Source organism: Dipodomys spectabilis, unplaced genomic scaffold (genome assembly GCF_019054845.1).
Source record: "Dipodomys spectabilis isolate Male_0828 unplaced genomic scaffold, ASM1905484v1 ptg000030l, whole genome shotgun sequence".
NCBI lineage: Eukaryota > Metazoa > Chordata > Mammalia > Rodentia > Heteromyidae > Dipodomys > Dipodomys spectabilis.
The window spans coordinates 5,690,753-5,762,841 of NW_024870707.1; the positions used below are offsets into that span (position 1 = coordinate 5,690,753).

Sequence of the window (72,089 nt, forward strand, 5' to 3'; positions counted from 1 at the left end):
AGGATCAGTCTCCCAGCTCCTAGGTGGTGCCAGGATTCATGGCATTATTTTGACTAAAGAAACGGACTCTGGAAGATAGAGGATTCCTCATGAGGGCACATCAGACTGGAATTCAGGCTTCGTCATATCCCAATATGGGATAGGACTTTTTAGAAATGGAGACAGAAGAGAAAGCATATTGATTCCTGTTATTCCCTTTCTCAGCAGTAGCTTCTCCTAGGAGACTTCAGAGCGGCCATTGGATCCCACAGAGCCCAGGCAGGAAGCAGTAGTAAGAGTCTTGTGTTAGAGCCAAGATCTTTGTAGACATGTGGGGCCATGACCTGTAGGACATTATTGGAAGAGGAAGAGAAAAGAACCATGAAATTAAGTCTCCCATTCTTCTTGTCTTCAGGTGGCTAAATGATGATCATCTGCCAGATTTTTTTGAGGTTAATTTAATAAGAGAAAAGAAGAAAACAGACATGAGACTGAAATGTCAGAGATCAAGAGACTTACCTGGGCTGACATCAGTAGTCAAGGATGAGAATGAAGATGGTTCAAAAGGTGGGAATGAACACTGAAGTGTCCCATCATGTTATGCAGAAAGAGGAAGAAGGATGGAAAGAGGCTCTTCAGGGAAATGTGAGACCTGGGTTTCAGGTGAGGAAGCGTCATGTTCACCTTGGCCACACCCAGCCCATTCTGAGAGGTGAAATTTTCTTACTTGTCAAGTGAACAGTGGTTTTTTGTTTAACACTGATCTTGCTGTCAAGTTCTTTCTCTTTCTCCCTTTCTTCCTTTCTTTCTTTTTTTCCCTCTTCTCTTTGTCCCTTCCTTCCTTCCTTTCTTCCTTCCTTCCTTCCTTCCTTTCTTTCTTTTTCTTTCCTATTGATTGAATTCAGGGAGCACTCTTCCTTAGCTTTTTCCCCTCAAGACTGGTACTCTATAACTTGGGCCACATTTGTACTTCCAGCTTTTTGGTGACTGAGCTAAGAGTCTTACAGTCTTTCTTGCTTGAGATGACTTCATCTCCTGAGTAGCTAGGATTACAAGTGTGAGTCATTAGGGCCTAGCCTGCTGTATACATTTGGCTTTTGTGTTTCACTTTCTGTCACCCCATAGGGATGTAAGTTCATGAGAGCAACTATGTCTTCAGTACTTTAACAGTTCCTGCCAGATAACAAGTACCCAGGAAATATTTCTGAAATGAGTAATACATGTGTGAAGGCACTCTTGGTCATTCAGATTTGTGGAGGGGATGATATTTGTTTCTTCTTCCATAGTTCAGTTGATTTTATTTTTGATATAATTTTTATTGTCTGTATTACCTAACATATTTATAAACTTTTTTCCTTTTCCTACACTACAATTCACAGGTTTCAATATGTATTTATCAAAGCCAGCTATTGCTAAATAGTTTGCAATTTCAGGATATTTCCATTTTATCTCAAAATTAAAAATGTTGAAAGGATGACATTGATGAAAATATATTGTATTCATAAACTGCTTTGTTAAATGGCAACTCCTGGGGCTGGGAAGGTGGCTCAGTGGTAGAGCGCTTGCTTTGCATGCATGAGGCCCTGGGTTCGATTCCTCAGCACCACATAAGCAAAAAGAAAAAAGCTGGAAGTGGCGCTGTGGCTCAAGTGGTAGAGCGCTAGCCTTGAGCTGAAGAGTGAGGGACAGTGCCCAGGCCCAGAGTTCAGGTCCCCCCCTGACCGGACCCCCCCCTCCAAAAAAAAAAGGCAACTCCTTTGTACAATTATTTAAAGATAAAACCAGAAGATTAACTGAGCAGTCTACCTCAATATATTAAAATGACCGATTGATAATCTTGTTAGGCGTTTGTTAACTTTTATATGCCTGATATTGGGGTCAGGTAATGTATCTGATATGATTAACTCTCATTTGAATGACAAGTTGGTTAAATTCTAGATTCAAAATCTTCCCTGTGATATATTTTTTTCTCTTTTGTCTGTCATGGGGCTTGAATTCTGGGCTTGATGCTGTCCCTGAACTCCAGCTAAAGGCTAATGCAGCAGCAGCACCACTTCTGGTTTTCTGGTGATTTTTTGGAGATAAGAGTCTCACAGATGTTTCTGCCCAGGCTGACTTTGAACTCGATCTTCAGATCTTAGCTTCCTGAATAGCTAGGATTACAGGCATGAGCCACCAGCGCCCGGCTTCCCTGTGATCTTATAGACTGTTTTTTCTTTCTTTGGCTTCCAGTAGATGCATATTTGATGACAGTCTCCTTTTTGTGTTTGCTATTGATCACTTTTTTCATTCAGAATTATGCAATATAGTAATTCCATTTTCATATCTGGAACGGTATCTTTTTAAAAAATATCAGTGCCAGAATTTTGGAGAACCCTTTGCATCTGAAGGCTTAAGATTTATTTTTAAAGCTCAAGGGAACGTCCTTCTGTTGTGTCATTAATTTTTATTATCCTCTGTCTTTTGTGCTTCTTAACTGTTGGTATGATTCCTAATTCCCTCTTGTGGCATTTCTGTGTCACCTTCTGGACAGTAACAGGTTTATAACTTATAACCTCAATATAGGTGTGCAACAAAAATAACTTCTTAAAATTTCATTTTCACTGAACTCAATCCCCACTCCCTCCAGGCAAAACAACCATTTCTTTTTGATCCAAGGTAATTTAGTCAGTTCCAGTTTTTAACACACCCCGTTCAGGATTTAAACTTGGTCAGTTTGCAATTCTGTTTCCTTCCTCCCTCCCTCCCTCCCTCCCTCTCTTCCTCCCTTCCCTCCTTCCTTCCTTCCTTCCTTCCTTCCTTCCTTCCTTCCTTCCTTCCTTCCTTCCTTCCTTCCTTCCTTCCTTCCTTCCTTTCTTCCTCCCTCCCTCCCTCCCTTCCTTCCTCCCTCCCTTCCTCCCTCCCTTCCTTCCTCCCTTCTTTTCTTTCCCTCCCTCCATCCCTCTCTTTCTCCCTCCCTCTCTTTCTTCTTTCTTTTTCTTTCTTCCACTTTTCTCTGTGTGTCTGTGTGTCTTTCTTTTGGGATTGATCCAAATTTCCCAGGGCTTTATGTAGCACTCTAATGTTGGGTGTAAGACATTTAGTTCTTGTTGCTATGTGCTTAGGCTGCTGATCTTTGGGCCATGACTTCTTTCTTGACAGATAAGTGCTCTGTGTTCTTGTTGTACGAATGTTTAAATTTCCTTTGGCTTCTAGACCCTCTCAGCAATTTCTATACAGGGATGTTTGTGTTGGTGAAATTGTTTTGTTCTCATTATCTAGACCCCTCTCTCAACCACTGTTCAAATGTTCTGTAGCCAACTTAGGTATAGAGAGTCTCTGGAAGGCTTGCAATATTTTGGCCTAGGGAGTGATGCATGATTATCTCCTCTTCTAGATACTTCTGAATGAATAGAGATTTATGTAACTTTCTGATACCCTCTTTGAGTCATCCAGGGTTGAGGAGTGTTGGAGCAATGGAGTCCTCTTGAAGCTTTAGAAAACATCTATAAAATTAGAGATACCCTCTGATTTTCCTCCTCATTTGTAACTTAAGAGATTCTACTGTTAGAATATTTTTTTCTATTTTAAGTAAGGAAATAACTCTACCATAATGTGAATTTTCTTTTTGGGTCCGGTCGTGGGCCTGAACTCTGGACCTGGGCACTGTCCCTTAGCTCTTAACCTCAAGGCTAGTGCTGTACCACTTGAGCCACAGCACCACTTCTGGCTTTTTTTTCTGCTTATGTGGAGCTGAGGAACTGAACCCAGGGCCTCATGCATGCAAGGCAAGGACTCTACCACTGAGCCACCTTTCCAGCCCCATAATGTGAATTTTATGCTCGTAGTCTAAAGCTTCCTCTCCTTGTCTTGCAGGATTGATTATTGTGGTGAAAGATCCATTTTTGAAATTTTCAAAGAAACTCTTTTTATCTTTCAATAAAAGCTTTATCTACAAGATAATTGTTTTTCACTTTTATTAAAATAAAAATCAATTTGTTTTTTATTTTTGGCAATATTGGGGTTTGAACTCAGGGACTTGGAGGTGGGTGCTCAATAATTTGTGCTTTAGTTACTTTGTCAGGGAGTATCTTGCATTTTTGTTGGGTGAGCCTGGAGTGCAATCTTCCTACTGAAGTGTCTTGCATAAGTGGCCTAACAAATGTACTTTTTTGTTGAGAAAAAGTCTTTTTCACAGCTTTCCTGTGAGTTGGCCATGGACCATGATGCTCTTGATTATTGCCTCTTGAGTAATTAGGATGATTGCTGTTGTGAGACATAGTCCCATGATCTCTTTAATACATTAAAATTTTATTTAGAAATTTGATGCATTCATTTAAGCCATGATATATCAGATCTACTCCTAAAGAGGAAGTGAATGATAAATAATCGCATCTTAAATCAAGGAGGTAAAACAAGGCATTGGGTGGTGATGAATAGTGGGAAGCCACTGTTTAAAAATGTCAAAAGTTAGGGCTTATCTTTGAAAATGAGAATTAGATTTTCAGATGTGGCATTGTCAACCTCTGTTCACTGTCATCATCATGACTCCCAAGATGTCTGACACCAAGGTGGTCAAAGCACGCATTAGACAATTGAACAATGCAAGCATCTCAATACATTATATCTCATTCTCCTTTTGCCTGCTCATCAATTCATTTTATGTTCTGTGACCTTCATCGCTACTGGCCTTGCAGTTGCTGATTCTTATCTTTGCTCTTTGTATGACTCTGGCCCAACTGGCTATGATTCTGTTCATCAGCAAGTCTTTTTCCACATCTGCAATCAGGCTGTGTAAGGTAAGACTTCTCCATCCTTCTCCTCCATAATTGTAGTTGGGTTTGATCTTTGGGATTCCAGCTTTAATCTGTGTGTGTAATGATCTAGGCAAGTCCCTGCTAAGAGACAAGGCTGTGACCATGTTCTACACAGTAGTGAGCCCCAGACTGAACTTTCCAATTTTATTACTCAAGGAACAAGAAGCGAAGGAGGCCCCGAGGAAAGCTTTTAATAAAGCGGAGTTGTTCTAATTATCTTCACAGCTCTGGAAAATGCTCAACAACCACCTCCATCTGGGCTCTCATTATCATTTCCAAGTGTTCATGCATACTAGGCTTGGGATAAGGCCCCCAGAGGTAGGAATCTTTTCAGTAATGAATTTCCCATGAGGCCTAGCACCAGGGAAGGCAGTACAAGACAGAGGCATACTATCACCAGAGGAATTCCATACAGTAGTGGAGAAAGTGATAAAGATTTGCAATTTCAGGGATTTGCAAAAGCAAGGAATGCTGACACCAAGAGTAATATTAATATAGAGCTAGAGAAAAGACAAAAAATGGGATAGGAAGATGATGAAGACAGCTGCGCAATGGAGTTATGCCAACAAGAAATGCTTTGTCATCAGTGACAAAGCATATTTCCTTACATGACTGGGGATATCAAGTTAATTTGCATGATTATAAGTTTATTCTTAAATAAGAAATTGTATATGAAATGCTTAACATAGTGCCAGAAACATAACAGGCACTCAGGGATGCTGTGTATTTCTGTGATTCTTACCATTATGTTTAATGGGATCTACGGTCATTAAAGTCCTGTTAGAAGGTTTTGCCACTATTTCCAAGAAACGAATTGGTATGAACTGACTGTAAATGAATGTACAAAGATCCAGACCTGGAAGTAGTAGGAAGAAAGTCTGAATTTGGGAAGCTATGTGGAAAACACATGCCTGTTTGGTGAAGACCAGGATAACCTACTAAAGAATGGTTCTTCTGCTTTATTTCCACCAGAACTTTTTGAGATTGGTGTTGTCATCCCTAATATATAAAGATGTTGAAGTGCAAAAAGATTTTGCTTGTTTCCTAAGATTACATAGTTAGAATGGTTGACCCCAGATTCAAACCCAAGCAGTTTGGGCCAGAACCTGTAATCACTCCAAACTAATAACCCTTTCTGGTGAACTCTCAGCAGCTATAGAATGCCAGTTGAAAGACCCAAGTCAAATAGAAGCTGTTTGCCCCCTTTTGTGAATGCAAAAATATCATGGTCATGCCATTTTTATGAGGCACAATGAATACTGATCTGCTTGATCCTTCTTGCCACTTGCCCTTCTTCCCAAGGGAGTGCATTCACTTCATTTAAAAGTATTTTAAGATTGTTATTATAAGGATGATGTCTAGAGGGGTTATAGTTACATAAGTCAGGTTAAGAGTGCATTTCTTTTTGGACAATGTCATCCCTCCCTTCATTTTCTCCCAGTTTGTACTTCCTTTCTAATGAAGAATTCCTACCCAGAGAAGGGGTATTTAGCAATTCTTCACCATGATTTCAGAATTGGTATGGGTCAATGATTACCACACACCTGCTTTTTTCCTTCGCTCCCTCCCTCCCTCCTTCCCTCTCTTCCTTCTTTCCCTCTTTTTCCTTTCTTCCCTCTTTCTCCCTCCCTCCCTCTCTTTCTCTCTCTCTTTTCCTTCCTTCCTTCCTTTCTCTTTCTTTCTCTCTTTCTCTTCCTTCCTTCCTTCCTTCCTTCCTTCCTTCCTTCCTTCCTTCCTTCCTTCCTTCCTTCCTTCCTTCCTTTCTTTCTTTCTTTCTTTCTTTCTTTCTTTCTTTCTTTCTTTCTTTCTTTCTTTCTTTCTTTCTTTCTTTCTTTCTTTCTTTCTTTCCTGTTTGGTTGCTTTCTCCCTCCCACCCTTCTCTCTTTTCTTGCTTCCCTCCCCCTCCTTTCCATCTATTTCTCTCTAAAATTTGTATTAGCATGTAATTAATACATTGTGACATTTCAATATACGCTTACAAGGTACCTTTGTCAAATTTGCCTGCTCCATTTCTCTCCCTCAGCCACTCTCTCCCTTCGTAAAACAGTTTTAACAGATTTTATTGTTCTATTTTTCCTTCCATAAATATAAAGTATTTCAACCATATTCCCCTTCATTCCCCCTCTTCACTGGTCTCCCCTACTGGAACCTGATCCTCAATATAGCCTTTGCCAATAAAGTTTGGGGGTTTGTGAGAAGATATATAATTTGTCCTTTTACTTATTATGATTTTTTTAGTTTATTTATTTTTTTATTGTGAAAAAAACTGTACAGAGGGGTTACAATCACATGGGCAAGATAATGAGTACATTTCTTATCAAGCATTGTAGCCTCCTCCTTTGTTTCCCCTTCCCATCCCTTCCAAGCTTATTATGATTATTTTTAATTAGCATCAATTGTCTGCTCAAGGGAGTTTCATTGTGACATGTCCATAAATGTATAGAATGTACCTTAATAGGCTCATTCCTGCTTTCAATCTCTGTAATCCTTTCCTTCACAAACAAAACTCAGCAAGTTTTGTTGTTCTATTTTTACATACTTGAAAAAAGTATCTGGGCTATGTTTACCCTCCTCCACTCTGTCCATTTCTCTCTCCCCTGCCACGGGCACCCACACCCTAGACAGGACATGGTACACCCTCTTACCCTTCATTTTTTTTTTTTTTGTGCAAAGTCCATGTTGTCGGGCTCTTGTGGCTCACATCTGCAATCCTAGCTACTTGGGAGATGTGAGGATTGCCTATCAAAGCAAGTCTAGGCAAAAAAAATCTGGAAGTGGAGCTTTGGCTCAATGTAGCCTTGAGCAAAAAGGCTCAGGAACAGTGCCTAAGTCTTGAGTTCAAGTCCCAGGACCAGCACATACACCAACAGTGCATGCTAATTGTTCCAAAGGACTTCATCATGATATTTAATACATGCATATACAGTACTTGAATCAGATTTAACTTCCTTATCCACTTCTGCCATTGTCAGTAAAAGAACATGACTGAATAGTTTACTAATACAAAGATGATGAGGGAACACACAAAATGGATTAGACAGGATGGGGGAGCTTCGAGGAAGTAGTAAATAAATATTAGATCATGCAGAGATGCGGATAAATGCTCATCCATTGTCTATAATTGAATTTATGGGTGTTGGTTACATTGTAGTTGCCAAAAGAAAGCACTCCATGGTCAAATGATTTTGAGAACTGCTTCATGATATGCACTTTATTTTGGAGATTTAAAAGCGCATTGCCATGCTGAAGTCATTAGGAAGATAATTGTTTAAATTTATTTAGTAGAGTTTCCTAGTCATCTTGAGCACTGAATCACTTTATGGTAATATTTTAAAAAAAATGCTGGCTGAGCACCTATGGCTCAGATCTGTAATTGTAGCTATGTGAGGGCCGGGCCTAGAGAGCATCACAGTTCAAAGCTAGTCTGGGCAGAAGAGTCCACAGGACTACCAAAAAGCTAAGCTGGAGGCATGGTTCTAACAGTTGTGTAAATGGAACAAGTAAGCCAAGTGAGTTAGAGGCCCTGAGTTTAAACCAAAAAATGATGTTACAGATTTTTCTTTGTTGGCAAAAGTCAGGGTTTATTATTATTATCATCAAAGGGTTGTATAAAAGGGTTTTAATTCAACATGTCAGTTTGGAAGTATAATGCATCTTTTTTTGTTGTATTCTTTTTGCTTTATTTTTGTTATCTTTATAAGTAGCTGTACAAAGTAGTTTCCAATTAACAAAGAAGTTTATGAATACCATGCATCTTGATCAATCTTCTTGTCTATCTCTCCCAACCAATCCGTTGCCACATTTCTCTTAATTTTGTAGGATATGCATTAGATTCTTGCTTACATTCTCCTCTCCCCTTCTCTTCATTCTACCTTGTCCTCCTTAGCCCCATCCCAACACTTTCAAGTATTTGCTTCTTGGTGCTTATTTTATTGAACTTTGACTTTGTCTTTCTAAGGAATCATGCTATTTGATATATTCCTTAAATCTCCCATATTTCAGTTAATACATTTATATAAACTTGAATACCACACAATGTATTTATCTATAAGTTTATAAGTTAATTACCTTTTATATATGAGGAAAAGCATATAACCTTTGTCTTTCTGGGCCTGACTTCACCTACCATAGTTTATTCCAGGTCTTTCCATTTCCTGACAGATGGTATAATACTATTCTTTGTAATGGATGAGTAAAAGTCCATTATGTATACACCACATTTTCTTGATCTATTTATCCATTGAGGGACATCTGGACTGCTTCCATACCTTGGCTATGGTGAATAATCCTGCAATGGACGTGGTTGTGCTGGTGGCTTCACTGTATCCTGGTAGATTTTTCTTTATTAAAGAGCAAATCTTTTTTTGTTATTGTTGAAGAAAATACCTTTGAAGAACAAAGACAAATAATGATTTAGGGTATTTTGATAGTAAATTTTAAAACCTTTAAAACAAAACAAAACTAGACAAAGAGTCTTTGTCTAGTGAATTGGAAAAATAAAAGTTTGGATGACATTAGACTGAGAGGCAAGAAACATGAAGAAAGGATTGTTTCAGTAGAGAAAGACATGGTAGCTGCCTGGCTGAGGGTGGTAAGGAACAACCAGTGGCAAATTCCTTGTGATAGAAATGTCTGTGGGAAATTCTAGCAAATGATATCAATAATTCATTTCTAGTCAACTCTTCTATGTATTAATGTAAATCTTCAAAATAAAAGCAATATGTTTATTAAAGGTCTATATTAACCTTGTTTTAGAATGAATGCCCTCCATTTCCTTGAGGAGGGTTTTAGACTTTATGGTACCCAAAGATAGGAAAATGTTAGCTTGAATGTTATTTTGGAAAAACATCTCTGTGCATGTCTGCGTCTTCTGGCGCCTCTGATAGTTTTGTTAAGGCCTCAGGCCTTTCTCTGTGCTTCTGCTTTCTGGGTAGAAGGTGGAGTCTCACTTTTTCTCTCAGTCCCAAGGAGCTTTTGTGGAGATAGACAAAGAGAGTGTTTTGAAGTGGTTAAAAATGCTCTGCTTCTGCCAGGATTAGATCTTATTAAGTTATATTTTCTTTCTTTTTTTCAACATAGAGAATAGAGAGAAAGGAAGTAGGAAAGCTCTAGATGATTGAAAGATACCTGTTAAACCTGTCTGCTGGAGGCTCTTTGGTCTTGCCCGCCAATTTCAAAAATATGTATGATCACAAATGACAACACATAGAGTCTTTGTCTAGTGATATATAAAAATATATTTATGAAATGTGTGTATTATATATATATATATATATATATATATATATGGTATATCCCAGAACTAGGGTAATGTACAGCTTTATTTTGGGCTGAGGAAAAGGAAAATCTGGAATCCTGTGATTTTTATTTAAGGTTTTGGTGTTTACTTTATGATATATTTCAATCCACTTGATTTGTGAAAATACTATATAAACATATTTATCTCATTTAGCAAGCTTATGTTGTCATTTTATGTGTGTGGGCCAGTGACTTACACAATCCGCTCTGAGCTTGACTTGCTTAGTTTTCAGATTTCCAAAAATTTGAGATTCAAAATATAAAAATATTGGCACATTCACAGAAGCCCCTCTCAATGGAAAATTCCACATTGACCTCACACAGGTCACAATCAAAACCTAAGCACACTAAATCTCTTGCATTAAATTTACTTTCAGACTATGTGTTTAAGGTCTGTATGAAACTGATGTGAATTTCATGTTTAGACTTGAGTACCATCCCCAAGGTATCTAGTTATGTATAGTTAAGTATTCCCAAATATGAAAGCACTTGAAATCTTTGTTTTTATTATCTTTAAGTAGTTGTACAAAGGAGGTGCCACTTAACAAAGTAGTTTGTGAATACAATGTATCTTGAGTTTTGGGTATTTACAATTGATTCTTTTTTGGGGGGGGGGTCCGGTCGTGGGGTCTAGACTCTGGGCCTGGGCACTGTCCCTCAGCTCTTCAGCTCAAGGCTAGCACTCTACCACTTGAGCCACAGCACCACTCCTGGCTTTTTTCTTTTTGCTTATGTGGTGCTGAGGAATCGAACCCAGGGCCTCAGGCATGCAAGACAAGCACTCTACCACTGAGCCACCTTCCCAGCCCTACAATTGATTCTTTTTTTTGGGGGGTCTGGGTCTGGTCATGGAGCCTGAACTCTTGGCCTGGGCGCTGTCACTCAGCTCTTCAGCTCAAGGCTAGCATTCTCCCACTTGAGCCACAGTGCCACTTCCGGCTTTTCTTTTCTTTTTGCTTATGTGGTGCTGAGGAATCAAACCCAGGGCCTCAGGCATGCAAGGCAAGCACTCGACCACTGAGCCACCTTCCCAGCCTTACAAATGATTCTTGACTGTAGTCCTCCCTTCCCCCATCATTTGTCTAAACTTCTTCCCTGGCCCCACTTTTTCTCTTGCATGTACCCATTTCCTGGTGCCAATGTTGCTGGGCTTTGAAGCATTGAAAACCTCAAACTCAAGCATTTTGGAAAAGGGATATTCAACTGTTCCCTCCTGTGCTGTCACCAAAGTGCCACTGCTCTCATCTCCATAGGTGTTTGCTCACATTGATTTCTTTTTCTGAAGAATTTTGCCCCTCACTCCCACATCCTCTCCTCTTTCCCAACTGTCAAAATCCATCTGCTGTGGGAAAACCTCCTTGATCTACCCTTCCTCTAGGAATCCCTGTGGCACATTCCTCATATTTTGCTTTAGTTTGGTATTTGTCACCTTGTAGGATGGACAGTTAGCTCTTCTGTTAGGTTGCAGAGTTTTTATAGACAGGCACCGTCTACAAGACAGTTTTTGTTTCATATCGTATCTTTTGCTCTTTATGAATCAATGAACTACATGGTCCGATTTTCTCTTGGTTCTCATCATTGTCAAAGTGAGTAACTACCTCTGCTCTTTTTCATCTTCCTGACTTCCTTATTGAATTGGGATTTGTTGGGATTCAATTTAACAAAATGCCTGTGAATTTGGCACTTAAAAAACATCCTCTAGTGTCTAAGATGCAGAGAGCTACAAAGGACACGCCAACAAGAAGAGCTTGCCAGCTTCATCTCTGGCAAAATCCCAGGCTGCCATTTTCCTTCTAGTTTCACTTGTATTTAAGGAAATAAAAAGACAGAGTTAATGGGACATCTAACTCCTGCGGACAGTAAGCAAAAGGCACAATGAATGCATTTTGTTCAGCCTCAGGAAGGGTGGTTCATTGGTCCTCATAGTCAGTTTGAGTGAAAGACTCTGCTGTATTAGAATATAGTCACACTCTTTGAGGGTGGCATCTTGCATAATTTATGACATTATTTTGAGAATAATGGAGAAACCAAAGCCAGAGACATCTGAATCCTCAAAGGACTGTGCAAAATTGGGATTTATTCTTTATAACTATACTCAGTGGGTGCGTGTCAGAGAGTTGGGAAATGGGATAAGGAGCTGAGAGTCTACTTTCTTCCTGTGTGAGAGAGACCACGTGCCTTGTTAGAAATCCACATGAGTAGTAATCACCTCTCCTTAGAGGCCACTTTAACCATTGCCTGGGGACCTCAGAGGTGTTGTAGCATATATTAAATTTTCTCTTAAAGGGATTTTTTGTTGGAGCCAGAAACTGCTGTCCTAGTATGGAACTGAACAAAAGCCGGGGTAAAGAATGCATCATCCCAACCAGATTTAGCAGATCATGGGAACGAAGAGGAAGAGAAGAGAGTCCTTGACCATAATAAAATTGGCTGGACGGATCTTGAAGGTCATTATATAGGAACAGACATGCACTGAAGACATTATCATGTTTATGGTGATTCATGCTGTATGCACGCACGTGTGCACGTGTGTGTGTGTGTGTGTGTGCATGTGCACATGTGCTCGAATGTGCTTGAAATTTGGGAAGAGATACTGCGTCAATTGAATGAGTGACACAAATGAACAGGTTTAAGGGGGAAACAGAAAGTACCCAGACTTCATGCTGCCTAGTACATCTCCTTCACATTTATTTTTAAATTTATTTTTAAAAAATAATTTTATTTTTATTATTAGGGTGTTATATAGAGGGGCTACAGTTTCGTAAGTCATGTAGTGAGTACATTTTTTTTTGGACAATGTCACCCCTTCCTTTATTTTCTCCCAGTTACTCCTACCATTCCTGTCCAAAAGTTACATAGGTCATTTTTTAAAATATAGTATATACTGAATAGCTTTGTTCACCTTTCTCCCTCCTTTCTGTATCCTACCTCCCTTGACCCTTGCAGGAAGGAAGAAAAAACCTAAAACCAAAGCAAATATCATCACCACGACTACAAACAACAATAATGAAAAAACCCTATGTTTCCATTTCCTGGAGTTCATTTCAATGAATAGTATTTTATTTTATTTATTTTTTTGGTTGATTGTGGAGCTTGAACTCAGGGTCTGGGCATTGCTCCTGAGTTTTTGTGTTCATGGCTAGCTTTCTACCACTTGAGCCACAGTTCTACTCACAATAAGTGGTATTTTAAATGTTTCGAATCGTTGCATGTTTGGGTTTCTCCCCTAAATGTATCCTCCTTTAGTCTGACTGTGTGTGAATGCCTAGAGCATTGTTCAGATGATCATGTCCAGTTATATTTTAGATCTAGCTTCTGCATATTAGAGAAACATGTGCCATTTGTCTCCCTGAGCTTCTCTTACCTCACTTAGTATAATTTGTTCTAGGTCCATCCATTTCCCTGCAAGTGACATAATCTTATTCTTTCTAGTAGATGAGTAAAATTCCATGTGTGTAGGTACTGCATTGTTTTGATCCATTCATCTGTTGTAGGACATTTGAGCTGTTTCCTTGACTTGACTCTTGTGAATAGTGCAGCAATGAACATAGATGTGCAAGTGTCTTTGCTGTACTTGGGAGGCTTCTTTAAGCAGAGGAAGAGAAATGACCTTTTAGAGACTAAGAGAAATAGTGGACTAAGAGGGAAGTAAGACCCACTAGGTAATGCTGAAGTGGGACACAGGGGGTGACCCAGCTTCTTTGATTCATACACAATGCAGGTCATGAGATTCACTTGACTTTATCATTATCCCCAGTAGGTTGGTACAACATTAGTCTTGCTGCCAAAATATTTTGCTTTGAAGATGATCAGACTTCTGTATCCTGTGACTTTGCCAAAGGACATTCTTTTGGCTTACATTTCTCCATTAGCCTTCAGATGCTAATAGATAGCAGTGTTGGCTTTCATTTTGTTGACATACTGGTGAGCACTCCCTGAGAAGGGGCTATTGGAAGAGCCATGGGATGTGCATGAAAACTGGTCACAAGGTAAGCAGAGCTTCTTGGTCTGGCTTTGTTCTTAATGATAGTCCCACCATTTACCTGATGGGCCATCTTGGTCTTGAAGCTGTGTCATGACTCAGTTTCTTCATTTGTAGAAGATGGAAGAGAAAAGCTTCTTCCTCATAAATTGAGGATTAGATGAGTAAAAAAGAAATAAAAAGGTTGATCACATCAGCTTGTGGTTAAGTAAGCGCATTGACAGATAGGTCGAGGATAGACATACAAGGCTTAGAGCCCTCATGGTTTATTTACTTTTTTTTTGGGGGGGGAGAGGTCAATTTTAGTGAGCTTTTATACTTTAGATGTTTTCTACTTTCAAAAACAGAAATAGTCACTTTAGTATGTTCATAGTACTGTTCTCTGTACAAGGTGCTTTATACCTCACTTGATAACTTGATAAGTCTATCCTATAAAACATATGAAGTCCTTACTATGTGCTGAGCCCCAAGGACAAGAAAGATTTCTCATCAAAAGTATGATCTGAGCTGAGTGTCTGAAGTCAATGTAAGAGCTGGGAAGGAACTTGGGGACTGGCAGGATAAGGGCTTTGAACAGAAAGGGTGTTCTGCCAAAAGTACAGCGCTATGAGAGAACCAGAGAAGCTGCCAATAACCCACGATGGCTGGAGAAATTGTCAGAGAGAGAGAGAGCTTTGACTGTAGATGTGAAGGTTGGGAGGGAAGGGGCTGGAGGAAGGAAGCACAGAGACATAATAGAGGCATTAACACCCTATCCGAATCTAAGTAACATACTCTTCACCATGGGGGCACCACACTGGTTTTGTTTTTACTTTTGTTTTTACATAAGGAGTAAGATGTGAGCAACCTCAAATATTAGAAATACCAGTTTTATTGGTCTTTCAAGTAAAGTAATAAGAATTTCCCCGAAGGCGGGGAAAATAGTTCCTTGGGTGTTTCTTTAAGCCTTAGAAGAGAGACAAAGAGGACTAGGGCTGTTGGTCTTGGGAGAAAAAAAAAAAAAAAAAAGGGAGAGCACAAAGATGGCGAACCATCTGGAAATGGGAAATTAGGTATCAGTTCCCAATGGAGCCACAAGGAGGCTCTGGCTCCCAGTGATGAGCTGAGGTGAAGGCTTCCTACAGAGGTGTCAGAATGCGCATTCTTATTCTTAGACCTATCTTGAGATGATTCTGTGTGTCTCAGAGAACTTCCTTGAAGGGAGGGAAGATCCACAGCCATCTGCGCGGTCCTGTGCGCTCCCATGTATTTTGTCTACATGGTAAAGGCCCAGTGCTTGTAAGCAAAGCCTCAGCTTCCCGGGGATGATGTTTCCCATGTCGTTCCTTCTCAGGTGGAGCATGCTGGCTTCATGGCCCAGGCAAACCTCACCTTCGTGACCGAATTCCTCCTGATCGCCTTCACTGAGCATCCCGAACGGGCACTCCCTCTCTTCCTCCTGTTCTTGTTTATCTATCTCACCACTCTGTTGGGGAACTTGGGGATGATCGCTGTGATCCGTGCGGATCGCCGTCTGCACACCCCGATGTACTTTCTCCTGAGTCACCTCTCGTTCATGGACATCTGCTACTCGTCTGTCACCGTGCCTCAGACCATGGCTGTGCTGCTGCAGCACGGGGCCGCCTTATCCTACGCCCGCTGCGCTGCTCAGTTCTTCCTCTTCACCTTCTTTGGCTCCATCGACTGCTACCTCTTGGCCCTGATGGCTTATGACCGCTATGTGGCTGTGTGCCAACCCCTGCTCTACGTCAGCATCATGACCCAGGGGACTCGATTGGGGTTCGTGGCCGGGGCTTACCTTGCGGGGCTCTCCAGTGCCTCTGTGCGCACGATCTCAGCGTTCACGCTCTCCTTCTGCGGAAGCAACGAGATCGACTTCATTTTCTGTGACCTCCCGCCTCTGCTAAAGCTGACCTGCGGGGACAGCTACACCCAGGAAGTGGTGATCATCGTCTTCGCCATCTTTGTCATCCCCGCCTGAATGGTGGTGATCTTGGTGTCTTACCTGTTCATCGTTGTAGCCATTATGAAGATTCCTTCCGTGGGAGGCCGGGCCAAGACCTTCTCTACCTGCGCCTCGCACCTCACCGCGGTGTCCCTCTTCTTTGGTACCCTCATCTTCATGTACCTCAGAGATAACTCGGGCCAGTCCTCAGAAAAGGATCGGGTGGTGTCGGTATTCTATACGACCGTGATCCCCATGTTGAACCCCCTCATCTATAGTCTGAGGAACAAGGAAGTGAAAGACGCTCTCAGGAAAATGCTTAATAGAGCCAGACTCTCCTAACCACTTCCCATCAGGAAACATCCGGAGAATCACCCACTCTTTGTTAGTCCCCAAAGTGTGGGTCCTCACGGCTTAATAGTTATTCAATATGAGGTTGAATGTTCCAATAAACACAGCATGGGATGCGATCCTGAAGAAGGAAATGAAGGAAAAAACCCAGAAGAGATTGGAGTCAGAGCTGCCACTCCCAGAACACAAAAGGTTCTGGCACTTAATCTTGTGCAGTACAGATGTGGCTTGCCTGACCAGTCTGTGGTTATAGAACAAGTTTTTATTTTCGCAAGATACTCCATGAAAATTTTCACCATATAAAAATATTGCAGATAATGTAAAATAAACACCTTGTACTAAGTTCTTAGGTTGGGTAATTGGTCATATTTTCACTTACTATTTACTTCATGACACATATAATCTGCCTGTGAATTTATCCCTCTATCAATTTATTCCATCCATCAACCCAGTTTATATTTTGATTATTCTTAATGCTTGTTATAGATGTTAGCATTAACTTCTATGTACTTCAGAATTAGGCCATCAGTTAGGATTTAATATTTAGATTTAAAAAAAAATTTTTACCTTATTTTTGAGATAGTTGTAGGGCTTGAACTCAGGCCTGGGCACTGTCTATTAGCTTTTACACTCAACGTTAGCACTCTACCACTTGAGCCACAGCTCCATTTATAGCTTTTTGCTGGTTAATTGGAGATAAGAGTCTCAGGGCTTTCTTGTTCAGGCTGACTTTGGCTCACTATCCTTAGATATCAGCCTTTTGAGTTGCTAGGATTACAGGGGTGAGCTACTAGTATTCAGCACAAATTACCCTTATTATTGCAATCTGATGGCCCAGTGGATGACACTGACTCTTTTGAAACATTCTTCAGATTCTGGTATTGATTTCTGTAGATGCATTACATAAATTGCTTAACATCATCTGCAATCACATGCCTGTCCATTGCTTTCCCCTCTAGAAATACAGCCTCTGTCTCAGCGGCTCCTGTTTCCTTTGTCACATTGCATGCTCGAGAATCCACATGGTTGAAGACTTTCCAGTCTCACTGCCCATAATGCCCATCCATTTTCACTGTGTTCTTTGAAGCTTTTGTGCCTGAGGCAGAGTATTGCTACATTTTGTGGTGGGGTGGCAGGAAGGTAATCCTGACTGTCCTGAGTCCCTAAACACTGCAATATCTTATCCTCCTGCAGTATATTGACTCTTGCATCATTGTTTCTCAAACCACAGGTCCCTTACTTCCAAGACATTGGAAAAGAACAGTTCCAGCCTACTCATCTTTCTTTTCTTGGATTCTTATTCTGAAAGGCAAGCTCCTTTTCTCCTAGCCTCTGGAATAGCAAATAGACAAAGAACCATTGAGAGGAAATATTAACGTTGGGATGGGTCCTTCCAAAGCAGATCTAGAGGGACTAGGTGATCCTCAGCCTTAGAGGTGGGTGTTCCTTGAGACCAGTACAGATCAACTCACAGTCTTATCCCAGTTCAACCTGCTACGGTGGCTGCATGTGAGTAGGGTGGAGAGCTGAGTCTACCTCATCACCAGAAGCTGTGCTTGACACTTGGAGAAGGAGCAAGGGACTTCATAAGTATGCTAAGAATTTCCCGTCACAATCTGCTTACCATACAACTTAGGTGTCCTGTCCAACCCAAGTCTTTTTCAAAAGGAGAATACAGACATTACAGAAGACAGAATACAAGGAGAATGCAGACATTATGGAATTTGGAGATATTCATGTGGAAAGTTTTCAGTGTGACTGGGACTTGGAGTTTGGAGTATGCATTCTGGGGCTGGGCTTCTGGATTCTAACTTTAACTTGGTCTCTTACTGTAGCAGCATTGGGATTCCAGTTAAACTCCATGCCTACACTTTCTAATGGCTTTTAAGAGAGGAATAATGATAGTACTTGAGTCATGAATAGGACTGTTGCATGGATTAAATGAGCTAATACAACTAATCAATCAGTCCATGCATTCATCCATCAGATACATTCTTAGCCTTTATCTTAGAACAGTGAACTGACACATAAATAGTAAGCAGCTAAACAATCTTTGCTGTTAGTCTGTTTATTTCCCTACCAACGTTTGTCTCCGGAAAAAATGTCTTAATGAAAAGTATCTAAAACTCTTTTATAGGCTCTAACAGAAAACATAAAAACATGATCAATACCCCTCTGAAACTGAACACAGGCTGGCTAACGTATCCTCATTGCCATGTTTGCAGACCAATAACCATTCTTTTTAAATTTACAAATAGTCTTATTTTATTTCTTTCTCTTATGGTAAAGATATTCAGTGTCATTCCAAACAAAACTACACACACTAAGAATATAGGAGATTACTTGTAAGATTTATTATATTAGTTAGCTGCAGTTAATGGAGACTACATATAACAAATAGGACCTAAAAACCAGCCTATCAATATTTTTTCTATAACATTAATTGAAATTGATTTCAAGTCAGTAAAATAACGAAAATGGAGATAAAGTATCCTAAAATCATGTATAAGAGCCATGGAATGAGACAGAGAGAAATCTTTTAAAATGTAGTATAAATATTTGCCATGTAAAAGAAATCACTCCCAACATTAAACTTGCATCCACCCAAGAACGTTGTTATAAAACATGTAGGAGAAACACTGTTTCAGTGATACTTAAAACTCACCATATTATGCAAACAATAATTTTAGAAAAAATATAAAAATGAAGATATAAGCATATAAAGTATGAAATTAAAAAACACATATACCCTGACATAAATAGACATAATAAAAAAGATAGTAGAACACATAATGTAGGAGAATAGATCCCAAAATATTCTCTGACATGAACTTTTCTCATTACAAATGTAGTAAGACCCAAATTAAGAAGTAACTAAGTGGTAACTTTTCCATATCATTTAAATATAGAAAAGGATAAAATATATAATAGCAAAATGGAATAATTTTGAAACTTGCAAATTAGTCCTGACTAATAACCATTATATTTTAAGCATTTAAAATTAAATTGACACATGATAACTGTACATATTTGTGGGGTATGATTTGATCTACATGTTCATTTGGAGAAAGTGAATCAACCTCATTAGATAGCATAAATTTATTTCATCCAATTAAATACCTCTTGAAACCAGAAAATGGCTTCAAAAACTGATTTCACCTGATGACTTGAGTGGTAGATGGAATGAATATTATTTTGTGTACTAGATCTTCAAGGACCCCGTTATGGGACCCACTTCATGACTCAAAGGAAAGTCTTTCTTAAAGGCCAAGGTGGTGTCCTCTCTAGTACCTAAGAGATCCATCTAGAACTCCCAGCCAATTCCCTTACCAGTAGAAACAACTGCTTTTGGGGGAAGCAATCTCACAGAGAGGAGCCAGATCCTGAGATGAGTCATCAGGAGATGCTGTATATGAGAATAATGACTTTTTAAGCACTTGAATAATTTCTGAGCCTGTGTAGAGTCATACTGCCTCAGGAGCATCCGTCTCTAAGAACTCTGATTCTGTAGGATTCTAATGTATATGAGAGTTTATGATTCCTTTTGGGAAATGGAGGGTTAGCTAAAATTGTTGAGGTTTCTTAACCATAGGACTTTATACATCTTATGAGGTGTGGTTACTTAACAGAATTTCCATGTGAGAAGTACGCACGAAGAGGTCCCCAAACTATGAGAGCAGTAACCCTGTTTTCCTACCTCAGTCACCTGGGGAAGAGCAAGAACACCCTGTCAGCAGTTTTTAAACCTTGATGCACATTGTAATCATCTCAGGAGTGAAATTATCCTTGTGTCTGGCTCCAACTCTCAGACATTCCGATTTAATTGTTAAGAGGTACAGTCTGGATCTTGGGATTTTAACAGCAACTTGGGGAGTTCTTCTGTGAGTGAAGTTTAAGCACCACAGCCCCGGAGTTCACTCGTGTCTGTGTATTTTCTGGAGTAAGTTTGGTGAAGTTTCGGTCATTGGTTTGTCACCCATGAACTTTCATGGCATACTCTGTATCTACCTCTTTAAATGATTTATATGACAGGAAACCTAAACTCACCTTGACTGTGTCAATTCAATGAGGAAGGAAGATAATCACATTTTTTTGAAATATACATATATGTGTGTTTATTATTTCTCTTTTGTTTATAGCACCACAAATAGAGGGTGAAGCAGGGATACAGCTCCTAAGAGTGCTTCTTTAGTGTATCTAAATATCAATGTTGAAGATTTACTGTGTGGGGATTTTCTGGGATGACTATGAATGAATTGTTGTTTGCTATGAATGGAGCTGCATCAGAATCCTATGGAGGGGCTGGGTAGGCTAACATCACATATTTTCCAGTCATGGGTAATTCTCAATCACACTGAGGCTTGAGAACCACTGGGGTCACCTTGAAGAATTTTGTTGAAGGTTGAAGTCTGTTCATATCTCACTCACATCTATCTCTCCCAGCTTTCACTTAAGGACTCTTGATACCATGCTTGGCTTCTGCGAAATAGTGAGCTTTCAAAGTCACCAATTCCAGTATGCTTTCGTGACGGAAGGAAAAATTTGTGCTTATAAAACTTCCCCTTCTAGCTGGGGAGGGTGGCATTGTGTAAAACCCGTGATGAAATTCCTGAGTGAGATCTAAGGAACCTTCAAAGAAAGACATTCCTTTTGGTACAAAGCAGGAAGAGCACAAGTCTAGGAACCATTTCCATCACAGCCTCCCAAAGGACAGGGATTTGGGAGTTTGAAATTAAAGAGAAACCTTCGAAGTTATTAGACACCTGGTTAGGAAGTCACGAAATCAACTGTCCCCTGGAGAGTTACCTCAGGAACCAATTAGGGTGCCACACTGGAGAAGGGAGTACAGGAGCATCGGTGACAGGGTCTAGGGTTGGATCAGAAGCTTAGGGAAGAAACTGGTCCCCAGCCTTGCTGTCTTGGGATGAGTCTAGAAAAATAACACAAGGAGTTTAGTGTTGGGGATGCTTTGCTTTGTTAAGAATAATAGGACAGTGAGAGACTTGCAGGTGCAAGAGTAGACTGGAAAGGAACTGGAAAGTCAACCCATCTTAACAAGGTTGCTCTGATTATGATTCCATGCAATGTGCTGTTGTTTATTGACAGGGAGACAGATAAGGTAATTAAGAGGAAATGTGACTTGTTCAGGGTCACACGTATGCTGTGGGTGAACTAAAGCCATGTCACTAGACTGGCAGGTCACAGATAAAAACAAAATTATCGAACAAAGGAAGAAGGCACTCACAAAGTGGAATTCAGGTAAGGAGGGCTCATGCTCAGCTCATGGCTTATAGTTCTCATCATGTTGTTGATGTTATAATCTATAATGGGTCAGCTCAGCATTTCATCACACATTCAAACATGGTAGAGACCTTCCTACCACCTTGTTCTAGAATTCTATCAGCACCCAGCCCACGAACCTAGATTTCTCAGGCAAGCACAAGACGAAGAACGAATTCTGCTCCACTGTACTTTCAAACTCGGATGCCGACTCTTTTCTGGTTACTACAGTGAAAGGAGTTGTGTGCAGCAAAGTCTCTCATGACCACCTAGGTGAAGTGGTGTGGCAGTCCTATGCCACCACTGGCACAAGCACCAGAGGATCCTAGAATCAGTGAGAACGCAGATCGGTCCGAGAAACTGCAACCCCCAGAAGGACACTGGCACTGTCAGGCTTAAATGTACAAGTTCTCTGTATACGCCCTTAGGGGGGCCAGCCTGGTGACGGGGTGCAGGCTGTGCATAGTCCGCACAGGGACATCAAGGCTCTGAAGAAGTTCAACAAGAAAGAAGAAGCTGGGCAAGAAGCTGGCCAAGAAATATGAGGCTTTCTGGCTTCCACATCTCTTGATCAAGCAGAGCCTGAGTAAGGCCAGCGAGTTCCCTTTCCTGCTAATACACGAAGAAAATACAGTGGCTGAGGTAGATGAGGTAAAGCCCACAATCAAGTTCTAGATGAAGAATCAAGCCAGATTAAGAACATTTTGTTGGCTGTTGTTGGTGTGTTGGTCCGGTGAAGTTGACGGACAATGAACTTAGGTATAACATCCACCTGACTGTCCATTTCCTGATGTCATTGCTCAAGAAGAACTGGCAGAAAGTCAGAGCTTTGGACATCAAAAAGCACCATGGACCAATTCCAGCACCTGTGTGAAGTCATATGCTAATAACGCCACCAAAAAATAAATTAGGATGCTTGTTGTTGTGACACAATTGCTTTTATGAGGGGCTTTGAGAAAAACCAAACAATGTTCAGGGATATTTGCCAAGTCTAAGGGAGCTTACCCTTATTCTTTTGGTTCCAAGGTTGATGTTAGTAGGTATATACACATATACATTTACACAGAATCTTAAGAGGCCAGCCCACTTTAATTAGGGTAACTGCTGTTTGTTAAACATTCAAATTATTAGACTGAGAATAGAAATCTTTCTATAAGCAGATCCCAGTGCTGACTGATAATGGGCATTTTTGGATTCACATTCCTTTGTCCTTAGAATATAAAATTTCTTCTTTAAAGCATTCACTTAAAAATCTGAATAGTCACCATACCTATATCAGGGTGCATTTAGCTTTCCAATGAGCTTTGGCAACTGTTTTAATATACATTATCTTGTAAATAGGGCAGATATTATTGTTTCTTTTGGCAGAGGAAGAAAGGTTAAATGCCTTGCACAAAATCAGCTAATTGGGGTGCCTTGTAAATACAAGCTCTGATTTGCAGGCCAGGGAATCACTTGCTCTTTATTCCTATTGTAATAGAAACCTTCACTATTTTTTTCCTCTAAATTAAATGTTCGGCTATAGTGATATATATATATATATATATATATATATATATATATATATATATATATATATTTGTCTGACTTCCTTGGAGTGTAAAGTTGGTTGAAGTTGAGTGACTATAGGTCAAGCACTCAGTGCATGCTTCCTCCCTGAAATAGCTTGAACTCTTAGGGTGTTTTTCTCATCTTGTCCTAGCCCTTGCAGGTGAAGAGCTTGATGGATGGCTGCAAAGAACTATACTTTAGTGACTGAGTTCTTCATGACCGCATTCACTGACCATCCTGAGTGGAGGCTTCCTCTATTCCTGATATTTCTGAGTTTCTATCTCACCACTGTGCTGGGAAATACGGGGATGATGATCTTGATCCGCAAAGATCGCCACCTCCACACCCCGATGTACTTCTTCCTCAGTCACCTTTCCTTCGTGGATGTGTGCTACTCCTCTGTCATTGTCCCTCAGATGCTGGCTGTGTTGTGGGAACGAGGCTCAATCATCTCCTTAATTCGCTGCGCGGCTCAGTTCTTCCTCTTCACCTTCTTTGCTTCCATCGACTGCTACCTCTTGGCCATCATGGCCTATGACCGCTATGTGGCCGTGTGCCAACCCTTACTGTACGTCACCATCATGACCGAGAAGGCTCGTTCGGGTTTAGTAGCTGCAGCTTATGTTGCTGGCTTTTCTAGTGCCTTTATTCGAACAGTCACAGCCTTCACGCTCTCCTTCTGTGGTAACAATGAGATCAACTTCATTTTCTGCGACCTCCCTCCTCTGTTAAAACTCACCTGTGGTGACAGCTACACCCAGGAAGTGGTGATCATTGTCTTCGCCATTTTTGTCATGCCTGCTTGCACCCTGGTGATCGTGGTATCCTATCTGTTCATCGTCATTGCGGTCATGAAGATCCGCTCTGCTGGAGGCCGGGCCAAGACCTTCTCCACCTGCGCCTCCCACCTCACGGCCGTCACTCTCTTCTTTGGCACGCTCATCTTCATGTATCTGAGAGATAATTCAGGCCAGTCCTCAGAGGGAGACCGAGTGGTATCTGTGCTCTACACAGTGGTGACCCCAATGCTGAACCCATTCATCTATAGCCTGAGGAATAAGGAGGTAAAGGAGGCCGTTAGGAAATCCCTGAGCAGATTAAAAGTTTCAGGGAGGCTCTAGATGCACCCCTGTAAGATATGTCATTATATAGTTTCTCCATCCTTGGTGCTTTTTTTTTTTCTCTCTCTCTCTCCAATATTCTTGGGAAGGCTTTCTTACACTTACTGAAAGGTCAGCCCAAACTTCCCACTCCACTTTCTGACTCCATGCAAAAGTGACATGTGTCAATATTTGACATATTAGATGGCTGGTGTTTGGCTATGGCCTGGTTCTCAGAACTGGGAAGTAGATGTTATAAGAGGGCACATTTTAAGCCGGGTGTTGATGGCTCACGCCTGGGGTCCTAGCTACTCAGGAAGCTGAGATCTGAGGAACAAAGTTCAAAGCCAGCCTGGCCAGGAAACTCCGTGAGACTCTGATCTCCAAATAATCACCAGAAAACTGAAAGTGGAGCTCTGGCTCAAGTGGTAGAGTGCTCGCCTAAAGCTGAAGAACTGAGGGACAGCGCCCAGGCCCAAAGTTCAAGCCCCACAACAGAAAAAAAGAGGACACATTTACTTTTTCTTTTTTTCATGCCCAGTGCCTAGCTAAGGAGTTAGCACATAAAATGTATGCAGTAGGTACTTGACTGATCCATGATTCCCAGGTTTCATGGTTACTTTTGGATTTCCAGCTTCTTCAGTTCTTAGTAGGCTGACTGCCAAATGGGCTTATATACTTTATAGGATTGTATTTTTGAGGATCCATGCATGAATGGGCAGAGACCATGTCGGTCTTTTTCACTAATATCTGCTGGACCATTAACTTCTCTGGGGGCAAGGAAGTACTTGAGAAATGCAAAAATAGTTGAAAAAATTCACAAAGCCATCTCTAAACACATGTGATGTTTTGATTCCAAGAGATTTTTTTTCAGAGATTTTTATAAAGTCCCATCGTGTATCTCAAAAAATTGCCTTCTTATGGTTTCTGTAGTTTTTAAGTCATAGTAGCAGAATTATAATAACATATTAACACACAGCAACTAATATTTTAAGGCATAATTATCTTCTAGGATTTATACTAAGTTTGCCATAGAAATTCTATTTAACTTGTAGGGTATCCCCAGAAGGCAATTTCTACTATTATCTTGGCTTTCTAGGTGGATGAGGCATTTAAGATTTAGAGAGGTTTTCCAAGGTCAGGAGGCAAGCGATAGAATGGGGCTTCTACTCAGTCAGAGTCTGACCCCTCCATTACCATTCCTTCTGCTTCTACCGGTGATCTACTGCTTACTCTACATCCTTCAACCTGGAATTTATTGGTATTGTACTTTTTACTTTCATCGGGACAAGGAAAGGTAAAAGACCAGTCCATGGGTTAGAAGGCAATCAACAGTATCCATTTTATAGCTCCTAAGTGCTAGTATTTTGTAATATGACTCTCTGTGTTTCTCTCTCTCCCCCTCTCCCTCTCCCCTTCCTTCTCCTTTTCTCTCTTCTTACGGTCCCTGCCCCTTCATAGATAGCTCCACAGCTCAAACTCTAAGCTACTCCACAGTTCTGCCAGAGAAGCTGTACTCTTGGATTCTTTGTGTGGAGCATTCATGATGAAAGATTCCTTGTCAAATTGTGCTTTGCCTCTCCTCACTCTGCTCCACCCTGGCCCTCCCCTCTCCTCCTCCTCTCCCTCTCCCTCTCTCTCTTTCTCTGTAGATGTTCATGAGATCATGTAGATGAAAGTGAAATGTATGAATTAAGCAACTGCTTCCAGACTCCAAGAACTTTCATATGAAGGACATATACCAAGTATTTTAGAACAGAATGGAAGGAAAATAATTGCACTAATGGTCCAGAGATTGGAGACCACACATTAGATTTTGCTCATGTCTTGGCATAAATCACCTAAAAAACTTCTGGGTGGGGTGAAGCCCCTTTCAAGAGTACATTTCAAACACAGGCTGCCTGTTTTCCTTCTTCTGTAACAATTAGTATATGTGTAGGAGAGTTCTAGCAGAGGATCACAATAGCTCAATAGCTATGTACATATGACCTTATAAAATGATGCTAATCAAAATGATCTACAAGATATGGAAAAAAGAGGTTTAAAATTTTTTTGTTAGGGTACTGGATGCAGTTATCCTTTTTGCTTTCTTTGTTTTCCCTCCTGTTTTCACTGCTTATAATTTCGGTTTCCTTTGTACTGTATATAAGTTTATCTGATTTGTGGATGGGAAAGGGAGTCACAGAAATGGTGAGACAAAGGAAAACCGGTGAACCAATGCTACAACGAGCCTCACAAGACACTATGCTGGAAATGAATTTCACAACTTGTGGGGGAGGGGAGTTGGGAGGGAGTGATAACAGGAGAAAACAAGGGAGGGGTAGCAATGTTGGACACGAACTGTATTCATTTCTTTACTCATGTAACTGTAACTCCTCTGTACATCACCTTGACAATACAAATACATTAAAAAATAAAAAGTATATTTCCAAAAAGTACCATTTTCAAGTAGTTGCTGCAGGCAATTCCTCCCTGAACACATCAGCTTCTGCAGTAGGTGGTAAATGTATTTGGGCACCAATGTAGCCATGTTTTTCTCCTTTTCCCCCTTAGCTGCATGGTTTAAGGTCGGTTACTACCTTTCAACCTCCTTCTCATCTGTGAAATAATATTTACTGAGCCATACTGTGGACCAGGCTTTACATGCATTTTTACAACTGGGTCACAGAGAGAACGAGGAGGTATTTAGAAATGTCTATCACCATGACTATGTGCATGATGGTTGTAAGCAGAGGGACCACAGCGGATCTGTGGCCTCTTTGCTTTTGGACAGAGGCAGTCTCTCCTAGGTTCAGATTAGATTAAGCTACTTCCAGACATAGAACATTCACTAATAATTAAAAAATATAACTCTTAAGCTAATGCACTCTTGCCATCTTCAAGCACTCTGCTAAAAGCTTCACATGAATCATTTATTTCAGTTCTCTTAACAAGTATAATAATTATTGACTCCAAGGAACTTCAAAACTGCAACAATCCAACACCCAGAAAAGGTACATGACTTGTTCAAATAGTGAAGCAAGAAATTAGCAGACAAGGAATGTTCCAATCTCAGGTCGCTCATAATACAAAGTCTTTCCTCTTAACCTGTGATCCCTTCCCTTTTCTTTCTCCAAAGCCCCACACTTTTGACAATTTTCTTGTGAGGTATCTGAGTTTCAGCTGCATTCTTGGTTCCAAGGTTTGATTAATATGGGCTGACTACATGCAAAGTTTATGGACCTTACATTGGTTCTTGTATATGTCAGTAAGCAAGAACTTGGGGAATGTTCAACTCTCTTAAAAGTGCAGGATTGGCTCAGATAAACTATTCCCTTCCAAAGCCCTTCCAGAATGCCTCTGGGATCAGAGTTTCTTCTGGTAAATAGCTTATCAGTGTCCTGTCACCAGGTAAATATCAATCTGGCCTACAAGTCTTCTTTTGTAATTTTAAGTCATCCCTTAAGGAATTTGAGATTAACTATTATTTATAACTATTTATTAGCATTTAAAATGTTGAATTGTACATAAGTATACATTAGCATTTAAAATATTGAGTTGTATGTATGTAATTATTTTTGTTCTATTTACCTACTTACCTGTCACCATCATCATCATCTTATTATTATTCAAAGATAAGCCTGAAATCTTTTATTTTTCCCAAAACTTAAAAAAAAAGGCTTAGCTGGGCACTACTGGCTCATACCTGTAATCCTAGCTATTCAGGAGACTGAGATCTGAGGATTGTGTTTTGAAGCCAGCTGGTCAGAAAAATGTATCTCCAATAAACCACTAAGAAAAAGCTGGAAGTGGTACTGTATCTAAAATGGTAGAGCATTAGCCTTGAGCACAAAGAGGACAGCACCCAGGCCCTAAGTTCAAGTCTGAAGACTGGCAAAAAAGAGGCTTTATTGATATTTAGTTGACACGTGATGAACTAAGCATAGTCAAAGTGCGCAATTTAGGTTCTGGCATACATATACTTATGAAACTATATAACTCTCAATAGTGCATACATCTATAACTCCTGAAAGCTTCCTTATATTCTTCTATACTTTCTCTCATATACTCTTTCCACCAACTCCCCACATACACGAAGGAATTGCTGATATGCTTTTGTATTGCATATATTAATTTAAATTGTTTAGAATTTCATAAAAATTTTATATGAATGAAATAATGTGCTTTTTCAGAACATAATTATTTTATGAATCATTAACATTATCACATATATCAATAATTCAATTCTTATTGCTGAATGTTATTACACTGTACGCATATACCATGTTTGTTTATTCATGAATCTGTTTTCTGAGCCATTTGGGTTATTTCTAGTTTGGGCTATTATAAATAAAGCTATAATGAACATTTCTGGAAGGATTTTGAAAAGATTCAAACTTTCAATGCTCTTGGGTCAAGGGTACTCTTGGTATCAAAAGATAGGTTAGGTGTTCGACATTTAAAGAAATGCCAGAGCTGGGTTTTTTTTCCCCAAAGTAAATATATCACTTAGCATCCTCCCCAACAATGCTAGCAGCATACAACAATTCCTCACACTCAGCCTGGCTAGACTTTGCTTTTTAGATTGTAGTAAGAACAGATAACATGACATGTACTGTTAGTCCTTCTTAGGGGCATGCTACATGTTGTTAACTATAAGGAAAAACATCGAATGACAGAACTCTGCTCTAGAGTTACTCATCTTGCATAATCAAAACTTCACATACGTTGAGCAACAATTCTGTGTGTTCTATCTCACAGTAACCACCACTCTACTTGATTTGATTCTGTAAGTTTACCTATTTTAGATACTTTATATAAGTGAAATCTACAGTTTTTGTCTTTCTGTGGCTGGCTTATTTCACTTAGTATGATTTTCTTTAGGTTCATGCATACTGTTGCATACCGAAGGATTTTCTTCTTCTTTTTTTTAAATATGAGGTTGATTCTGTGGCATATACAACAGATCTTACTCATTTCGTCTGTTCATTCTTCTACCTCTCCCCCCACTGCAAGTACCCATTTCTTGGCGTTTATTTTGTTAGGCTTTGACTTAGTCTTTCTAAAGAATTAATCTAATTGCATTCTCCATAGAGTCTATTATACTTCAGTCAATTCATTTATAACCACTTGGGTACCACCTACTATGTTTACTTGTAGATTTACACATTTTAGCTGTATTTCTCTGGTTCTGGCTTACTTCACTTAATAGAATTTTTTCATGTGAGAATGTTAAAAGGAGTGACATTGATCAAGAGGTGCTGAATTCATAAACTGCTCTGTTGAATGGTAACTCTTTCACACAACTACTTAAAGAAAATAAAAATATATTAAAAATGTAAGGTGAACTTGTATTCCACAATGTGCCCATAACACATTTCCTTTATCCCCCCACTCTTATAGACACCTAGGTTGTTTCTGTATCTTGGTCATTGTGAAGAATGTAGCCATAATTGTAGAGCGTAGATATCTCTTTGAGATATTAACTTCAATTATCTTGGATATATACTGTGGTGATGGATAGTTGGGTCATGGGGGTTCTTCTGTTTTCAGTTCTTTTGAGGAAATTCCATATTCCAAAGCATCTTCACCATCTTACATTCTACTAAAAATGTACAAGGGATCTACTTTCTCCATATCCTCACTAACATTTATGTTTCGTATTCTGTATTAGCTTTAAGTGGACATCCAGACAAGAAGCTATGAAATGGCATTTCTTGGCTTTAATTTATATTTCCCTGGTGATTAATGTTGTTATGCTCCTTTTCATGAACCTCTTAGCCATGGAGGAATCTTTTTTGGAGAAATGTTTATTTAGGACTTTGGCTCATTTAAACCACTTTATGTGTAAAGACATTTAATGAAGGTTTAAATAGTACAGTATGGTAACTTCTGCTTATTTGTGAAAAGTCAGTTGTTTGCATAAGTGTGAACCTATTTTTGGACTATATTCAGTTATTTTTTCAGGTAACAAATTATCACCGATATCAGTTTTTACTATCAAATCATCCAAATGCATAGACATTAAGATCTATATGATATGTTTGTGTTTGTGGTGTCTTAGCTTTTAACTATTATCATTATTAAGACATATTAATTGCATGATTAATGGGTTTGACTGTGACATTCCCATACATGCATATATCCTGATTTGACCATGTCTATTCTCCTCCTTTCTCTTGTTCTCCCGTTCTTCTTTCCCTCTTCCAACTCCATCCTTTCTCCCTTCCTGATAGTTCTTCTTCTACTTTACGAAAAGTTTCCATGTATAAAAGAAAATATACAATGCTTGTGCCAGACTTTTTTTTTTGGGTCCGGTCATGGGGCCTGAACTCTGGGCACAGCACAGCTCAAGGCTAGCGCTCTACCACTTGAGCCACAGCACCACTTCTGGCTTTTTTCTTTTTGCTTATGTGGTGCTGAGGAATGGAACCCGGGGCCTCATGCATGCAAGGCAAGCGCTCTACCACTGAGCCACCTTCCCAGCCCCATGCTAGGTTCTCATTGTGCTGCCCAGGCTGACCACAAACTCGAGATCCTCTTGTCTCCCCCTCTTAAGTAGTTAGGATTACAAGTGTGTGCCATCACACCCAGCTTCTTTTAGCTCTAATGTTCCAATTGTCTAATTTTACAACAGTACCACACTGTCTTGAATCCTAATATGTAGAAACATCAGATAGCACTGGTTCTTCTACTTCATTCATTATTACAAGGACTCCAGTTAATCTAGCCCCTTTGAATCAAACGAGTTTTAAAATCAGTTTGTTAAGTTTGGAATTTTGATTGTGATTGCAATGATGAATGGAAGTGAAGAGAGTACAAATCCTTGTCTTAGTTTTGATCTATGGGAATACAGTAATTTTTTTCACCATTCAGTATGCTGCATTTTCACAGATGCCTTTAATCATATTACAACAGTTCTCTTTCTTAAAAAATTTTTTTGTCAGTTATGGGGCTTGAACTCAGGGCCTGGGCACTGTCCCTGAGTTCTTTTGCTCAAAGGTTGTGCTCAACCACTTTGAGGCACAGCCCTACTTTCAGTTTTCTAGTGGTTAGGGTTTCATGGACCTTTCCTGCCTGGGCTGGCTTTGAACTATGATCTATGATTACACGCATGAGCCATCAGCACCTGGCACAACAGTTCCTTTTACTTGCTAGTTTGTCAAGAGTTGTTTTTTTTTAAGTTGGGAATAGCATTTGGATTTTTTTTGGTGGGGGGGTCTGGTCGTGGGCCTTGAACTCTGGGCCTGGGCACTGTCCTTCAGCTCTTCAGCTCAAGGCTAGCGCTCTACCACTTGAGCCACAGCACCTCTTCCGGCTTTTTTCTTTTTGCTTATGTGGTGCTGAGGAATGGAACCCGGGACCTCATGCATGCAAGGCAAGCACTCTACCACTGAGCCACCTTCCCAGCCCCAGCATTTGGATTCTTGTCATAAGGTTTTATGGATTTACTGAGAGGATCATATACTTTCATTTAGTCATATTTTGAATATCACTCTTTATTTTGGGAGTGTTAAATAATTCTTACATTTCTGGGAATAAACCACATTTGGCCATAAGTATTATTTATTCACTTTACTTCCTAAGTATACAAGAGATGATATTAATCATTCTTGCATGATTAAAATTGTCACATACAGTGTTACCTAAAGGTGTTTGATGATTTACTTTATAGAATTTTGGATAAACACAAATAGTTGTACATATATATGAGTCCATTGTGGTATTTCAGCACTTACGTACAATATGTACCTATCAAATGAAGGAAAGTAATGTTTCCATTTCCACATTATTACTTTGCATTTGGATCCTTCAAGCTTCTGTCTTCTAGTTCTTCATATAATATAGGTAATTGTGAATTTTAAGAGTTTTTTCCCTCCTGAGACAGAGTCTCACTGTATAGTTCTACCTAGCCCCAAATTTATAATCCTGTTGTGTCAGCCTACTGATTGCTGGGATTGCAGGCTTGTGACACTTGACTCAGATGAAGTTGACACCCTGCATCATTTAGAATCTTATGGTAAAAGAAAATTAGGGAGATAGAAAGACATAAACCAGCAGAAGGAGGAAAGAGACAAAGAAGGAATATAAGATGCTTACATCCTTTTTTTAATTGTGAAAATTCAGTACAGAAGGGTTACAATTACATGGGCAAGATAATGAGTACATTTCTTATCAAGCATTGTAGCCTCCTCCTTTCTTTCCCCTTCCCATCTTCCCTCCGTCCCCCACCCAATCCTCCTCCTCCCTCCCCCCCCCAAAGTTGTAAAGTTTGTTTTCGACATAACGACTTGTACATCTCATTGTTGCAATGGGTCCACCTGTATCCCTAGTTAAACGATTTGTTCCCTCCACAAATTATACCAATATCAAATGCAGTGAAGGCAGGGGTTATACCATGGGGGAGGGACATACAAAGCAACAAAGAAATCATCTTATAAATATGCTAGAAACAATCCCATGAAAGAAAAAAAAAACATTTGAATACTTAGCTTGGGTTCATTTCGCCTAACATCAACTTATCAGACCTTTTCTGTTTGTCTCAGACATATACTAGTTATTGCAAATAAGGGAAACCATGGTTGCATCCTTTCATAGACCTATTCTGATCAAATCAGTTCCATTTTTTTCAACCCTGACATTTTAGGACTGCTTGTCAGTCAGCTAGAGGTGATAGCAGATCAGGGAGTCTGATTTCAGGAGTTACAGTTTGGCTCCGATTGTATTTGAAACAGTTGATATCTTCCCTTTTTATAGGAAAAAATCACTTTCCCCTGTGTCTTCCTGGGCACCTATTTATTCTATTATTCAGTATTGGGGTTTCCTGGGGCTTTGTCTAGCACTCTTTCTCTAAAGTCACTCCTCAGATAATTGTATTGTCTCATGACTTAAAAGACAAACTATTTTTTGTGTATTGGGCTTGGGATTTGAACTCAGGGCCTGGACATTGTCCTTGAGCTTTTGTGCCCAAGGCGAATGCTCTACCACATGAGCCACAGCTCCAGTTCCAGCTTTTTGGTGGATAATTTGATTTTAGTCTCCTGAGTAGTTAGGATTACCGAAGTGGGCCACCAGATCCAGCAATACTTAAATTATTTAATTAAACCAAAACTGTCTGCCATGGCCTGTAAGACTAAACTTGGATAGATTCCCAACAACCTTCCTGGCTGTGGTTACTTGCCTTATCTACATTCACTTTGCTCTAGTCTTGTCTATTTCCTATTCCTTGAGCAAGCCAAACCCTTCACCACACAAATACCTTTTAATTCACTCTTCTTTTGTCTTGAAATGTGCCTCAAGATCTTCTTTTGAGAGATCTGAAGATCTTCACTCCTTGTCTTATTTGTTTCACCGTTCAAAGGCCTGAGAGAGGCATTCCCAACTCCTGGACCATCCTATATAATGTAGACATCCTACCTTACTCTGTCCCTAGCCCTGCTTTATCTGCCCGTATGACTCTCCATGCTTCCTAAACATAAGCTCATCCATTTAGTTCTATGTTCAGTGTCTTAGGCACTAACAAACATCAAGAAGGCAACTATAAAAAGCTTAATTTCCTTTGTATTCTTACTAGGTCCTCAATTTTTATTTTGTGTAGCAGATAAAATAGGAATATTTGCTGGCATTTTATATATTTTGTTTTACAAGTCATTCCTACCCAATATGAAGAAGTTTGGGTGTTTTTGGACATATATCTTAACATTTGTGTTAGCTACGGTTAGATGGCAGAAGTTTCTCTGGATGAATTGATAAATCACAAATTGTTTTTCAGACATGGCTTGGGAAAGAGCAAGCAAAAGACAAAATTCAATTGAGTGCATTTTGTATAGAATCTGTATTGCTGTATTGTTTTTAATGTACTCAGTATGTATAACTTGAATAATTGTACCTTGAGAGCAGATGGCAGAAAATAAATTTTCTCAAACATGTAAGATATATTACTCGTTTCAAAATTTTCTTTTCTAAATAAAGATGGTTTCTGTACAATAATTTACAATGCCATGAATATAGGAAATATGGTTTTTCAATATTTTTATTAGCATACATTTATAGCCCAAGGGGTTTTCATTGTACTATAATTCCACAGATGTGTACAGTGTTCTTTGAGCAAGTTGATAAACTTGCTCATCTGACTGCTTTCATAAAAAATGACATCAATAATTGACCAAATATTGTTTTTGCTTATCAAGTATTTAAAAAATCAGATAGAATTATTTTTCTATTCTGTCTTCTGTCTTTGGGAGACCATTGAAGTCATAAACAACGAGTTATTCATTGTTTTATTTTTAGTGATTGTAAACATTTATTCCTTTCCTTGTAGCCTCTATTAATAGTACAAAGGAGTTCATTGTGTCATGAACATGCATATATGTATACAATGTACCTTGTTCAAATTTATCCTTTCCATGACATTTCTTATCTCCTACCCTTCTTTTTTTCAAAACTACTTTCTAGTGGATTTCATTATTCTATTGTCATATAGCACATAGACCATGCTTAGCCCCATCCCTTCATTCTTTTAATCCCAGGATCAGACATAGAGAGTGTTAAAAGGAAGGTTTGTTGAAAATGACAGTGGGGAACAATTCAGAGATATGTAAGCATCTGGGCACAGATGTATATCTTTCTTCTTATGAAAAATCTATGAAGGTCTCCATAAAATCCTGTGAATGTTTTCTTAATCCGTGGTCTTCTATGCCATAATACTAACTCTAATTTACTTTCTCAGGCAAAGTTGCAATTTGCATGCAAATCTATTTCTGGACAAATAAGTCAGAAATAAGTCACTGCAGACAAAGTTGCACCTGCCAGTCTTCTATAAGTCAGAAGTAATGGAGGACCAGGACAGGCCCACAGAAATATAAATCAGCTCAACTAAAACCTTCTGATTATAACCCTATGTAGTTTCATAATGTAGGTGCCAGATTCCTTCGCTGGACATTCTGGGTCATTAGATCCAGGATGGACTTTGAGAGGACTCTGGTAAAGCCTGCTTTGCAGTATTTTATTTTTTCAGCCAGAGGAAAGCCTAAGAGTTTGAACTTTTGTCGATTTCTCCTTGCGATTACCACAATTTTTGAATGACCAATTATTGCTGAGATTCAGCTAGCCTAGCAAAAGGGTGTTAGTTACATATCTCTGAAAAGGGCTATGTAACTATAGAATATAATGCCCAAGCCCAGACCTAAAGTGTCTCTGACCTAAGGTGGCTTGTGACCATTCAGCATTCTATCTTGGCCATGTATATCCCAACTATTCAATAACCAGGAAATTATGAGACATCCCTTGTACTGCCACTGTGAATGCTTTGTGTATCCTTTCTTGGTTTAGTAACATTGAGTTGTGTGACTTATGACAAATAGGAACCTCACTTCACGGAAGCAGAAGAAACACAAAAGTAACTTCAGGATTTGAGGATGTGAATTTTGAAAAAAATTCCCCCCCCCCCCAAATTTGGATGCCCACCTCCAATTAGAAGCTAGTGGTCTAGGCCAATGAACTCATTTTTAGATAAGAAAATATGCTTCAGAGTTAGGCTAACATGTTTGTAGTCTCCACAGCTATTTGGAGACGGAATCAGGACTGTATCTTCTGCATGTACACTTCTGTGGATTTTCACTGAAATACTTGAAGTCATCCATGATGCTAAGTGAAATGAACCCCAAGATAGGGACACAAGAGGTCTGTCTTGTTGTTGTTTCTAATGTACTGTGTGATTTTGTTTCCTTTGTATGTTCTTCCCACTATGGTATATCCCCTGTTGTCACTGTACTTTATTTTGGTACCCTGCATCTTGCATATACATTTGTTTACTTTGGGGGAGGGAAAGGGGAATAACAGAACACTGAAACAAGGACACAGGAGGACCCATTGCAACAATGATACCCACAAGACAGTATATTGGAAATGAACTTTACAACTTTGGCGGGGCGGGGGGGGGGGAGGAGGGAACTGTCGGAGGGAAGGGATAATAACAAAGGAGAGGTAACAACGCTGGACAGGAAATGTACTCATTACCTAACTCATGTAACTGTAACCCTCTCTACAGTATCTTTACAATAAAATACAATTTAAAAAAGAATTGAAGCCATCTGGAACTATATTTTCCAGAGTGTATTTGGTACAACACTAGCTCCATCAACTACTCGGTGATAAATTAGGTTCTATGTGATTGAGTAAGTTTAGTTTTGAGCACAGAGGCATACCTTATTATCCCCAACTGCAGGCTTTGAGAACTTGTTTAATTAAGACCATTTTTCTTTATTTAACTCAGAATTGTTTGAAAGTAGGAATACTTATTTTTGCAAGTATTAAATCTTTCATTGAAAAGGGCCAAGGCAAAATAAGCTTCAAGCAAAGCTGACCTAGATAAGTATAGATTGAATAAAGAATTAACAATAAGTATCTTCAAAGCTGTAAAAAGGTAGACTGTAGGCACTATTTGCACCTATTTTTGTCTGTGTCATAAACAATTTGCACAAACATTGGTATTAGAACAGATTAGCATCCAAGTGTCTGCTATTGTAATGACTTAATAATGGCAATTAGGGATCCTCTTTCTAACACTAGAGCAACATGGGAAAGCACCAACTCTTCAGAGGCTGGAATATGAGAAAGTGGATGTCTATCAGAACTATCAGAACTATGCCACAAACGTTGAGCTGAATCAACCACTTAGTAATGCAGATTCAAGAAACGCAGATGCTCCTGCCATCAAAGGGAAGAGCGTTTCTTTACTATGAGCTTTCTCAGGGCACCTTTCATGTCTTTGTTCCTCAGGCTGTAGATGAAAGGGTTCATCAGGGGTGTGACCACAGTGAACAGTACTGCGCCAATCTTATCTGTGTTCTCAGGGTGAGTGGACAAGGGGAAAAAGTAAACCCCTACAATGGTCCCATAGAAGAGCAACACAACTGTCAGGTGAGAGCTGCAGGTGGAGAAGGCCTTCCACTTTCCCTCTTTGGATGAGATTCTCAGTGTAGCCCTGATGATGCAGATGTAGGAGAAGAGAATGAGAGCAAAGGGGAAGGTAATGACTGATAAGCCCACAATAAATAACACCAGCTCATTCACCATCTTGTCTGAGCAGGACAGTTTGAGCAGAGGGGCTAAGTCACAGAAGAAGTGTGGGAGAATGTTTCTGTCACAGAAGATCAACTGAATGAACAGAAGGGTGTGAGTCAGGGCAACAATATTACTGAGGAACCATGGGATGACTGTAAGCAGAAGGCAGAGCCTCGGGTGCATGATAATGGTATAGTGAAGAGGGTTGCAGATAGCCACAAAGCGGTCATAGGCCATGACGCCCAAGAGGAAGTTGTCAATGACGACAAACACAATTGAAAAGTACATCTGTGTGACGCAGCTCTTGTAGGAGATGGATTGACTCTTGGTCTGAATGTTCACCAGCATTTTGGGGACTGAGGTGGAAATGGAAGAAACATCAGCAAAGGATAGGTTGGCCAGAAAAAGGTACATGGGTGTGTGAAGGTTCGAATCAAAACCAATGGCCAGAATGATGACCCCATTCCCAACTACAGTGACCAAGTACATACCCAGGAAAAGCACAAAGAGTAGTTCCTGCATCTCAACCTGAGAGGAGAGTCCCAGGAGGATGAATTCAGAGATGGTTTGGTTTCCTTGAGGCATATGTCTCCTAATCTGCAGAAGGAAACACAGTCTTCAGATCCCCACTAGAAAACCCAAATAGCTCTACTCAGCTGCATCCACTTCAGGAGGACACATTTGTTATACTGAACAGGAATGAACTGCTACTTCGTAAGTACGACTTCTGAATACACTATTAACTCAGCAGTGCAGAGAATCGGAATTGCCTTAGGAAGAAAACAAACGATATGATACTTCTCAGTGAATGTATCTTAAACTTTCAGCTCTGAATGTGATTTTCATAGTTGGTTCAAAATGTTGTTTACTTCAAATTGAGAGCCTCAAGAGAGGTGGATCTTATATTGTAAAATGGTTAAGTATGCCAGCAGGAACTAAATAAAAATAAATCGTTAGAACTAGTCCAGGATACCCTTCAATGGATGAATGGATCAAGAAAATGTGACATATATATGTATATATACATACACACATACATACATATATCTACACATATATGTGTGCAATATGTGCACACATATATAACATAGCACAAACATATATATTGAAGTTTTACTCATCCATCTGGAAGATGGATTTTGCAGAGAAATGTATGGACCTGGAAAAAATTCTGGTAAGTAAGTCCGGCTTAATAGAAAGGACCCATGTTTTCTTTCATATGTGGGAGTTAGATCTAACATATATATATATGTGTGTGTATGTGTGTGTGTGTGTGTATGTGTGCACATGCATAAACATACACAGGGTCATAGGAATAGGCACACAAACATATCATACCAAGTATGGTACATGCAGGGGAGTAGTTCAATGGGGTAACTCCTTTGAACAACTTACATTCTTAGCAAAATGAATACCAGGAAGCTGTAACTTGAGGTTGTCTGGGGATTGAGGATAAAGGAAAAAGAGTGAATAAATGAAGAAAGGAGGAAAAGGTGATAATATTCAATATATATATTATGTGAAAGTGGAGTTGGAGAAATTAAGGGGATGGGTGGGGTTGGGAGAGCTTGGGGAGAATGATGGAAGAAATGACATTGATCAAGATGCATTCTTCTCATAAACTGACATGTTGAATTGACACGCCTTTGTACAACTACCTAACTATAAGTTAACAAGGAATTTTTTGTCTTTTCTTTTTTTAAAGAAGAAGTATTCTAGAGGAATTGAATGGTGAAGAGGAGAAGAGTACACCTTTGATCTGATAGGCCCCAGACATTCCAAAGTGGTATCCTGGATGTTAAGTGTTGCCCTCAAGGAATACTGAAGAGAAAAAGATCATTTCCATGGCTGAGTAAGAGACCCTGGAGAGGTTTGTGTCAGGAGAGATTTGTTTAAGCAGAGATTTGATAGAGTCCAGCCCTACCCCGTGAGGCTCTGTTATAGCCCTTTGTCCTTCCAAATGCCCTCTGTCACTGGGCTTGGAAATCCCACCTCTTTTGGTCACTTTTTTGGGGAGAGGCAGTACACCTTTATTAAGGTCATCACCCCTTCCATCAGTCTCCACCATCTCTCCAAGTCTTCATCAGCCTTGTGGGCTTTTGAGCATCAGTTCCTTACCTCATCTTCTGGTTCCATCTATCCCAGCCCCCAGTAGTCTCATGAATGATTGTTGTGAGTCCAAGGTGGCTGCTTAGTGGGTTTGATCAGTTTTAAGTTACAAAGTGCTCAGGCCCCTCTGACAGTAAAATTTCTGGAAGTTAGGGAATCTAGATACAGAAGCTTTCTTGTGCTTACCAGGGTGGCAGATAGAGGGCTGAGAGCTGCTTTCCTGTGCTGCTCAGAGTTGGACTCTTCTTCCAAGCACCAGTGTGTCACGATGTCTGACTCTCATGGGACATTTATCTCTTCCCAAGTCCTTAAGGATGGCATCCCTAGAGTGTTTTCTTCAAGACAAACACTTATTTTCACCTCCTAGTGTCAATGAGGTAAATGGGGAATAGATAGCCCTGCTTTTTGCTTCCTTTGTTTTGTCTTTAGGTGCTACTCATGTTCTTTTTGCAAGTTAGGTAATTATCGGATAGATTAGAGCTCTCTGCAACATTAAATGGATGTCACTGTTGGAATGGCATGTCTGTGGTGATTCAGTACCCAGGAAAGTATTATAGTCTGAGTTTCTAGTAGTGCCAAAAATTATTGAAATAATATTGAGTGAGTAGTCCCCAATACACAGAGAAATCTGGAAGAGTCGACCTGAAATGGACAGGACAGGTAGGTTGTACAGCCACAAGTAACATTTCCCTTCCTCTAATGCTTTCACATGCCTTGTAATGTGGTGAGCCATTTCTCACCCGAACCAAGAATAATCATCCTTTCCTCAACAGGAAGAAACTCAATGTACTTTTGGGCTTTCTCAAACTTTTATTAATATTAGTCACTTAAATCTTACTTAGAATCTGTGGTTTGAATTCCACTCTATCTGATAATAGTATTTTCAGATCAACTTAATGTACTCATTACCTTGCTCATGTAACTGTAGTCTCTCTGTACAGCACTTTTTTTTTTTTTTTTTTTGGTTGGTCATGGGGCTTGAACTCTGGGCTTGGGTGCTGTCCCTGCACTCTTCAGCTCAAGGCGAGTGCTCTACTGCTTGAGCCACAGCACCACTTCCAGTTTTCTAGTGTTTTTTTTTTTAATTGGAGATAAGAGTCTCACGGACTTTCCTGCCCGGGCTGGCTTTGAACCACAATCCTCAGATCTCAGCCTCCTGAGTAGCTAGGATTACAGGTGTGAGCCACCGGTGTCCCGCTAGCATTTTTTACAATAAAAAACATACCCCCCCAGAAACCTAACTGTAACTCTACGAATAGCTGAACTGGATTCCAAACCAGTCAAATCAGACATTAAAGCATGTAATCTCTCTCCAAAAAAAATTAAAACTTGTTGGATCACTATCTACTTTAAGTCTGTTTCATGAACATGAATCTGAATTTTAACACTTAACCTTAAGATTTCTGTCATTTGACATGTGAATTTAAGGGATTCACGTACATAGGGCCACTGACATACTGGGTTTATGCTTCCTACCTAATATATTATTTTTTTCATATTTTTTCTTGACTGTTTCTACAGTGGTGGAGCTTAATTCTCTTTGATACCTGGCATCAAAATACATCTGTGCTATTTTTCTTTTTCTTTTTGGTTGGTCATAGGGCCTGAACTCTGGGCCTGGGTATTGTTCCTGAGCATTTTAGCTCAAGGCTAGCACTCTACCACTTGAGCCACAGCACCACTTCTGCTTTTTCTGCTTATGTGGTGCTGAGGAATCAAACCAAGGGCCTCATGCATGTAAGGCAAGCACTCTACTACTGAGCCACCGTCCCAGATCTCCATCTGGGCTATTTTTAATCTACCAGTGTTTAAAACATATTTTTTATTTTATGAAAATACAATGATGAAACCATATAATAAAGTTTTCAAAAGAGAAAGAGAATAAGAAAGAGTAATAGAGGGAGTGAATTTGATCAAAGTATATTATATGTATGTGTGGGAAAAAAATCTCACAATGAAGGCTTTTGTACAAAGAATATATGCTAATATAAATGAAAAAATATTTTAAGAAGATATAAACACAATTTTATAACATTTATCAGCTATTATTTGTAAACTATACTTTAAACAAGAAGAAATAGAGTAATTACCATATATCTTCTCCTACCCTGTATCATTCATGTATGTTCAAAGTCAATTTGAATTTAAATTTCAGATAGCAATAGTTTAAAATATATAACTTGCATTTTATATACCTTCCCTTGCTAATTGCATTAAATGATGAAAACATATGTTAATATTCACTGGAGCCAGAAATTCTAAATATGTCATTTTTAACTACTGTTTCTCACATTTTATGTCTGCTTTCACAAGACTAGAAGGGCTTTGTAAAATCTTCTGAGACCAGCTGTGTTTGATCTGTTTTAATGATGAATAATGAATAATAACTGAGACTTCTTCTATTTTGGCCTAAGCATTACATGGAATATATATATATACATATATATATATATATATGTGTGTGTGTGTGTGTATTCACATACACACATACATCATACATGTATATACATGTATATATATGTATTCTTATATATTGTATATTTTATAAGAATATATATTCTTTTATTTTGTGTGAGTACTGGATCTTGAACTCAGGGACTAGTTAGACATTGTCCCTTAATTTTTTCACTCAAAACTGGCTGTATCATGTGAGCCACAACTCCATTTCCAGCGTTTTAGTGATTAATTGGAGATAAGAGTCTCACAGACTTTCCTGCTCAGGCTGGCCTCGAACCATAACTCTCAAATCTTTTTTTTTTAATTCTTTTTTTTTTAATTGTGAAAATACTGAAAAGAGGGGTTACAATTACATGGGCAAGATAATGAGTACATTTCTTATCAAGCATTGTAGCCTCCTCCTTTCTTTCCCCTTCCCATCTCTTCCCACCTCTTCCTACCCCCCACCCAATCTCCCCCCCCCCAAAGTTGTAAAGTTTGTTTTCAACATAACGACTTGTACATCTTATTGTTGCAACGGGTCCACCTGTATCCCTAGTTAAACGATTTGTTTTTCCCCTTTCCCTCCACAAATTATACTGACATCAAATACAGTGAAAGCAGGTGTTATACTGTGGGGGAGGGACATACAAAGCAACAAAGAAATAATCTTATAAATGTGTTAGAAACAATCACATGAAAGAAAAAAAAAACATTTGAATTCATATCTTAGGGTTCATTTCCCTAACATCAACTTATCTGACCTTTTCTGCTTGACGCAGACATATACTAGTTACTGCAAATAAGGGAAATCATGGGACCTATGTTTCTTTGGCCTGGCTTACTTCACTTAATATAATTTTTCCCAAGCCTTTCCATTTCCTAACAAATGGGGCAATGTCATTCTTTCTGATGGAGGCATAGAATTCCATTGTGTATATATACCACATTTTCTTGATCCATTCATCTACTGAGGGGCATCTGGGTTGGTTCCATATCTTAGCTATAGTAAATAATGCTGCAATAAACATAGTCGTGCTGGGAAGCTTTGGTGTGGTCTTGTTTGTGATCATTTGGGTAAATACCCAAAAGTGGGATTGCTGGGTCATAGGGGAGCTCTATGTGGAGTCTTTTGAGGAACCTCCATACTGTTTTCCAAAGTGGTTGAACAAGTTTACACTCCCAACAACAGTGTTGTAAGGTTCCCTTCTGTCCACACCCCCTCCAGCATCTGTTGTTATTAGAGTTCTTGATTTTAGCCCTTCTAACTGGAGTGAGGTGGTATCTCAATGTTGTTTTGATTTGCATTTCTTTTATGGCTAGAGAGGTTGAGCATTTCTTCATGTGTCTATTGGCCATCCTTCTTTCCTTTTCAAAGAGGTTTCTCTTTAAGTCTCTAGCCCACTTATTTATTGGGCAGTTGTTTCTTTGAAGATTTATTGTTGGGGGATTTAATTTTTTTGAGTTCCAGGTATATTTTAGATATTGAGACCCTTGTCTGTTGTATGGCTAGTGAAGATCTTCTCCCAATCCATAGGCTTTCTATTGATCTTGTTAGCTATGTCCTTTGCCATGCAGAAGCTCTGCAATTTCATGCAGTCCCATTTGTCCAACGTTTCTTTTATTTGCATAACTCTCAAATCTTAGCCTTCTGAATAGCTAAGATTACAGGTGTGAGCCACCAGTACCCAGCTGGCAATTTATTATTAAGGACAGACTCACATTGTAAATATTCTTCATGAAGGGATGGGGAGGCAGTAATTTGAATTACGTAGATTTTCAAAAAGTAAGGCAAAGACACAGGGAAGAAAAGGGGGAAGAAACATAACAACTTGCCATGGTTTGTCTTTTTCTATGTTACCTGGAAGCTAGGTTGTTATTGGGGAGGGGTAATTATTTTCTCAAGGAAGAATCATTGATAGGCATTTCTGTCACATCATCTGAATCATGATTTAGTGTGATTTCATTCAGTACTCTAATTCCAGAATTATAATCCAACTCATAATAATGGAATAACTTTCCATTGGTATACAGAAGCTCTTTGTGCTCATTGCAACATCAGTTATAATAAACAAGACACTGAATCAATATAAATGTCCATCAATGGATGAATGTGTAGAGAAAATGCCAATAAGATACCGTAGAATACCACTCAGCTCTAAAGGTAAGGAAATATAGCTGTTTGTAAACACATTGAGCAAATTTTGGAGAACATTATGTTAAGAAAAATAAGCTAGGAACAGAAAAACAATAAAATGGCTAAGAAAATAGATATATTGAGTGTTTTCAAATACAAAACACAAGAATCTGAAGTAAATCTGATGTTTGGTAGGTTATTTGACCATTCAACAATGGAGAGTAGGGCTGGGAAGGTGGCTCAGTGGTACAGTACTTGCCTTGCATGCATGAGGCCCTGGGTTCAATTCCTCAGCACCACATAAGCAGAAAAAGCCAAAAGTGGCACTGTGGCTCAATTGGTAGAGTGCTAGCCTAGAGCTGAAGAGCTCAGCAACAGTGCCCAGGCCCAGAGTTCAGTCCTCATGACTGACAAAAAAACAAAAAAACAAAACCAAAAAACAAAAAACCAACAAAAAAATGGAGAGTAATATGTGTTACCTATAAATATGTAGGATTTTTACTTGTCAGTTTAAAAAGTGAGTAAAAAGCCAGGTCTTGGTGTCTCATGCCTGTAATCCTAGTTACTCAGGAGGCTGAAACTTAAGAATCACAGTTCACAACCAGCCTGGACAGGAAAGTCTGAGAGACCCTTATCTCCAGTTAACCACTGAAAAGCTGGAAGTGGAACTGTGGCTCATGTGGTAGAACAAAAAGCTCAGAAACAACATCCAGACACTGAGTGCCAGCCCTGCCCAGGACCAGCACACAGACATAGATACAGATACTCACACACACACACACACACACACACACACACACTCTCTCAAAGAAAAATGAAAAGAGAAATGCAGGAAAAAGGAAAAAAAGAGTTCACTCTGTGGAATTTACATAGGAACATCACTGGGAGAGGCCAATAATTCAGGTTGAAAGGATCAAGCAGCCAATAACACCTTCTTTTCAATAGATTAACATTTTATACTCTTCCTTTTGAGTTATAAGTTAACTTCCTCTTATGAAAGGAGAAATAGTTGTAAACTTCTCTTGGTACTTCAGACAAACCCTAATCTAATATGGAGATGAGTGCTCTCTGATGTCATGACATGACTGAGCCTGGATAGGTTAATGAAAAATCCTGCCAACCAGGGAGTATTATTTTTCTCCTCCAGCATTTCTAACAATCTTAAATCTATGTCTGTCTCCAGAATAAGTAATACTTTTTAGTTCTTTTTTTTCTAAATTCTCAAATGGGATAAGCTTAAAAATCAAATTGCATGGAAAGAAGTTCGGTAGGAAGTATCTAAAGTGGCTGCAAAGGCCTTTGTGATATTATATATCTGTAATCCCAGAATGAGGGAAGCTAAGGCACAAGCATTCTAAGTTCAAGACCAGTCTGAGCTATGAAGTGAAAAGACTAATTTTGGGCCAATGATTGCAGAGGTTTTGGTTCACTGTCAATCAGCGGTGTTGTTTTAGGGATATGGTGAGCCTGAACATCAGGATGGAGAGCATGTGGTGGAACAAAGCACCTTATATAATCATGGAAGATAGGAAGGAGAAAAGGAATATAGGGGCCAGGGAAAGATGTCTAAAAATCAATGACCCCAATGACCTACTTTCTCCTGCTAAGCTCCACCTTCTAAAATTTTCAGCATTACCTCACATAGCACCACCTGCTGGAGACCAGGAGTTGATACATGAGACCATATAAAACATTTTATATTCAGGCCAAACAAGTACCATTTTTTAGAGTGGTAGAATCTCTCTACCACCTGACTTCTTAGGCTGCTGGGATTACTGTAGTTATCTTCAGAATTCATATTCATTCCCATTTTTTCCTATAGAGTCCAAGTTCCTGAAGATCTCTAGTGTTGTATCTAAGCAGATCTTCTTCAGAGAAGAAGCTAAGGAAGCACACTCCTGTGGAGTCAAATTGACAGCCACAAGAGCAAAGGCCTTTAACTATAGCCACACAAATCAGGAAATGCGTGTGTGTGATTAAAATCACACATATAATCATATGCATATAATCAAAAGAAATTCATACTTGAAAACAGGAAGTGAAAATGTCATTGATTTGACAAGAAATCATATTGCATGTGGAAAACCAAAAAGTCTACCCAAAAGCTGTTGCACTAGTAAATGAATCTGACAGTTACAGGCTACCAAATAGATAGCCCAAAGTAAAGCAGCATGGCTCCATGACATCTAGTGAATTATCTGAGTAGAAATCAAGAAAGCAATATCATACACCATACTTCATAAAACTGCTGCAGAAGTTTTTTCACAAACTGTAAAGTTTCTACAATGCAAGTTATAAAATATTGTTCAGATATTGAATTTGACACCAGAAAATGGAAAAAAATGTCTTCTATCCATGGATAGGAAGAATGAATATTATGGAAATGTGTGTGCTACTCAAAGTAATCCGCAAATTCAGGGCAGTGTTTACAAAATTAAAAAAAAGTGACCATCATCACAGAACTAGGAAAATTAGTCTTAAATTTTTTATGAAACAACCAAAGTCATTTTTGAATAGAACGCAGCAAGAGGCACTAAACTCGCTGACTACAAATAACTGCAATGATGCAGTAACCGACACATCATTGTCCTGGAGTAGATGCGGACACATACACAAGAGTGACACAGTAAAGAGAGTAGATACGAACCCACATGTGTACAGCCAGTGTGCTTTAGAAAGTGTCATTTATTGGAAAATGGAAGCAATTGGAGATCATCATGTTAAGTGTGATAAGCCAAGCTCAGAAAGACAAATATCAAGTCTTTTCACTCATATATATGTATAGGTATATATACATATGCATATATATGTATTTTTATATATTCTAGATTTAAAAAGGGATCGAATGACATATTTGTGAAAGAAAGACCCTTTGAAAGAAGGAGAGCGAAAGGACACAATGAAAAGTGGTGAATGCCACAGAAGTCCATATATATGCAAATATATATGCACTTACTATATTAATATATATATTTATATATGGACTTACTATATATTTGCATATATGTGGACTTAATATGCAAATAACCTAATGAAGCTCAACAGAATCTAAGAAGGAAGGGAAGAGGGGAATAGTTAAGAAGACATAGTAGAGAATGTGAGGGTGATCAGGCTGTGACATTTGTCTGTACGACCCCATTGATCACCAGGGTTGATTCGGCGGATCTGGCTGGCTAGGCGGGTGTCCCCTTCCTCCCTCACTACTCCATGTGTGTCCCTCCAGGAGCTGAGTGCTAGGTTGAGGAGGACAACCATCATCAATAGAGGAGGATTGGTCTTGAGTCAAGAATATATGAGTAGCCGCGCTCCCCTGCTAGAACCTTCAAACAAGCTCTCAAGAAAACGTAATGCAGATGGAGTGAATTTGGCCAAAGTACATTATGTATGTACTGTAAATATCACAATTAATTGACTTGGTACCACATATTTATGGTGTTAATAAAAAGAAGTCCACAGACGGCCAAGCCATCTATGAAAAGGTTGTGCTGTATCACTCATTACCAGGGAAATTCAAATCAAAACCACAATGAGTGAGATATCACCTTGTCCCTATAAGAATAACTTTATTTAAATGACAAAGATACCTGTTGCTCACAAGGGCATGGAGAAAGCATAACCTTTGTAAAATGTTGGGATTTTTAGATTGGAACAAGCTACTGTTGACATTGATAAGGGGGTATTAAAAAATGAAAAATAGCATCACTGTATGATGATAAAAATTCCTCTCCTGAGCCTGAATCCAAAGGTAATGATATTGGCATGTGAGGACGCTTGCATTCATGACCCTCACAGAGCTAGTTCCTAAGCTTAGAAAGGAAAAGAAGTCAGCTGTAAATGGATAAAATGTGGTACACAAATCAGACAATACTATTCACCCATTAACATGAATTCAGTTGTGTCATGTGTAACAACAGGAAAGGAGCTGAAGATGTCTACACAGGCTAGAGATACAGTTGTCAATTGATAGTCCTCATAGGTGGACCTGATTGTTGGAATTCATACAAGTTGGAAGTAGAACATTAGTTGCCAGAGTCTGTGGACAGTAGAGGAAGGATAATCATGGAAAAGATGATCAATAGGTACTAAAAGACAGAGCTGAGTGAGAGGCCCTAGAGTTAAGATAGATGACCTGCTGCAATTCTAGCTGCTAGGGAAGCTGAGGATTATAGCTCAAGGCCAGCCAAAAAGTCATATGTGTGATATTTGTCTCCAGCTATGCAGGAACTAAAAATAGGAGGATCAAAGTCCAGGCTGCCTTAAGCATAGATGCAAGTTTATTAAGAAATAAAAAAGGAGAGGGGCTGGTGTCATTCCAGTGGGAGAATGCCTGCCTAACAAGTGCAAGTCCTGAGTTCAAATGCTAGTACCTGCAAGAAAAAGTGTGATATATTGCACTGCCCCCAGAACTCGAAGTATGGATTTTGGAAGGCTTATCATAATGAAATGGTAACCATATTGGCAGATAAGCATGCTTAAACTTATTTTAACACTACACAACATATACGTACATGGAAAGATCACACAATACCCCATTACTATGCACAAGTACAAGCTTTTCATTTATGACTGAGGACAAATTTAATTTTTTAATAGGTAACAACCATCTTGTTCCCTATAGGCAGGTTAATTGCTTCTTCTCTAAGAAAGCAGGGTGAGGAATGTTAGGTAGTCTCACAGGGGAAATTTCCAGAATGCTAGAAGTCTCTGTATTTCTCTCCAGAGTGCTAGCCTTTGAAATCCCAATGTGACTCAAAATGAAATTGCATTATAAGGAACACATCATATGCCTTGCGCTTATAGACAGCACTTATTATCCAAATGATTGCCATTGTTAGCAAAGATCTTCTCTGACCTGATATTAACTGTGAGCCTTCATCCATGGCCAGAAAAACTATGTAAAGATAAATACCATTTGTACTTCTTCTTAAATGATGTAGTCTATCCACAGGATATTTTATAAATCCTTCTTTTTAAAGTATTTTTTATTATCTTTAAGGAGTTTTACAAATTGGTTTATAAGTGCAATGAATCTTGATCATACTCTCCATTCCTCCCAACCCATCCCTTCCCCTCGGTGTTCTTAGTTTCATAGGATATGCCTTGAATATTGTGACTACAATTTCCTCCCTTCCTTTCTTCATTACTTATCATTTACAGATACAATTATGTGAATAGTGTGAGAGGAATATTTTTTATTATTTCTTTTAAGTAGGTATACAAAGGGCTTTCAGTAAAACATGACAGTTGAAGGGAATGATGTATCTTGGTTAATGTCATCTCTTTGATTGTTCTCCATTGTTCTCCACCACACTTCATTTTCTCAAGAACATTTTTTTTTTTTTTTGGGTCGGTCGTGGGGCTTGAACTCTGGGCCTGGGCGCTGTCCCTCAGCTCTCCAGCTCAAGGCGAGCGCTCTACCACTTGAGCTACAGCGCCACTTCCACTTCATTTTCTCACAAGAAGGAGATAAGGGATTGTTCAGGACAAAGAAGGAATTTGTGCTGGCTCCAAGATATTATCCTTGTAATATTCTTTATTTTCCCTGCCTTACGGAAGTTGGGATCTTTCCGCTGCCCCCAAGAGGGAGCTCCTGTAATAGAATGCATGCAACATTCTACGGCTGACTGTTATTTTTCAGACTGAAGATCCTGAATTGAATGTTGTGTCTCTGCTAGAAAACTGGTAAGCTTCTCTATTTCATAGACATTTTAGTAAGAAGTGCTATGTATGTAAAAGAAATGGATATGTAAAACTACTACGAATGACTTGAAAATAGAGATATTTCAAACCTAAATCTTTTTTTAAATTTTTATTTATTTTTTATTGTGAAAATACTATACAGAAGGGTTACAATTACATGGGCAAGATAATGAGTACATTTCTTATCAAGCATTGTAGCCTCCTCCTTTGTTTCCTCTTCCCATCCCTTCCCAGCCTCCCCCTGCCCCCCCCACCCAACCCTCCCCCCACCCACCAAAGTTGTAAAGTTCGTCAAACCCAATTCTTTTTTTTTTGTTTGTTTTTTTTAAATTTAATTTAATTTTATTTGTGAACATACTGTACAGAGGAGTTACAGTTACATGGGCAGGATAATGCGCACATTTCTTACCAAGCATTGCAGTCTCCTCCTTTGTTTATCCTTCACATCCCTTCCCAGCCTCCCCCCTCCCCCCCTAATCCCAATCCTTCTCCTTCCCCCCCCCCCCCCCCCCCCCCCCCCCCCGCACCAACATTGTAAAGCTCATTTTGGACATGACAACTTGTACTTCTCATTGTTGCAACAGGTCCACCTGTATCCTTAAACAACTGGTTTTTCCCCATCTCCTCCACAAGTTATACTGACATCAAATATAGTGAAAGCAGGGGTTATACTGTGGAGGAGGGACATACAAAGCAACAAAGAGATAATCTTATAAATGTGTTAGAAACACATGCATGAAAGAAAAAAAACATTAAAATACACATCTAAGGGTTCATTTTCCTGACATCACATTATCTGACCTTTTCCGCTTGACTCATACATATACTAGATATTACAAATAAGGGAAACCATGGGACCTACGTTTCTTTGGGCCTGGCTTACTTCACTTAATATAATTTTTTCCAAGTTTTTCCATTTCCTAACAAATGGGGCAATGTCATTCTTTCTGATGGAGGCATAGAATTCCATTGTGTATATATACCACATTTTCTTGATCCATTCATCTACTGAGGGGCATCTGGGTTGGTTCCATATCTTAGCTATGGTAAATAATGCTGCAATAAACATAGTTGTGCTGGTAGCTTTAGTGTGGTCTTGTTTGTAAACATTAGGGTAAATGCCCAAAAGTGGGATTGCTGGGTCATAGGGGAGCTCTATGTGAAGTCTTTTGAGGAACCTCCATACTGCTTTCCAAAGTGGTTGAACAAGTTTACATTCCCACCAACAATGAAGTAAGGTTCCTTTCTGTCCACATCCCCTCCAGCATCTGTTGTTGTTAGAGTTCTTGATTTTTGCCATTCTAACTGGAGTGAGGTGATATCTCAATGTTGTTTTGATTTGCATTTCTTTTATGGCTGGGGATGTTGAACATTTCTTCATGTGTCTATTGGCCATCCTTCTTTCTTCTTCAGAGAAGCTTCTCTTTAAGTCTTTCGCCCACTTATTTATTGGGCAGTTGTTTCTTTGAGGATTTGTTGTTGGGTGGTTTAATTTTTTGAGTTCCAAGTATATTTTAGATATGAGACCCTTGTCCGTTGTATGGCTAGTAAAGATCTTCTCCCATTCCTGGGCTTTCTATTGATCTTGCTAGCTATGTCATTTGCCCTGCAGAAGCTCTGCAACCTTATACAATCCCATTTGTCCAACCTTTCTTTGATTTGTTGTGTTTCCGGGTCTCTATTCAGAAAATTTCGGCCTGAGCCAAGGAGACCCAGGGTTTCTCCTATTCCATCCTGTAATGTTTTCAGAGTGTCTGCTTTGAGTTCAAGGTCTTTGATCCATTTGGAGTTGATTCTGGTGCAGGGTGATATATAAGGATCTAGGTTTAGTTTTCTACATGTAGTTAACCAGTTTTGCCAGCACCATTTACTGAAGAGGCTGTCTGTCTTCCATTCTATTATTTTAGCTCCCTTATCGAAGATTAGATGGCTATAGGTCTGTAGGTTCATTTCTGGGTTTTCAATTCTATTCCATTGGTCCTGAGGTCTGTTCTTATGCCAATACCAAGCTGTTTTGATTACTATGGCTTTATAGTAGAGTTTGAAATTTGGTATTGATATTCCTCCAGCAGTGTTCTTTCCGTTGAGGAACGTTTTTGCTATTCGGGGTCTTTTATTGTTCCATATGAATTTTTGGATTGCCTCTTCTATTTCCTTGAAGAATGAGGGTGGAATTTTGATAGGTATTGCGTTGAATTTGTAGATAGCCTTGGGAAGTATTGCCATTTTCACGATGTTAATCTTTCCAATCCAGGAGCATGGGAGGTTTTGCCATTTTTTAAGTTCTGTGTTGATTTCCTTTTTCAAGATTTTAAAGTTTTCATCATAGAGGTCTTTCACTTCTTTAGTTAAGTTAATTCCTAGGTATTTTATTTTTTGTGGGGCTATTACAAATGGAGTTGCTTTCCTAATTTCAGCCACACTTTTCTCATTGTTGGCATACAGAAAAGCCATTGATTTTTGGGGGCTAATTTTATAACCTGCTACTTTGCCAAAGTTTTGAATCAGCTTGAGTAATTTGGGAGTGGAGTCTATGGGATTCTTTTTTTTTTTTTTTTTTTTTTTGAACAACACAATGTCCTTTATTACTCTCAGGAGAGAGCATGAGCTAATGGGAGAAATTTCAGAAAGACATCAAGTCCCATTCCCCCCGGGAAGGCATATTTTGAGGTTGATATTTTTTTTTTTAATTTAATTTAATTTTATTTGGGAACATACTGTACAGAGGGGTTACAATTACATGGGCAGGATAATGCATACATTTCTTACCAAGCATTGCAGCCTCCTCCTTTGTTTACCCTTCACCTCCCTTCCCAGCCTCCCCCCTCCCTCCCACCCAATCATACCACCCCTCCCCCCCCCCCCCCCCCCCGACATTGTAAAGCTGGTTTTGACATGACATTTTGTACTTCTCATTGTTGCAACAGGTCCACCTGAATCCTTAAACGACTTGTTTGTCCCCATCTCCTCCACATGTTATACTGACATCAAATATAGTGAAAGCGGGGGTTACACTGTGGGGGAGGGACATACAAAGCAACAAAGAGATAATATTATAAATGCGTTAGAAACACATGCATGAAAGAAACAAAAACATTAAAATACATATTTGAGGTTTCGTTTTCCTAACATCACATTATTTGACTTTTTCCGCTTGACTCATACCTATACTAGATATTGCAAATAAGGGAAACCATGGGACCTATGTTTCTTTGGGCCTGGCTTACTTCACTTAATATAATTTTTTCCAAGCCTTTCCATTTCCTAACAAATGGGGAAATGTCATTCTTTCTGATGGAGGCATAGAATTCCATTGTGTATATATACCACTTCTTCTTGATCCATTCATCTACTGAGGGGCATCTGGGTTGGTTCCATGTCTTAGCTATGGTAAATAATGCTGCAATAAACATAGTTGTGCTGGTAGCTTTAGTGTGGCCTTGTTTGTGATCATTTGGGTAAATGCCCAAAAGTGGGATTGCTGGGTCATTGGGGAGCTCTATGTGGAGTCTTTTGAGGAACCTCCATACTGCTTTCCAAAGTGGTTGAACAAGTTAACATTCCCACCAACAATGAAGTAAGGTTCCTTTCTGTCCACATCCCCTCCAGCATCTGTTGTTGTTAGAGTTCTTGATTTTTGCTGTTCTAACTGGAGTGAGGTGATATCTCAATGTTGTTTTGATTTGCATTTCTTTTATGGCTAGGGATGTTGAACATTTCTTCATGTGTCTATTGGCCATCCTTCTTTCTTCTTCAGAGAAGCTTCTCTTTAAGTCTTTCGCCCACTTACTTATTGGGCAGTTGTTTCTTTGAGGATTTGTTGTTGGGTGGTTTAATTTTTTGAGTTCCAAGTATATTTTAGATATGAGACCCTTGTCCGTTGTATGGCTAGTAAAGATCTTCTCCCAGTCCGTGGGCTTTCTATTGATCTTGCTAGCTATGTCATTTGCCCTGCAGAAGCTCTGCAACCTTATACAATCCCATTTGTCCAGCCTTTCTTTGATTTGTTGTGTTTCCGGGTCTTTATTCAGAAAATTTCGGCCTGTGCCAAGGAGACCCAGGGTTTCTCCTATTCCATCCTGTAATGTTTTCAGAGTGTCTGCTTTGAGTTCAAGGTCTTTGATCCATTTGGAGTTGATTCTGGTGCAGGGTGATAAATAAGGATCTAGCTTTAGTTTTCTACATGTAGTTAACCAGTTTTGCCAGCACCATTTACTGAAGAGGCTGTCTGTCTTCCATTCTATTGTTTTAGCTCCCTTATCGAAGATTAGATGGCTATAGGTCTGTAGGTTCATTTCTGGGTTTTCAATTCTATTCCATTGGTCCTGAGGTCTGTTCTTATGCCAATACCAAGCTGTTTTGATTACTATGGCTTTATAGTAGAGTTTGAAATTTGGTACTGATATTCCTCCAGCAGTGTTCTTTCCGTTGAGGAGCGTTTTTGCTATTCGGGGTCTTTTATTGTTCCATATGAATTTTTGGATTGCCTCTTCTATTTCCTTGAAGAATGAGGGTGGAATTTTGATAGGTATTGCGTTGAATTTGTAGATAGCCTTGGGGAGTATTGCCATTTTCACGATGTTAATCTTTCCAATCCAGGAGCATGGGAGGTTTTGCCATTTTTTAAGTTCTGTGTTGATTTCCTTTTTCAAGATTTTAAAGTTTTCATCATAGAGGTCTTTCACTTCTTTAGTTAAGTTAATTCCGAGGTATTTTATTTTTTGTGGGGCTATTACAAATGGAGTTGCTTTCCTAATTTCAGCCACACTTTTCTCATTGTTGGCATACAGAAAAGCCATTGATTTTTGGGGGCTAATTTTATAACCTGCTACTTTGCCAAAGTTTTGAATCAGCTTGAGTAATTTGGGAGTGGAGTCTATGGGATTCTTTAAATACAAGATCATGTCATCTGCAAAGAGGGAGAGTTTTATTTCTTCTTTCCCTATTTGGATCCCCTTTATGTCTGCATCTTGTCTTATTGCTGTAGCTAGGCATTCTAATACTAGATTGAAGAGAAGTGGAGAGAGTGGGCATCCTTGTCTTGTTCCTGAGTTAAGAGGAAATGGCTTTAGTTTTTCACCATTGAGTATAATGCTGGCTGTAGGTTTGTCATATACAGCCTTTATTGTATTGAGGAATGTTCCATGGATTCCTAATTTTTCCAAAACCTTCATCAGGAAGGGGTGTTGGATCTTGTCGAATGCTTTTTCTGCGTCTATTGAGATAACCATGTGGTTCTTATTCTTGCTCCTGTTGATGTGATGAATAATATTAATTGATTTGCGTATATTGAACCAGCTTTGCATCCCTGAAATGAATCCTGTTTGATCGTGGTGTATGATTTTTTGGATGAATTGTTGAAGTCGGTTGGCCAAAATTTTGTTGAGAAGTTTTGCATCAATGTTCATCAAAGAAATGGGTCTATAGTTCTCTTTCTTTGATGAGTCCCTGCCTGGTTTTGGGATGAGGGTTATGATGTCTTCATAGAATGTGTTCGGTAGTGAGCTTTCTCTTTCAATTTCATTGAAGAGTTGGAGGAGTATTGGTGTGAGCTCTGCTTTGAAGGCCTTGTAAAATTCCGCTGTAAAACCATCTGGTCCTGGACTTTTCTTAGCTGGGAGGTCTCTTATTGCTGTTTCTATTTCAATGCTTGATATGGGCCTGTTAAGCTGGGTCAAACCCAATTCTTAAGTGGTGAGCGGAGTCTAGGGTATTAATGTCATAAAAGTCAATCGTTAGATATAAATAATTCATAGAATGAATCATACTTCTTTTCTAAACCTATGTATAAACACTTGTGAAGATGATGTTTTGGTTGTAGTGGCTTTATTATGTTCACCATTTATTTAAAGGTGGCATGGACAAAGGATTGGGGAGTGGAAGATGTGTATGGTCAATATACCTTATGTACACAAACTAAAATGGAACAGTAAGCTGGGTGAGATTGGTTTGGAAAGAGAGGGGGGTAAGGAAGAATGACAGAGGGTTGAGTTTGATCAAGGTACATTGCATTCATATATGTCCATACCAAAATTAAACTCCCATATACAACTAATTGCTGTGAATAAAAAGCATTAAGAATCAATCATAAGCAAAGAAAAATACCCCAGATGAAATGATTCTCTTCAATGTGAAAAAGGGTCCTAACTGTGATGCTATTTCTGGAACTGCTTTTTAAACTTTCACTATTATTCCTTTTTTCTTTTTAATTTTATTTTATTGTAAAGATGCTGTACAAGGGTTACAAAAACATGAGTAAGGCAATGAGTACATTCCTTGTCAACCAATTTTACCCCTTCCCTTGTTGATGTCCCACTAACTATTATTCTTAGAAGGTATATTTAACTCTGGAATCTTGTCTTTCTCACATATGTGCATACATATAGAATACCATGCAACTTCAAGTCTAGTTTCCTTACTAATTAAGTAATAATAATAACCATGCCATACAAACACACATACACAAATACTTCATTTATTTATAAATCCCTTATTACTGGCTGTAGAACTCAGTTCATGCTAAAAGACCATGTACCATAAATTGCACAAGTGTAATATCTTCAAGGGGCAGGATCATCAATAGAAGTTGAAGAAGTAAATACGGGCCAAGAGGATAGTAGTTAGTTTAAGGTGGATATAATTCCTCAGATTTCAAGACAGAAAAAAAGAAAAGGCAGAACAGCTTTCAGTATTGTTACTACACAAGAATGGAGTCAAATAAAATATTTCCCAACATGGAACTTGGTATCTTAACACATTCGAGAGCTGAAGATGGATTTTCAGTTCTTGGCCTTCGTGATTTGGCTCTGGTATGAGAACAATGAGAGAAAGAATGTGATTGAAGAATAGTAGACTTTTTTTAAACCAAAGTTAACTTACGGATGTCAAGGAAGAAATTTTTGACAAGTACGGTTCACATGAAATAGCCATTCTATCCTTGCAATCAGAACAAACTAAGAAATATGGGAGAGCACAGCTAATCTTAGGGTGGGAGTGTGGAAGAAGAGGCAAATTGTGGAGAGAAGGTGGAAGACTTCAGAGTAAATCTCAACTCTGGCTGCATGTCAACCTCTACTTTGATCAAAGCAGCATAGAGACCATTACCCCCATCCTAACAGCATGATAGCCAGTGCTTGTTGGGCCTGTCTTCCACTCAGTGTTATGTTGCCTTTTATGTATTACCTTGTTTCTTTCTCAGAGTGATCTCATTCATGTCCTCATTGTGCAGCTGGAAATACAATGCTTGGGGAAGATAGTTACCTCTTCAGCAGTGGTTAAGTATGCCAGAAATCAAAGATGCTATTCCTGCATTCAGAAATGACCTCTAGAGGCTGAAGATATCCCCAGCACACCTGCAACCATACCACATTTACTATGCCTAGCGTTGTGATAATGCATTCAGGAACGAAATCCTTTGACAAGTTAATCAGAAATGTATTGTTTTTCCAGCTGCAATAGCAAAAAAGATGGTTAATTGTACATGGGTCACATTTGGCCACAACGATGACCAGAATTGGCCTAGAATGTCACATGTCCAAGCACAGGGCCAGCAGGAGCTGCTTGGTTATGAGCAAGGTGGGGGGAAGTTCTAGATCTATTGAGAAGTCATAGACAGTGGCGTGTAGTGCAATCAGTTCTATCAGTGTCCTGGCCTCGGGCATTCCTTGCTTCTGCTCCTCTGGCCTCAGTGGGTGAACAAGTTGGTTTAGTTGGACCTCTGCTTCATCTTTCTTCTTTTGTGCCTACACATTCGCTTCTTCTTCCTCCTTGATCTTCTGGCCAGTGGTTTCTAAGAAGATGGCACTAAGTCTGAGAATGTGTGTTGTTTTGAGCTATCTAATGGTCAACCCATGTACATGTGCTCATATTAATAAGCCTGAGTGAGAGAGGAGAAGGTTGAAATGCAAGTCAGAGCCTTTTAGTTCATTTGGGATCTAGTAGCATTTCAAAGAATTATTATTTCACTGTTAAAAGATTCTGTTCGCCTATTTATTTCATCTCTCAGGAGAGACAAATACAGTTAATGAGATATTATTAGTGATGAGGTCTTCATCATTCACTCAGTTCCCTCTGACATCCAAACACTGAGAAACACTGGGATGCAATTACAACTAGTAATGTAAATTTAATTAATTATTTTTGTACTCATTCTAGACTTTTAGACACTGTTACTCCTCGGCATGGTTAAAGGTGGCATAAATCCAGGACAGAAGTTGTTAACTGATTTCATGTAAATGCAAATAAATCACCCAACATTTTGCACTACATAATTTATATTAATCTACCAAGAAGGACAGTGAATTCACATCTAAGTGTCCATAGGCACTGCTGGCAGGTTAGTATCTTGCAAGTATCAGTTTCCTGGGCTGAGGAGAAGCACATTGGAAGATAGATTCAATTATACAAGTCCTTTTCATGTGTAACCCTATTAACAATTAATTTACCCACTTTGGTTCTCAAACCAAAACTCAAAGTTCAGGTTGTTAGTAAGATGACCAAAATCATTGTTCTTGTACTTATACTTTCCAATTTCCACTCAAGTTCCTGATCATCGTGCTTCTTTGTCCTCTTGGCTGTAGAACACATAGAGACTCTCAAGCAACACGGATGGAGAACAGGACAGAAGTGATAGAGTTCATCCTGCTGGGACTGACCAGCGACCCAGACCTGCAAGTTCTGCTCTTCATCACCTTCCTCATCATCTACATCATCACGCTGGCTGGGAACCTGGGGATGGTCCTGTTGATTCTCTTGGACTCTCGTCTCCATGTATGTGTTCCTTGGTCACCTGTCTGTAGTGGATTTGTGTTACTCTACAGCTGTCACTCCAAAGGTCATGTCTGAGCTCCTCGTAGGAGACCAGGTCATTTCCTGCACTGCTTGTGCCACTCAGATGTTCTGCTTTTCAGGCTTTGCTAGTGCAGAAAATTACCTGTTGGCCTCGATGGCCTATGATCGCTATGCAGCAGTGTGTAAACCCCTCCATTATACCACCACCATGACAACCAGTGTGTGTGCATTTCTGGTCATGGGTTCCTATGCTTGTGGCGGTGTGACTGCTATCATTAACATTGGGAACATATTCAGCCTCTCCTTCTGTAGGTCCCGTGTGGTCCATCATTTCTTCTGTGATATGCCAGCAGTTATGCCTACATCTTGCTCAGATATACATGTTCATGAGCTCATTCTGATCTATGCGGCCAGCTTCAATATCTTTTTTGGTCTCCTAGTCATCTTAATCTCCTACACCTTCATTTTTCAAAGCATCCAAAAGATGCATTCCATTTCAGGACATCAGAAAACGATCTCCACCTGTGCCTCTCACTTTACAGCTGTCTCCATATTCTACGGGACATGTACTAAAGGCCCAGCTCCAGTTATTCCATGGACTTTGACAAATTTTCATCTGTGTTTTACACTATGATCATCCCTGTGCTGAACCCTATGGTCTACAGCCTGAGGAACAAGGAGGTGAAGAGTGCATTCACTAAGCGCTTATTTCCAAGGCGAAGTTATCCTTGTGATTTCTTATTTTAAGGTTTTAGATGTGTAGTATCTGGAATTCTCCCATGGTCTTCTCTGTACTGAGCTACACTATATTATCAATATTCAGTACTAAAATCTTACTGCTTCAATCTATCGCTGCATAAAGGTAACAGTATGTCCAGAAACATAATTCCTGAGTAAGAATGTATATGATATCTTTGAATCTCCTTGTAGAATACATTATTAACTGTATCAATATATTCAGCCAATTTCCCTGCCAATTTTTTCCTATCACATTCAATGCGAATGTATGCAAGCAGAACCTAAAATACCCAGTCCATGCAGGTGTCCTGTATGGACACATGGATTTGTGGAGTCAGTTTGCTGGAATGAAATGTGTTTTGGTGGTTTGTAGCATTTATTTTCAAGCATGCATTTAACTAGATATAGGGTACTTAGATGGGTAATAAGATATTTTAATCTGTGTACAATCTTGAAGGTGCTTCTCAAAGTGCTCTGTTTGAGCCTGCAGATCTTTACTCATGCATACAAATGGTCATCATGCAGTCTATTGAAGGCTCATCTGAATAGGGCAAAAGATATGGACAGAATAACAACCTCATGTCTTCTCTAATTGAGAAATCCATCACCTCTATGCTTTAGACATCAGGTCTATGGGCTCTTAAGTCCTTGGCCTTGAAGACATACATTAGCCATTCTTTACCTATGATTCCTGGGCCTTTGAACTCTGGATGAATCTCATCCCTGTCTTCCCGGTTCTTTAGCTGGCAGATAGCAGCACATCAAGGGTCTTTTCTTCTCTACTTACATGAGTCCACACCACAACAAATTTGCCCCTTTGTGCATATGCCCATGCTACCAATTCTGTTTCATATAGAACCTGGACTAATAGAAGTTTGATATACTTTTGGGTATTAGAACATGATTATTTGTGATAGTCTCATATTTTCCACTTTTCTAAGAGTTATACTTTGCAAAACAATTGAGGAAGACTGTACTTCCCCCCCCCCCTTTTTTTTGCTTGAACTAGGGGCCTGGGTACTGTCCCTAAGCCTCTTTGTGTTCAAGGCTAGTTCGCTACCACTTGAACCACTGAGCCACGTCTGGCTTTTTCTGAGTAGTTTAATGGAGATTAGAGTTTCATGGACTTTCCTGCCTGGCTGGCTTTGAACCACAATCCTCAGATCTCAGCCTCCTGAGTAGCTAGGATTACAGGCGTGAGCCACCATGCCCAGTTGTCCTTTAGCTTTTTTGCTCAAAGCTATCAGTCTACCACAGTTCCACCTTTGGCTTCCCTTCCCTCCCTCTCTCCTTCCCTCCCTCCTTCCCTCTCTCCTTCCCTCCCTTCCTTCCTTCCTTCCTCTCTCCCTCCCTCCCTCCCTCCCTCCCTCCCTTCCTTCCTTCCTTCCTTCCTTCCTTCCTTCCTTCCTTCCTTCCTTCCTTCCTTCCTTTCCTCACTCTCGCCCCTTCTCCCTCCCTCCTCCCTCTCCCCCATCCCCTCTTTCTTTCTTTCCTCTCCCTTCCCCTCTCTTTCTTTCATTCTTTACTGTTTAAACTTAAGGCCTTGTGGGTATTCTACCACTTGAACTACATCTCTAGCTACTTTTCTAGCCACTTTTTGCATAGATTACTTTTAAGGTATGGTCTTGAAAATGCAGCACAACAACTAAAAAAACAAGATCAACAAGCTATTCACTATGGCTATCATTCCCAAGTGAAATGGATTGAAGTTTCTTAAGTACTCATAACTGATGAGGAATCAGCATTTCCTGTTCACTCTATATAGTACACTTACATGTTGCCTGGACATGCTGAACAGAATTAGAATTTGGATTTAAAAAGTAATCTTTTTTTTTGAGATTCCCATATAGAAACACTACTCCCACCACTGTAACTGACCCTTAGTTGTACCTACCCACTAAACTCTAATGAAAAATGACAGGAAATCCACAGCATGCCAGTGATACTTGCATTGTGTATTCTGTAGTCTGGCCTCAGTGTGTTTGTTGCATAGCATTTGTGCACATATAATGACTTAATTACACTTCCCTGTGATAAAACGCATGTCAATAAAACTTCAAGGAGTGATGCCGAGAAAGAAGATGTAAGTAGAAGGAGTTTATGTGCTTGGCAAGTAATTCTGTCTCAGCTGTCTGAAAGTGTAGGACAGATTCATACCATAAAAGGCTGTGTGACCGGATGAGCAGGATTTAAATGAAGTGGAATTTATAAAGCAGTGGTGAAGAGGACGAGGGGAGGAAGACTCAAGTTTGTCTTTCTGGTTTGTCTTCCACTTGTACTACCTGGTGGCAGCTGGTTTGCTATATGGTAACCATAACTTCCTCCAGGGAAATATTTTGGATTGATTTGTCTATCTCATCATCTGACTGTTGATCCAGTCTCAGAATACAGTAACTGTCATTAAAAGGATATAATTTTTTCATTAGGAAGGAGAAGCTCTTTCATGTTCATTGAAGCATCCATCACCATAACAAAGATATGAAGTCAAGCGTGCACCAATGGATGAACTAATAAAGAAACTATGGGGTATATACATAGTATGATTCTATTCAGCCGTGGAAAGCAAGAAACAATTGTCCTCTGCAACTACATTGATAAAATTGGATAGCATCAGAAATAAGCAAGACACAGAAAGACTTGTATGTGAGTGTAAGCTCATCAGGCTTATAAGGAATCTGGGAGGTACTGTTATTGGGGAGATTTTCATCAGAGGATATATCAAAGGCTGCACCATTTCATTTAGATAGCAGGTATTTGTTCAGGAGATATGTTGTAAAGCCCGGGGACTACAGTTAATAACATTTTGTGTATTTGAAAATTTGCAAGAAAAAAGATCTTAAGTGTTTTCAATTATAAAAGAAGTATCTAAAGTAATACATATGGCAAGTCACTGATTTAGTCAACCAATAATGGAGAGCTATATAAAAATACTGTATCCCTCAAATGCATATCAAGTGGAGTTATCAATTAAAACTGTAGCCATGCTCTGGTGGCTCATGCATATAATCCTAGCTCCTCAGAAGGCTGAGATCTGAGGATTGCAGTTCAAAGGCAGCCCAGGCAGGAAAGTCTGTGAGACTCATATTTCCAATAAACTACTCAGAAAAGGTTGGAAGTGGTGCTGTGGCTCAAGTGGTAGAGTGTTAGCCTTCAGATGAAGAAGCTCAGGGACAGCTCCCAGGTCCTGAGCTCAAGCCCCAGGACTGTTCCCCCTCCCTACCCCCCCCCCCAAAAAAAAACAAAGAAAAAATGGAAAAATGATAAGAAAAGGAAGAGTTCACTGTATTTATCAAGAGTTTGTACAGGAAAAGTAGATGGGAGGGTCTAGTACTTCATATTGCAAGGATCAGGCAACCTTTTGGAGCCTCTTTTTAAAAGAGTAACATTGAACTCGTTCTCTTTTTTGCCTTCCAACTTAATATCCAGTATGATTTGTGGCATTCAATACAGAATGTAAGGAGGCGTGAAAATATAGCTGTGTACTTCTTTTTTTGTTGTTGTTGGCATTTCAGACATTGCCTTAATGTAACGTTTCCAAATAATCGATTCTTTATGTTCTGATGTGACTGGTCCAGGAGAGGTTGCTTAGGGATCTGTCAACCAGGAAATTGCCCTTTCCTTTAGCATGAACTTGGAAAGGGAGGCATTTTAAATATATTGTTCAATCCAAAGCTATCCCTAGAACGAGGAACAATTTGTCATTCTTCTCCTTACCCCCTTGTGAAATCAGCCTGAAAATTGAAATTGTATGGAAAGAAGTTTTGAAGGAACAAGGAATAAACCAAAGAATAGGTCTGAAACTAGGTAAAATCCAAAAAGTGGATTTAAGCTGTCATGATGGGAGGTTTATGAGCCAAGTAAATCTACATGAAATTCATATTTTCTTTTTCTTTGCCAATCCTGGGGCTTAAACTCAGGGCTTAGGCACTGTCCCTGAGCTTCTTTTGCTCAAAGCTAGTGCTCTACTACTTGACCACAGCATTACTCTGGCCTTTTCTGTTTATGAGGTACTAAGGAATTGAACCCAGGGCTTCGTGCATGCTAGGCAAGCAGTCTACCACTGAGCCACATTTCCAGGCTGAAATTCATATTTTTAAAAGACACATTCACTTGTCTGGTGATAAGAACAGAATCCTACTTTAGGAAATGTGCAGAATGCAGCAATGAATAAAGAAGAAAAGAATTTAAATCCATAACCATACAAATCACCATTAATGTTTCTATTTATTATAACACCCATATATGTATATGCACATATATTAAATTGGGTGACTAGTGCTGGACTCTTGATCAGAGGTAGAGAACTTGCCAATCATGGGTGAGGCAAATTTCAACCATGACTTTGTGATTTACAAGGACAATTACATCTATCACTCTTAATTAGTAAATATTTTAAGTAATATAGCAAGTCTGTAGTGCAATGACTGGGTTTATCTCTTAGAAATCAGTTTTTGTTTTTGTTTTTTTGTCAGTCATGGGACCTGAACTCTGGGCCTGGGCGCTGTCCCTCAGCTCTTCAGTTCAAGGCTAGCGCTCTACCACTTGAGCCATAGCACCACTTCCGGCTTTTTCTGCTTATGTGGTGCTGAGGAATCGAACCCAGGGCCTCATGCATGCAAGGCAAGCACTCTACCACTGAGCCACCTTCCCAGCCCTAGAAATCAGTTTTTAATGACTTTTTAGCCTATGATTTGAGACTGTCTCATGTTTTCAGGGTTTTTTTCTATTTTTTTTTTATTGTGAGAATACCGTACAGAGGAGTTACAATTACATGGGCAAGATAACGAGTACATTTCAGTGTCTGCTAATTTTCTAAGCCTGTTGGTACTATGATTCTTATGATGTTCAGAAAGGGTATGTGAACCTATCAAGCCAGCTTCAATATCCACAAGAAACAATTTTGATCTCTTTCCCCTGTAGTTTACTAAAGTCAGTTTATGGGATGGACCCAGCACCCTTCCATAGCGGTTCTGGGAGAGGTGTAAGAGTTTTGCTAAGAGTGTTCTCTGAAGCTCTCTTCATTTGGCTGTTTCTGAGTGCATGGAAGGGTGACCAGCAGAGGGTCTGCTGAGAACACCATAGAGGGAAGTGGATTCTCTCAGGTGGCTTCTCTGGTCCTGGGGCAAGGATTACCTGAAGATGTTGAAGCCCTGTAATGGCACAACGTCCTGAGATGGGAGGAACTTAGCGCCACCTGCTGGATGCATTGCTTAGCAGCAGCCATCAAGAAGGCTTGGGCGGTATAGAAGAAATGGAGGTACAAAGGGTGAACAAATGCAGCTGTGTTACTCAGTAGACACTATGTTGAACATGAACGATACTATTTGTGGTGGGGGACCGGAGGGGAAAACTGGGAGAGATCGAGGGAAGGAGTGACATTGTTCAAAAAGAACTGTACTCATTGACTTATGTAACTGTAACTTCACCGTTCATCACCCTTATAATAACAGTTTTTAAAAAGAAGGTTGGAAGTATAAACCCTAGTGTAATATTAGCACAAGGGTGTCATGTGCGTGGTGCAGGAAAAGACCAGAGGGAGTTTTAGGGTGTGTGGCACATGACTGGTACTCAATGAAGCTAATTCCTGTCCTTTTCCAGGAGCTGTAGAATGAAATAAAATGAAGGGAATCAGTTGGGAGGAAGGATGGGTGAACTTACCTATGTGGATCAATTTACCTATGTGAAAATGGAACTAGGTACATGGAGGGGATGGGTGGGGTTGGGGGACATGGGAGAGGAGGATGAAAGGGGTAATGTTGATCAAAGCACATCGTATGCACAAGATGACACGCTGAACTGAAACCTTTTTGTACTTAAGGATAATAATAAAATTAAACACTATAAAACAACCCCCTGGTTCTGCTAAATAAATGAATGAAAGCAACAACTGAAGGATTTAAAAAAGTTGGAGACTGAAGCATTAAAAAGTTACGGCTTACTACACTGAACACAAGAAAGTAGGTTCCTCTGAGTAAATTTATGTCTTTATGGATTTCCCTTATATAAGGCTCTGGTCAAAGGACACATTACAATTGCTGCCTGCCTCCTTAGGAGACTGCTCCATGCTTAGAGGTGTCAGCCTTTGTTCACAGCAATGAGGAAGGGACCTAACAGAAGACAAATGCTCAGTAGAGCTAAGTAGAATTCCTATGGAAATTATGCTCAAAATTAAAAAACATTGTTTTTATTGTAAAAATAGTGTACAGAGGGGTTACAGTTATATGAGTAAGGTAATGAGTACACTTCCTATTGAGTGTTGTTACCTCCTCCTTTGTTTTTCCCCTACCATCCCTTCCCTCCCCACCTCCCCAACTCCTCCCTCCCCCTGCAAGTTGTCAAGTTCATTTTCAACATAGTGTCTTGTACATCTCATTGTTACAATGGGTCAGCCTGTATCCTTATTTAAGCATTTTGTTTTTTCCTTTCCCTTCCCCAAATTGCAAAAGTGTATATACAAGATGCAGGGCACAAGACTCAAATACAGTGAAACAAGGGTTATACTATGGGGGATAAACATACTAAAGAAACAAAAAATCACACAGTACATTATAAGTACATTAAAAACAATAGCAAGAAAGGAAAAACCATTTGTGATTCCACCTCACCCAAGTTAGAATGTCTATAATCAAGAACTCTAATAACAACAGATGCTGGAGGGGATATGGCCAAAAGAGAACACTACTGCATTGTTGGTGGGAGTATAAACTGGTTCAACCACTTTGGAAAGCAGTATGGAGGATCCTCAAAATACTCCACATATTGCTCCCCTATGACCCAGCAATCCCACTTTGGGCATTTACCCAAATGATCACAAACAAGACCATACTAAAGCTACCAGCACAACTATGTTTATTGCAGCATTATTTACCATAGCTAAGATACCAATCCAGATGCCCCTCAGTAGATGAATGGATCAAGAAAATGTGGTATATATATACAATGGAATTCTATGGCTCCATCAGACAGAATGACATTGCCCCATTTGTTAGGAAATGGAAAGACTTGGAAAAATTTATATTAAGTGAAGTAAGCCAGGCCCAAAGAAACATAGGTCCCATGGTTTTCCTTATTTGCAGTAACTAGTATATGTCTGAGACAAACAGAAAAGGTCAAAAACTATGTACACAAATATTTTTATTGTTAGCCAGGCGCTGGTGGCTCACTCCTGTAATCCTAGTTACTCAAGAGGCTGAGATCTGAGGATCATGGTTCAAAGCCAGCCTAGGCAGGAAAGTCCCTAAGACTCTTATCTCCAATTAACCACCAGAAAACTGGAAGTGGTTTGGTGGCTCAAGTGGTAAAGTGCTAGCCTTGAGCTGAAGAACTCAGGGACAGCACCCAGGCCCAGAGTTCAAGTCCCAAGACCACCACCACCACCACCACCAATTATATGTATATGTATATATATATATTACACACACATATATAATTTTTATTCTGAAGGTACAGAGGGATTATGGTTACATAAGCAGGTAAAGAGTACATTTCTTTTTGAACAATGTCACCCCTTCCTTTGCTCTCTCCCATTTTTCCCCACCCGTCTCCACCCACAAGTTGTACAGTTCACTTCCCACAGAGCGTCCAGTGAGTAGCACTGCTGCATTTGTTCACCCTATGTCCCTCCATTTCGGTGTCTGCCCCTTACCATCCCGGAGACAGATAAATGAACTAACAACAAAAAGGAAAAGAAAAAAAAAACATTGAAAAAAACCCAAACCTCTCTTGATTCTCTTTCCTGGAGTCCATTTCAATAATGTTCACATGTTCAAGACTTCCTTAAAGCAGTTCAAACAAACGGGTGTAGACTTGAGGCTGAAGACGCACGGAAGGCAAAGTTTGGGACATTCAATACTTTTAACTGTCTTCATCCATTAGCGTTGGTTGACCTAACCACTGATGGGCCCCCCTCTCCCCACCCCCTCCCCCAGGCCCACCTTTCCTCTTCTCCATCCGGAAGGATGACAACCCGTTGCTAGACCGAGGCCCCTTTACTGAAGATGGCACCCCTCAGAGCGCCTTTGACATCCTTGTTCCTGAGGGTGTAAATCACGGGGTTGAGCAAGGGGGTGACAAAGGTGTAGACCAGGGCGATCCGGCGGTCCTGGTCCTCGGAGGTGCTGGAGCGCGGCCGCAGGTAGACCAGGCTGCAGCAGCCGTACTGCAGCAAGACCACGGTGAGGTGCGAGGAGCAGGTGGAGAAGGCCCGCTGGCGGCCCCGCGCGGAGCGCATCCGCAGGATGGCGGCGCCGATGAACCCGTAGGACACGCAGATGAGCAGGAAGGGCACGGTGAGCACCAGGATGCCCACCACGTAGAGCACCGCCTGGTGCACGCGCGTGTCGGCGCAGGCCAGGCGCAGGACCGGGGGCACGTCGCAGAGGAAGTGGTGGATTTCCCGCAGGTGCCCGCAGAAGGGCAGGGTGAAGATTAAGGCCGTGAGCTGCAGGGAGAGGAAGACGGCCAGGCCCACGGAGCCCGCCACCATCTGCACGCACCGTCTGCGGGTCATGAGGAGGCCGTAGTGCAGCGGGTGGCAGATGGCCGCGTAGCGATTGTAGGCCATGACCGCCAAGAGGAAGCAGTCGGTGCTGCCGAGGGTCACGAAGAAGAACATCTGAGCCCCGCAACCAGCCAATGGGATGGGCTTCTGCGTCCCGAAGATGTTGGAGAGCATCAAGGGTACCACGACCGAGGTGTAGCAGATTTCCAGGAATGACAGGTTGGCCAGGAAGAAGTACATGGGTGTGCGGAGAGAGCTGTGCGTGCACACCACGCAGATGATGGCAGTGTTGCCACAAAGGATCATCAAGTAGAGGAGGAGGAAGAGGAGGAAGAGGAGCACCTGGAATTCAGGGACCGTGGTGAAGACCCGGAAAACAAATTCAGCGGGACCAGATTGGTTAAGTAAGCGATTCCAAGCCAACATGACTCCTGCAAAACAGGGGTAGGGATGTGGTGAACTCTCATTGACTGAGTTGCTTCACAGTCAGCATAGAAGCGGGAGCTTCGAACTTCTGCTTTGATTTGGAACTACCTGTGCAGTATTCTTTTTTTTTTTTTTTCTGCCACAATGCTTGGATAGGACTCATAGTAAGAGATCTGGCATGTTTTCCCCTGGTCATTTTCATAAATGGGTGGATACTCATCTGTAGAAGAATTCTTCAGGAGTAAAACATGTAGATGTTCCTGATAAAATGTACCTTTTCAAGTGTAGAGTGTGTTTCATTGTTTGTGTGTGTGTGTGTGTGTGTGTGTGTACCCGCTTGTACAGGGACTTGCACTCTCAGACCCTCATGACTCTACCACCACATCTCCAGCTCCAGCTTTTTGCTGGTGAATTGGAAGAAAGAATCTTACTTGGACTTTTCTTCTCCAGGCTGGTTTTGAACCACAATCCTCAGATCTCAGCCTACAGAGTAGCTAGGATTAGAGGCATAAGCCTCTAATCAGTTCAATTATAATGTTTTTAAGCTAATTGACAAGAGCTGATATGTTGTGTTTTTGTAAAAAGAGAACAACCCTTCAAAGACTTAATGGTTGTATTTTTATGATTAGATAAATAAGTGCATTCTTGACATTTTTGGTAAAATACTGAAACATACAGCAAGAAAGTCTAAATATAGTTTGATTTTTCTTAAGTAAACACATCAAATATAAGTGTACATACACCAATAAAATAAGCAAACGTATCAATAAAATAAATAAATACATCACTGTAGGAAGTAAGAAATAGAACAATTCCAAGAACCTACAGATTTCCTCCTGCCTTCTCATTATCTTTATGCATTGACAGCTAACCACTCTTTTTTTTTTACTTTTATCATTGCAGAATAGTGTTTCAATTTCCATAAGTAATGATAAGGAATGCACTTTCTCGTGCATGTCTGTAAAGGCTCTTCTTGCTTCTTGGCTTAGGATTACTCTATTCTTCCCATCACTATACCCCAAGTTACGATTATACTGTAAGTTGTTGATAAAGGGTTCACTTTACATCGTGCTGTTTCATCCCTATTTAAAACTAGGTAAGCATTTTCATTGCGATCCTTTCTGATATGTGCTCTTCTTCTTTCTCCAAATTTCCAACTAAGAACCCATTTTTTAAAAAATGTGGACAGGTTTTCATGAAAAGGAGCCAAAGAGAATTAGATTCAAATCAAAGTGGAGCTTCCTGAGAGAAGTACCAGCGGGGAACTATGACTACACCAGTCGCATGGAACTGCGCATCAAATCTCTGGAGAATAAGCAAGGGTTTTGTAGGCATCTGGGGATGGAAAGTGCCTATAAATTAAGCATTTTCTGGTTGCATTATGCTTTTACTTTTAGGAAAATAGAACAATGTCTCTGAGTTTAGAGAGAAAATATTTTTTTAAAAAAAGAGTTATATAATAGGCTTTAGAGATATGTGTTCCAAAAGCAATGGATTTGCTCTAATTTCTAAGGTCTAAGAAATATATCATACTAATTTAAAAAAAAAATCCCTCAACAAAGGCATTGGGTTGCTGTGTGTGATTAATTAGAATATATAATTCCAGTTTGGGAGGCTGTAATATAATATGCTCTAAATAATTACACAATAAAATACACGAATTTAACAATTAAGTGGTTAATGCAAATACTGGGAAAAGCAAAAGAGTAATTCCAAACCTATGAAATGTAAATTGCAAAAAAGCATACTTAAAGCCACAATTCATAGAATCAGTAAACTGATAGAAAGAAGAACTTAAAGGAGGAGGCTGCAATGCTTGATAAGAATTTTACTCATTATCTTGCCCATATACAGTATGTTCACAAAAAAATAAAAATAAAAAAACAAAGAAGAACTTAAAGTATATCAATATCCTCAACCTATGTGACAAATATTCTAGAGAAATTTCACTCCAGAGTGACTATCTAGAGAAATGTTTACCCAAATTTGTATTTCCCTAGTCATAAATCATGTAAACCTCAGCATATTCATTCCAGATAGTCAGATGGTTTAAAAAATATAAATACTGGGAACAGAAGGTTGAAAACAAGAGCGAGTTAGCATCAGGACAAAAATAGCTTGAATAAGCAGAGAAAAGAAACTCTTTTACTGACAGACATAACGTTTACAGGGTGCTTAGAATATCACATACATGGCAGAACTGCCAAGCTAGCCCAGGGTAAATCTAGTGTCATGGAATTGACTAGACAGCTTTTGTTCAGTGTTAAGCCAGAAAAAAGAAGAGTCTTACCTAAACACAGCAGAATCAAATGAGGAAGGGAAGGCACAAGACACTCATGATGGAGATATGTCCCATGTGAAAAAATGTGGAGATTCTCTATTCTTAACTATTCTTAACTGATGAGTTGGGTCAACTACCCTTCCTCATTGGCTCTCCACAGTCCACTCCACATTGCCCAGGAAATATAGCTGCTCTCCAGAAACTCAACTGCATTTCCCTACTTACAAGTTTTGCTCCTTGGTAATGATAGAATGCCACTAAAGCTTCTAATGAAGAGAAAGGTATTTTATGAACCTGCTTGATAATTATAAGTTGCCATAATTTCGGTGAGCACACTATAAAACACTACAAGGCTTTATGAGGAAAGTTTGTTTGATTTTATGTTCATATTTAGACACCATTTCTTTCACTGTGCCATTAGCAACTCATTTTACAATGGCCTGTTGGGAGGGGCTCTTATATTGACAGATGAGGAAACTGAGGCTCAGGGAGATTAAAGGAATTGGCCCAAGGTCACCCCAGCCTGCATTACAGTGGATACTTAAATGTAGGTAGAGCCTCTTGTCTCAATTACTGTATGATATGAATATGGAACTGTCTTCCAAATGTATGTTTCATTACAGGTGAAATGAAACTGACAATATTTTTGGAAGACTCCAAGGAGTGATTCTGTGTACAGAACACTCTTGACTCAGAATACACGTTCCATATAAATTAACTACCATTGCTATTTCAAATCCCATTGTAAAGTATTATGAAGATACTTTATAATCATTTTTGAAGTTGTTTTCCTAATGCAAACAGGAAAGGCTACTTCCCAGAGATTTCATAGTCAAACATTTTGAAACATGGAAAAAAATTCCAAGATAGTAAGCCTGATGATTTTCCAAGTCGTTAGGTAAATATTCATAACCAAGTGATCAAAGGTCAGAGTCCATGGAAACACTGTTATTTTGGCCAAACAAAGGTTGAAAATTTCTGTGGCTGAAAAAAATGAGCAAATTGAATATGAAAGCACCTTTTACAATTCAGCAAAAAAAAACCTGATTAGAAATAGTAGTAAAGGGAATTCAAAAATAAAAGCAAGAAAATATGCAAAAATAAAATTTAATTTGTGTTGAGGGAAATATTTGAGCACCATGGAAGACTCCTTTCTGCTTATAAACTGAGAGTAAAGGAGGAAAGGTAAATTCTTGATGCTGTTAATGCTGCAAGGGCATTAATGTTCCAAGTATTCTAGTGGGAGTATAAATTGCTATAAAAATTGCTATAGCAATTTGCTAGTGGAATATGCCTGCAGCTTGATTCAGCAATATTGATGAACAATGTGAACAAAATGGCTGACAGAAATGTGTGTACCAGTTTGTAATGTAGTGGTGGAAGATCATATCAATGAAAGAGATACACAGTATCTCATGGTAGGAGAATGCTTATAAATTGTGGCCTGTCCCTGTGAAATGATGCTGTGAAATCTTTAAAAGCAATGGCACCATAGAAAGTAGAAGGCTCTGCAGAAGGCTCATGAAAAAGCATATTGCAGGACAGTATCATATTATAACTTCATTAAAAATGATAATATACATTCATACAAATAAAAGAACACACCTAGAGAGCTGAACAATGGGTATTATTAGATTGGTGGGGTC

General features: G+C 39.6%; 4 protein-coding genes and 2 pseudogenes across 4 annotated transcripts; 4 read left to right on the top strand and 2 right to left on the bottom strand.

Moving 5' to 3' along the window:
* The first annotated feature begins 15,406 nt into the window (after positions 1 to 15,406).
* LOC122105306 (olfactory receptor 9Q1-like) lies at positions 15,407 to 16,342 on the top strand. The gene is given in 1 exon segment (XM_042676504.1): positions 15,407 to 16,342. A coding segment is annotated over 1 exon segment (936 nt).
* Positions 16,343 to 16,459: 117 nt separating this feature from the next.
* On the top strand, positions 16,460 to 22,505 carry LOC122104801 (annotated as a pseudogene).
* An 853-nt stretch (positions 22,506 to 23,358) lies between these two features.
* Positions 23,359 to 24,303, top strand: LOC122105267 (olfactory receptor 9Q2). Its single transcript, XM_042676430.1, has one exon. It carries the CDS (start codon positions 23,359 to 23,361, stop codon positions 24,301 to 24,303), a length of 945 nt encoding a protein of 314 aa, XP_042532364.1.
* Positions 24,304 to 36,975: 12,672 nt separating this feature from the next.
* Positions 36,976 to 37,923, bottom strand: LOC122105317 (olfactory receptor 1S1-like). Its single transcript, XM_042676519.1, has one exon. It carries the CDS (start codon positions 37,909 to 37,911, stop codon positions 36,976 to 36,978), a length of 936 nt encoding a protein of 311 aa, XP_042532453.1. The 5' UTR covers positions 37,912 to 37,923.
* A 20,392-nt stretch (positions 37,924 to 58,315) lies between these two features.
* LOC122105061 lies at positions 58,316 to 59,232 on the top strand (annotated as a pseudogene).
* A 7,976-nt stretch (positions 59,233 to 67,208) lies between these two features.
* LOC122104802 (olfactory receptor 10Q1) lies at positions 67,209 to 68,162 on the bottom strand. Its single transcript, XM_042675729.1, has one exon. It carries the CDS (start codon positions 68,160 to 68,162, stop codon positions 67,209 to 67,211), a length of 954 nt encoding a protein of 317 aa, XP_042531663.1.
* Between the last annotated feature and the right edge of the window lie 3,927 nt (positions 68,163 to 72,089).

What these genes read in the sequence shown, in the direction of transcription:
- LOC122104802 (XM_042675729.1), bottom strand. Translation starts at nt 68,162, where the DNA reads ATGTTGGCTTGGAATCGCTTACTTAACCAATCTGGTCCCGCTGAATTT.
- LOC122105317 (XM_042676519.1), bottom strand. Translation starts at nt 37,911, where the DNA reads ATGCCTCAAGGAAACCAAACCATCTCTGAATTCATCCTCCTGGGACTC.
- LOC122105267 (XM_042676430.1), top strand. Translation starts at nt 23,359, where the DNA reads ATGGCTGCAAAGAACTATACTTTAGTGACTGAGTTCTTCATGACCGCA.